This window comes from Rana temporaria, chromosome 3, assembly GCF_905171775.1.
Source record: "Rana temporaria chromosome 3, aRanTem1.1, whole genome shotgun sequence".
NCBI lineage: Eukaryota > Metazoa > Chordata > Amphibia > Anura > Ranidae > Rana > Rana temporaria.
The window spans coordinates 158,389,518-158,461,606 of NC_053491.1; the positions used below are offsets into that span (position 1 = coordinate 158,389,518).

Sequence of the window (72,089 nt, forward strand, 5' to 3'; positions counted from 1 at the left end):
ATCGCTTTAACTTCACCTTAAAAAAAAAAATGCATTTATTTTTGCTTAAAAAAATTAGCATTTACAGGGTCCTGCGAGGCATTGCACCCACAATCTGTGGATCGTGGGTGCAGTGCAAGGCTCCTGCAGACTTCTGCTCCAGCTCTCTGTACTGAGGTGTCAATGGAATACATGTACGATGATCACTGCACTTGTATTCCACTGAGAACTGCCACGGTGGAAGACAGTACCTATAGATCATTCATTCACAGATGCAAAGCCCCGCACAGCTACACTGATCGCAAAGTGTGACAGCTGCTATGGAACCCCTACATAATGTCACGGGGAGAGCAGGGGTGGGACTTGCCTAACAACATGCTAAATGTTATCACATATCTCACATTCACATTAAATGAATATGAAGCAGCGCTGTAATCAATCAGCAAAGTGCAGTCCTTAAGATGTTATCATCCATTGACAAAGTCCAAAGAACACCACACCACTGTTGAGAAAGCATTGTTCACAGTGAAATTACTTCCACAAAATTCTGCCAATGTTCCTCTGTGATACCAATCATGTGACAAAATCACTTCCAACACTCACCAAAAAGTTTTGCCTCTCAAACGAATGATCAGCAGTAAGGCTTGTTATACCATACCGTGGCTTCCCAGTAATAAGATTCTCTCCATCTCCTCCTCCTAATTGCTCAGAGTGACCATGTAAAAAAAAAAAGTTCTGAATAGCGTAATCTTGAATAAGTTAAAAAATATTTTGCCAACAACCTGTTTACAAGCAAATTATAAACTGCACTTAACATAAATGGCCATATAACTTAGTGCACCATCGGCCTCCCTCCAGACTCACGCCGAGTGATCAGCGTCTCACCCGGGACTCATGTTGTGCATCCTGCTGCATTACTTCCCTTTGCAGTGCGGTGAGTCCTTTCTACATGCCCCAAATACAGGTGTAACATAACATTATGCAAAAGGTGGCGTAAGCCTTTATTATTATACTGTGAGAGTTTTTTGATATACAGTATTCCACAAAAATGAGTACACCCCTCACATTTTTGTAAATAACTTCATGTGACAACACTGAAGAAATGACACTTTGCTACAATGTAAGTAGTGAATGTACAGCTTGTATAACGGTACACGTTTTCTGTCCCTTCAAAATAACTTAACACACAGCCATTAATGTCTAAACCGCTGGCAACAAAAGTGAGTACACCCCTAAGTGAAAATTTCCAAATTTGGCCCAATTAGCCATTTTTCCTCCCCGGTGTCATGTGACTCATTAGTGTTACACAGTCTCAGGTGTGACTGGGGAGCAAGTGTGTTAAATTTGGTGCTATCGCTCTCACTCTCTCCTACTGATCACTGGAAGTTCAAAATGGCACCTTATGGCAAAGAACTCTCTGAGGATCTGAATTGTTGCTCTACATAAAGATGGCCTAGGCTATAGGAGGATTGCCAAGACCCTGAAACTGAGCTGCAGTACGGTGACCAAGACCATACAGCGGTTTATCAGGACAGGTTCCACTCAGAACAGGCCTCGCCATGGTTGACCAATGGAGTTGAGTGCACGTGCTCAGCTTTATATCAAGAGGTTGTCTTTAGGAAATGGATGTATGAGTGCTGCCAGAGTTGATGCATATATTGAAGGGGTGGGGGGGTTAGCCTGTCAGTGCTCAGACCATATGCCTCACACTGCATCAAATTGGTCTGCATGACTGTCATCCCAGAAGGAAGTTTCTTCTAAAGATGATGCACAAGAAAGCCCACAAACAGTTTGCTGAAGACAAGCAGACTAAGGACATGGATTACTGGAACCATGTCCTGTGGTCCGATGAGACCAAGATAAACTTATTTGGTTCAGATGGTGTGTGGTGGCAGCCAGGTGAGGAGTACAAAGACAAGTGTGTCTTGCCTACAGTCAAGCATGATGGTGAGAGTGTCATGGTCTGGGGCTGCATGGGAGCTACAGTTCTTTGAGGGAACCATGAATCCCAACATGTACTGTGACATACTGAAGCAGATGAAGATCCCCTCCCTTAGGGGACTGGGCTGCAGGGCAGTATTTCAACATAACGACCCAAAACACCTCCAAGACAACCACTGCCTTGCTAAAGGTGCTAAGGGTAAAGTTGATAGACTGGACAAGCATCGAACATGTCTCCAGACCTAAACCCTGGGGCATCCTCAAATGGAAGGTGGAGGAGCGCAAGGTCTCTAACATCCACCAGCTCTGTGATGTCATCATGGAGGAGTGAAAGAGGACTGAAGTGGCAACCTGTGAAGCTCTGATGAACTCCATGCTCAAGAGGGTTAAGGCAGTGCTGGAAAATAATAGTGGCCACACAAAATAGTGACACTTTGGGCCCATTTTTCCTTAGGGGTTTACTGACTTATGTTGCCAGCAGTTTAGAGATTAATGGCTGTTTGCTGAGCAATTTTGAGGGGACAGCAACTTTTCACTATTATACAAGCTGTACACTCACTAATTTACATTGTGGCAAAGTGTCATTTCTTCAGTGTTGTCACATAAAAAGATATAATAAAATATTTACAAAAATGTGAGGGGTGTACTCACTTTTGTCAGATACTGTGTGTGCGTGTGTGTGTATATATATATATATATATATATATATGTATATATATATATATATACACACGCACAAGTTTTTTTTAATCTTTTTTGTGTGTTTCAACTTATGAAAAAATGTAATTAAAATGCAAGATATTACAAGCAACGTCTTGTACTCAGAATTAGGTAAGGCAGTGAGCCAAAACTATATGCAAAGTGCTGCGAATCATCTTATTTGGAAAAAGGAGTTTTGATTGGTTGCTATGGTTTACTTTATTACGTGTGTTAAAGCAGTCCTTGTAGTAATGAATGAGCCCGGATGGGCTTTTGAGGCAGTGTGCTATGAAAACATGCAGAGTTCTTGGAATGATAATAGTAGGATTTATTAACTTGGAAAGACATCTATCGCTCTTGCAATTACTGTGAAGGATAAAACAAAAACTTGTATCTGGTGTTTTTAAACTCATTTAAAGGAGGCTTTAGACTTAGAGCTTAGGGCAGGTACACACAGTACTGCGATTAGAGTGCACCCTGCTTTACAATGTGACTTCAGCCAAAACCTGTCCAGTAGGCTTTTACATAATAAGGAAATTTGGGACTTCTGGCGTGCTTTTAGTGTAACCTCACGGGAGGGGGTTGGTTTTACTTCCTGTCCTAGTGATACCAGTAGAAGAAATGAGGGGGGAAATGGGCACCAGGACATAAAATGCATTATCAGAGATGGCAGACACACAGCAGGATATATAGGGGGTTATTTACGAAAGGCAAATCCACTTTGCACTACAAGTGCAAACTACACTTGAAATTGCACTGAAAGTGCAGTCGCTGTAGAGCTGAGGGGAAGATCTGAAATAAGGGGAAGCTCTGCTGATTTTATCATCCAATCATAAGCAAGCTAAAATGCTGTTTTTTATTGTCCTTGCATGTCCCCCTCGTATCTACAGCAACTGCACATCCAAGTGCACTTTGCACTTGTAGTGCAAAGTGCATTTGCCTTTCGTAAATAACCCCCCCCCCCCCCATAGTAAAATACTATGGGCATAATACACTGATGGTCAGAGACTGCAGACATGCAGGAGACTGAACATGCCTAAAATGAGCATGCACTCTCAAGCAGAGTTTGCATTAGGCATTACAGAATGCCAATATATGGGAATCTTAGAGACTCTCATGCTCCACTGAGTTGATTTAAACATGGAAACATTCTAAGACCCCTTTGCGATTTGCCTTTGCAACTTGGGATTGCAAAGTCACATGATAAGTCATATCTCATGATTTCCAACAAATGCCATTCATATCTGTGTGACTTCAAAGTAGTCTCTGCAAGGAGCTGCGGTGGCTCAACGCGATTGGCACTGCGCTGACAAGCCATTCACCTCTGCAGCTAGGGGTTCGGATCCTGGTCTCGGCTACATGTGAATTGAGTTTGGTGGTCTCAGCCCGGCTCCCGGTGGGTGTGCTATGCGAGGTAAGCCTACGCTTAGTACGCCCACCCCCCCCTCCCACAAAAACCACCACGCTTACACGCACTCGAAATTGGGTTAACATGTACGCACTTTGACCACGTGGTCTCTAAAAAGAGAGGCGAAGGACTAACGGGGCTGGTTGAGCGGGCTAGATCCTCTCACTCCCTTATAGGGGAGTCCCTCTGCCCCGTTGGGCTTCTAAGCGGAGCAGGTAGGGCGGGCTGTGTGGGAGGACCCCTGGGGGAGGCCTGCCTACTCCCAACTCCACTTTGGGAAAATGACGTCACGAGCATGCGCAGTACGTCCGGCGCGGGAGCGCGCCTAATTTAAATGGGACTCGCCCCATTTGAATTGGGAACGCCTTACGCCGGCCGGATTTAAGTTACACAGCCGAAAATTTCTAGGTAAGTGCTTTGTGGATCGGGCACTTAGGTAGAAATTTTTAGCCAGTGTAACTTAAATGGGAATTTTTAAGTTACGGCGGCTGGCTGTGGATCTGGCCCATATTTCCCAAAATGATCAGCTCTATCTAGTGGACATAATGAAGTGTTTTCCTAATTCACTCTATTATGTATGTATGAATGAATAACATTAAACTTGAAGAAAAAATATCATGGTAACATCTAATTATGCCCACATTACACAGAATGAATGTACATTCAGTTTCACAGGATAAATAGCTCTGTGCTTTTTTTATTATTATTACTACACCCCTTAGACCCCTTTCACACGGATGAGTTTTTCAGGCGGTTTAGCGCTAAATATAGCGCCTAAATACCGCCCGAAAAACTCCTGCCCTGCAGTCTCAGTGTGAAAGCCTGAGTGCTTTCACAGTGAGGTGATGCGCTGGCGTTACCGCTCCAAAAGTTCTGCTAGCAGCATCTTTGGAGCCGCTCCTTCCCATTGAAAACAATAGGACACCGTGGCTATACCGCCAGCAATGCGCCTCTAGCGGGGATTAAAACTGCACTGCTAGCGGCCGAATACCACCGCAATTTCGACAGTATAGCGGCGCTATACCACCACCGCAGCTCCCGCCCCAGTGTGAAAGGAGCCTTAGACCCCTTTCACACTGGGGCATTTTTCATGCTTTTTAGCGTTAATAAAAGCGCCTGAAAGAAGCTACATCTGCAATCCCAATGTGAAAGCCCGAGTGCTTTCACACTAAAGCGCCTGAAAAACGCCCCAGTCTGAAAGGGGTCTTAGCGTTTAAAAAAGCAACTGTAAAGCGCCTGAAAGAAGCTGCATCTGCAATCCCAATGTCCAAGTGCTTTCACACTGAGGCGCTGCGCTGGCAGGGCGTCAAAATAAGTTCTGCAAGCAGCTTCTTTGCAGCGCTTTAGGAGCACTTCCCATTGAGGTGCTTTTTTTTAACACCAAAGCGCCTGAAAAACGCCCCAGTTTGAAAGGGGTCTTAGCGGAGCTTTACCAGTGTTTTTTGGGCACTGGCAGTGTGAAAGGGCTTTGAACGCACTCGGGCTTTCACATTGGGATTGCAGATGAGGCTTCTTTCAGGTGCTTTACACGCGCTTTTTTTAACGCCAAAGCACCTGAAAAACGCACCAGTGTGAAAGGGGTCTTAGTGTCTATTTTGTAGAGATGAAGATAGTGAGAGGGTTTAACCACTTTCCGCCCGCTGTATGCAGAATGACGGCTGGGAAGTGGCTCTGTTATCCTGACTAGGCGTCATATAAAGTCCAGAAGGATAACATGCCGACACGCATCAGTCTGACACACCGCATCTCTGATCGTGGTAAGAAGCCTCTGACAGAGGCTTCTTACCACGTGATCAGCTGTGACCAATCACAGCCTGAACCAGGAAGTGCCGGTAAGCGGCATTCCTCAGTTCCCGCTGACAGGGAGAGCCGATCGGCGGCTCTCCCTCTCAGAGGGGGGTCTGTGCTGATAATCAGCACATTGATTATCAGCACAGCCCCCATCGATTGTAAAAGTAAGCTACCAATCAGTGCCCCATCATAACCCCCTGCCAGTGCCCAATAAAGTGCCAATCTGTACCCACCACAGTGCCAATCAGAGCCCACCACAGTGCCCAGCAGTAACACATGTCAGTGCCAATCAGTACTACCTGTCAGTGCCCATCACAGCCGCCTGTCAGTGCCCATCACAGCCGCCTATCAGTGCTGCACATCAGTGCCACCTATTGGTGCCCATCAGTGCTGCATATCAGTGCCAATCAATTCTACATATCAGTGCATACTCATCAGTCCCCGTCAGTGAAGGGGAAAACTACATTTTATGACAGAAACAAAGAAAACATTTTTTTTATCAAAAATGTGAGTCTTTTTTATTTTGTTTAGCAAAAAATAAAAACCCCAGAGGTGATCAAATACCACCAAAAGAAAGCTAACAATCGGTGCCCCACCATAACCCCTGCCAGTGCCCAATAAATTGCAAATCTGTGCCCACCACAGTGCCAATCAGAGCCCACCACAGTGCCCAGCAGTAAAACCTGTCAGTAACCAATTAGTACCTCATCGTCAGTGCTGCCCATCAGTGCCACCTATCAGTGCCCATCAGTGCTGCCACCTATTGGTGTCCATCAGTGCCCAGCAATTCTACATATCAGTGCATACTCATCAGTCCCCGTCAGTGAAGGGGAAAACTAAATTTAATGACAGAAACTAAGAAAAACATTTTTTTTTATCAAAAATGTGGGCATTTTCTTTAGTTTGTTTAGCAAAAAATAAAAATCCCAGAGGTGATCAAATTCCCCCAAAATAAAACTCTATTTGTGGGAAGAAAATTATTAAAATGTAGTTTGGGTACAGTGTTGCATGACCGCGCAATTGTCATTCAAAGTGCGACAGCGCTGAAAGCTGAAAATTGTCCTGGGCAGGAAGGGGCAAAAGTGCCTGCCATTAAAGTGGTTAAACAGTTCAGCAAAAGACAACTGGGCAGGGCTGACAGCACTCAGTCCACAAAATTGTTGTGCACTGTCAACCCCCAACAGGAATTAGGAGCTACATACAATTCTGGTAGATCAACAGGTCATTTTCTGTACTTGTGGGGTCTTTAACAGGATAAAACATAAGCAAATGTGCAGCATGTTTTTTTGCTTTGCCCTGCCCTTCACTTTTGCTTTGCCCTTCACTTTTTTTTTTTTTTTAGGCTTTTTTGTTTCTTGAATGGGTCACCGTTCCTTGATGTGGGTGTGTGTTTACTGACAGTAGGCATCATGTTTGGATATATAAATGAGCCCCATGCTACAGATATACAATGTTGTAGAAATATTTAAGATATTCACATCTGTGTGCTTCAATGTTCAGATCCTGTTGACCAAGGAATTAAATACATGTTGCACAATGCTTGCAGAAGGAATGAATGGATTTACCCTCAGGCAATTCAAAGCAAACTTTGTTAATTGGTGTGTTAGGATTTTTATTCTTTTTTACCATTGTACTAAATAACATACGCCAACACTTGTACTCCTTGTTAATCTGGGTCTACAAGAAGATGATGTTCCTCAGTAAGTGTCAGAAAATGAATGTTTTCAGAATAAACTTTATGAAATAAATATACTGTATAAATTAATGTGAAATATTTTGAACATGCATGGCTCTGTTTTTTTAACTTTATTGTTTTCTTTTTAATTGTGCAGCTTTAAAATATATATATATATATATATATATATATATATACACACACTATATTACCAAAAGTATTGTGACGCCTGCCTTTACACGCACATGAATGTCAATAGCATCCCAGTCTTAGTCCGTAGGGTTCAATACTGAGTTGGCCCCCCCTAGGACCATAAGGTTTAGTAGTGTGTCTATGGGAATGTTTGACCATGGATGAGCGAGTTTGGGGGAGGAACTTAACTGGCCTGCACCTGATAGAACACCTTTGGGATAAATTAGAGCAGAGACTGTGAGCCAGGCCTTCTTGTCCAACATCAGTGCCTGACCTCACAAATGCTCTTCTGGAAGAATGGTCAAACATTCCCATAGACACACTCCTAAACCTTGTGGAGAGCCTTCCCAGAAGAGTTGAAGCTTTTATAGTTGCAAAGGGTGGGCCAACTCAATATTAAACCCTACAGACTAAGGTCCCTTTCACACGTGCGGACAGTAGGTCCGTATTTCATCCATCCGTTTTTGGATGAAATACGTACATACATTTATCCCTATGGGATAGTGGGTCATCCGCTGACACCCGATCTCATCAGTCCCCGCTATGGTTCGATTCCACCGACGGAGGAAAATCCAATTTTTTCATCCGTCATTGGATCAGGTAAACACGAACAGACGGTCCATGTTCATCCGATCCCCCCTGTCATCTGCCGGCTCAGCGGCGATCAACGGAGCGATCCCCGCTAAGCAACCAGATGAGAAAGGTACGGATCCTCACGGGATCTGTATGTGTGGAAGGGGCCTAAGACTGGGATGCCATTAAAGTTCATGTGTGTGTAAAGGCAGGTGTCCCAATACTCTAATAGTCCAATCCAATAGTCTAGTGTGTGTGTGTGTGTGTGTGTATATAGATCTCTCTCTCTCTCTCTATTTATATATATATATATATATATATATAGAGAGAGAGAGAGAGATATCTAGATATATAGGGCCAGATTCACAGAAAACTCTGGCGGCGTAACGTATCGTGTTTACGTTACACCGCCACAAGTTTTCAGCGCAAGTGCCTGATTCACAAAGCACTTGCGTGTAAACTTACGGCGGTGTATCGTAAAGACTTCTGGCGCAAGCCCGCCCAATTCAAATGGGGCGTGTACCATTTAAATTAGGCGCGCTCCTGTACTGCGCATGCTCCGTTTTGAAATTCCCGCCGTGCTTTGCGCGAAGTGACGTCTTTTTTTTGAACAGCGACGTGCGTAACGTACTTCCGTTTTCCCGGACGTCTTACGCAAATAAAAAAAAAATTGAAATTCGACCCGGGAACGACGGCCATACTTTAACATGGCTCATCTAAAGTTAAGCCATGTTAAAGCAGCTGTAACTTTGCGACGGGAAAAAATTACTAGCGACGACGTAACGAACGCGAAATCCGTCGTGGATCGCCGTAAAACCTAATTTGCATACCCGACTCTGGAAAACGACACAAACTCCACCCAGCGGCGGCCGAAGTATTGCATCCTAAGATCCGACGGTGTAAGTCAATTACACCTGTCGGATCTTAGGGCTATCTATGCATAACTGATTCTATGAATTAGCCGCATAGATACACTCAGAGATACGACGGCGTATCAGGAGATACGCCGTCGTATCTCTTCTGTGAATCTGGCCCATCATTTATTTTTCTCTTCCCCAAAGCAACAAATAAGACATTTAACAATAACAACAAACTGTTTTGTTTTTTTGCATAGCCATGCTATAGAATGTATTTATTTATTTTAAGCAGCAAATAAAGAATGTAACATCTGGATACACTGTGGATATAGGATATTAGGGTATTTTTTTCCCCTTCTATTGGTTGAACTTGGACTTTTCTCAACCAGACTAACTATGTAACTATGCAACTATTAAACCCAAACTGCTATGTTGCTTAGCTAGCTATGATCTATATATATATATATATATATATATATATATATATATATATATATATATATATATATATACATATATATACACACACACACATACATGTGTGTGTATATATACATACATGTATATAGATAGGTAGATATGTCCATATTTTATAAATATATACAGTATACTGTAGAATCTCATAGCTAAGCAGCAAAACAGTTTGGCTTTAATGGTAAATGCCTTATTTGTTACAACCATATTTTTTCTAAATAACAAGGTAGCGTCATTTTGTTCCCCACTGCAGAGAATTTCTATTTCCCTGGTAGGAAAGAATTTGAGCAGCTGCTTCTAGATCTTACTTGCAGAATTAACAGCTTCTGCTGATTCCCTCTCCACCCTCTCCCCCTCCTCCTGCACAGCCTTTGTGTCAGCCTTAGTGCTAAGAGAAGTAGCTATGCTTTGCCCAGACAGAGAATGGCACCGCTGCTGCTAATTCCACTACAATATACCGAGGTGAAGGGTATTTTCCTTTGTTCGGAAAATTCCGAAGACATTGGAGCTGGTCTAAAACAAGTTTTGTTTTTTTTTTCCTTCTTATGCACCCTCTCTGTTGTTCTAAATGGCTGCAGCCAGACGCCTATGAGGGCACACAGCAAGGTGTGATAATTGTGTAGAGTGACATTAGATGGAGAGATACAGTATAGAAGGGAGGAGAGAAGCTGTCTCATTTACAACCCTACACAGGCGCAGAGAATGGTCTTGTAAAGCCTGCAGGCGGGGCTCTTCACTACTTTCCTCCATGCACAGCAGTGACAGCAGCAGTACAACCAGAGACAAGCAGCTTCAGAGGCAAAGGTTCTTCTCCTCCTGCACCTTGACAACTAAAAAAAAGAGTCCGATCATTTCCTCACCTCTCTGCAACTCAAACAAAGGAAAATCCAATGGGAACGTCATGTCTCTCTTGCCTTTTCTGGCTGTCTTTTAACGTCCAGCCTTTAATCTGATCCGATGACATCCCTTCAACCTGTTTACAGTGAGCCGGGGAGGGATTATTTTCATTTGTGATTATTAGGAAGAGGAAGACCTATGCCTTGGTGTATTTGCAATGAAGCAGAGAAAGAAAATTTTAAATGAGCAGCCGGAGTAAAGCTAACAGTTCTTACAAAGACAGTGGCACAAAAAGGGTGGAGCCCTCATATTTATGTGGATGTGCAGCAATAGCTTACTATAACTTTTCTGCTACCAGCGTGCACACCTATGCTAGGCTGAGGACACTGCCCTGACCTGCAGGTGAATTTCCATGATGATTTAATAGTGTCAGGTGCAGTATACTTCGAAAGAAAGGCGAAACTTAAAACCAGAGAGTGTCATTTGCAACATATTTGTATTCTTGTCTCTTTTTGCTGCTTTTGTCTAGTGCACCAGGATCAAGTGACATGCACGGAAGAGCAAATTTATTTCTTTTTTATTGACTGAATGTTCTACTTGAAACATGCAGTTATCATTTTACTCAATATTTTTGTTCTTCGGAGCTACATTAGTGAGCAATCAAAAATTACAGAAAGATCTAAACACTGTGCAAGGAGATGGCTCAAGATGGTGCCACGGTGTGTATTCCTACTTTAACAAAGTTTCTTTAGGAAAGACATCCAATCAAACTTTTGACTGGAACTCTCCCCATGAAGGTTATTTTAGGAACCTTATTTGTCAATTCATACATGGGAGCTTAAGTAAACCTAAGGAACCTGTATTGACTGAACAGAAGGTACACTGGCCAAGTGACATGCAAGAAGCAGACAGAACTCCATCACCAAATATGCAATCTGATACCTTTTTCTGGGAGCATAGAAAGGTGAACAACACATCCATGGAAACCAGGTATACTGAGCAACAAAATAACAAGGATCAGGTTATGATTCACAGACAGGCTAGAAATAAAAGGGAAACATACGAGTGGCAACGGAAGAAAGGCAATGAAAACTCCAGTAAATCCAACAACGAAAAAAAGTTCTATGCGGACTGGAATGAAACTTTACAAAGTCCAGTTGCAGGAAAAGAGACAGAACCGCATGCCTTGTCCTTAAACGGATCTATTCCCTTTGCTGCAAATGATCTTAAAGTGTTTTCTGACAATATGGAGGTTAATCAAGCATTGGTACCTAAAAATGCAACCAACAATAAAAAATTGCACATAAAGAATCCATTTTATCCATTGACAGAAGATTCATATGGTGCCTATGCAGTTATGTGTTTATCTATTATCATTTTTGTAATTGGCATAATGGGCAATATGGCTGTAATGTGTATAGTCTGCCACAATTACTATATGAGAAGTATATCTAATTCACTTTTGGCAAATTTGGCCTTCTGGGACTTTTTGATTATCTTTTTTTGCCTTCCACTTGTGATATTTCACGAACTTACTAAAAAATGGCTACTGGAAGACCTGTCTTGCAAGATCATACCGTACATAGAGGTAATCATTATGACTTTTATAACATATGTTTGACATTTCTAAAGTAGATTTGTTATTATCCAAGCTCCTCAAGTATTTGTCATTCTGAGACCTATTTAACTCTGTGACCTTTATGTGGTTTGAGAGGTCAACCTGGCCAAAAGTAATATTTAGTGTTGGGTTAAGCCAATTGGTTTCCTATATTTCTTGTGGTCTTTAGGAACAGGCTTTCCTGACATGCTAACTAGATGTGTTCCCATTAACCTTGGAGTCTCACTACTTTCGCCCCAAAAAAATGAAAACAAGTGTTCATACTTCTGTCCAGGTGTACAGACTCGAAAAGCCCAAAGATCTCACCACTGAAACACGTGAAAGACGTGAAACTCACCAGTTGAATACTTGAGAGATATAAACTGTTGGGTGATTAAATCCCCCAGCCTGCAGACAAGATAAATTAACAGAATGTTGCTTTTAGGTGGACCAACAATTTATAAATATTTGCCATACTTGAAACTGTAAATGCTTAGTTTATCTTATGGTAAATGCTTGCTTTGTCGTAATCGTAATATTCATGCTTAAATTTTAGCAATCAAAGTCAAAAACAGGAAACTTGGTGCTTGCATGCTGTTGTGGAACTGCATCTCCCAGCAAGTCCTTCAACTATGGTATACATGTACCATGCTGTCATGGAACTATAAGTCCCAGTACAGTCTATGATTCCACTATAAGACTGGGATGATATTCTGGTTCTTGTAGTTTTTTTGGCAGCCACAAGCCACAGATTGACACATTCTGATCTAGGGTGACAATCGCTACATATGTAATTTTATTTTAGTTTCTATTATACTCTTTTATACAACATGTTTTGTCTGTCAATTTATGTGATTTATGCACTTGCCATTATAACTATTATTGATCACATAAAACAGAATTGTACTTGATTATTCAGCTATAGAAATACATGGATAAAAGGCTGCCAAAATCTTGTCTGAGCCTTGGAATTAAATATGGACTCCTGAAGCTGTTTGCCTGCTTTCACTTGTTATGCATATTTGTTCCTTATTTAAAAAGTGACCAGCTTTAGAACAGTGCCAGTTTTTTGGTATCCACCCTGTAGCTCTGCCAAGTTCACAGTTTACTGGCTGTACTCCACTGTCATTCACATTGTGCATGATTGGAAAACAAAAGAAGTGTCACTGAATGTCAACCATCATCTGCATTGCCAGCAGTGGCCTGTACATTTTAGGTTCCTGTTATGATTGTATTATATAAATGGCAATATTGGCATTCAGAAATCCAATAATCTATAATAATGTACACAGAGTGATTTTTTCATGCAGATCCTTGTATGTAGGTGGAATGTGCATTTTTTACAGTTTCTTCACAGGCTCAGACTTGCTGCGCTTATTTTCTTCCAGTGAATGTTCTTTTCAGTTTATACATAGCTATAAATTTGTATTCTGTATGTGTCTGCCATGGCCAAATCTGTACAAATCATGGGATTTCCATGCGAAAACGGATACAGTTAACACATGTTCTTGTGCATAAAAGTATGTGCTCTATGCAGAAGCTTTTGTATGCTTAGCTCAGCCATACATGTTAAGACTAGGCTTCCTGACCCCACTCTCCCTGCAGCAGGCAGACCATCCTTAGAGTTCTACTATCCATATACTTACACATATAACATATACCTGCACCAGAATTCTGTATGCCTAAACGTTGCAGAATAAGAATGGGTGAAAATGACTAAGAATACATGCAGATGTGTTTACCATGCAAATTAACTTTCCACACCATGTGACTGATATCCAAGTAAATATCAATGTAATGATGGTATGGTGCTCTCCATAAATGGACCAACGTTGAGAAGATGGGACCAACATTAATCTGTGGTCTTCTTATAGTCCATATGCCAATATCAGGCCTTTATGTCTATATCTGCCAAAAACTACTCCATATATTAGTAAAATTGTCTTCTGCTGCCAGGGAAAAATCTTGTGGCCAGGAGTGATTGAATAGTAGCTACTGCTGGCTCATTTTGTATTATGCTAGTTTCATCTGAGCAATGGGTATCTAGGTATTTCAGATTGGGCATACATTTATATGGATCTGGATGCAATACAATCAGGTTGAGCCTCTACATTTTATAGGTAAGTCATGAGGGCAGATCCCTTCTCAAGGATGTTTATTTTCAGCCAAATTTAAGTAATGCAAATTTAAATTTTATCATTTCTTCCGGCACCAACCATGAATTTTTAAATTGAATCTCCCACTTGTTTTACAGGCTTAGAATGTTTTTAAATGATAAAAAGGTATCCATTTTGTTAAACACGCTCTCTGTTGCTGCAGTGGTGATAGCATGTGTCTCATGTATTAATTTTAAGCAAATATTAATGCTGCTTAATCTATGCCCTTCAGAACATGTGCTGATCTGTTTTCACCTGTAGCAACCCTAAAGGTGATATCGGCTCTAGCCACCCTTTTATAGTGATATAGAGATATCTTTCTTTCTTTCTTTTTTTTTTACTTTTTTTTTTTTGGAATAAACTTTATTGAGCTTTCCAATCATAAGAAAATATAGAGTTCCAAGGTAGAGATAAGTATGACCAGGATCATTATATAATGCCGCGTACACACCATCACTTTATGTGATGAAAAAAAATGACGTTTTTAAAAACGTCACTTTAAATGACCGTGTGTGGGGGAAAACGTTGTTTTATGTCTTGTAAAAAACGACAAAAAAAAATTGAAGCATGCTTCAATTTTATGTGTCGTTTTTCAAAACGTCATTTTTTACTTCACAGAAATTGACCGTGTGTAGCAACGTTTTTTCACCCACGCATGCCCAGAAGCTACTTATGAAGCAAGCTTCAATGGAAAAACGTGGTGAACATAACCTTGCTTTGCCAGAACATTGTGAGAAAAACGATGGTGTGTAGGCAACTTCGTTTTTGAAAATTAAAGTTTCAAAAACGTAATTTTTTACTTCACAGAAAATGTCGTTTTTTTTCATCACATAAAGTGATGGTGTGTACGGGGCATAACAGTTAAGGTTACTATTACATCAAGAGATACCTTGTCATGATAGAATGCAACATGTTATGACATTCTGAGGAGATGGTATCGCATACAAGTGGAACCTCTTCCCCTCCACCTCCGTCCGGCCAGGACTTACAGGTATGGTGGGAAGAAGTGGGGGGACGGACCCAGGAGGGTAACCTACGAAAGCAAAATACAGGGCTCTTGAGTAGATATCTTAATAGTGCATTTTATATATTTTAATTATCTTAAAGTAGATGTAAACCCAATTACTAAAACAACAAGCTTTAACGTGCTAATATTTAAAAAAATGACAGGCTTTTATGAAAAGAATAACTGAAGATCCTGCCATACAGGTCCTTGTTCAGGCATTTCCTATTATGTGGGAAGAACTTTCAATTGTGCTTATGCATTGTCACCCTGTGACATGTGCCCCAATGGAGACTAGATGTGGCCATGCTGACACACTTTACACAGACATGGTCAGTGTTACTTTCAAGAAGTCATTTCTGAGCCACTGATGTGCAGCTGACGCTGTAACAAGTAGTCAGGAAGTGACTAAACGATGCTGGAGGAGATCAGCAGCACTGAACTACAAATAATATTTTAAAAAAATATTTCAATTGTCATATATCAGAGTTTAGATTTACTTTAAAGTGGTTTTAGTAGACCTCAATCACTTTGTGAGTTACTATATAAAAGGGCATGATGGGTTTCCCCATTACGTAGTCTCATTGTTAGACTTGCTGACCAGTGTGGCTAGGTAGAACTCTGCAAACCTTTTTTTAGAGATGGATTTGGTAAACTTAGTCATTACTGAAGTCCATTTGTGGTTAATTTAGGTTTTCAAGTGTTTGCTGAGTAGACTTATTACATACGCATTGGCAGATTTATCCCTACTCATTACTGTAAATTGTTGTTAAAAAAAAGGGATGTCAGGGAAGTTTCCACTTTGAGGTGATAAGATATACACATTTTACATAAGTTGGAAAACTCCATTTTACGATCTTCATGAAAGGTCATATTTCACAACTCATTTTTCAAACATTTGATTTAAACTGTTTAATTGAACAAACAAGTTGGAACAAAATAACCCCAAGGCTCAAAACTATTTATCAGATCAAGAAGCATGAGTAAGAACAGCTATGCTTAAAGCAAATCTGTCACACATGAAGGAACAACACCATGCTATACAGCAGGCGAAGATGACTCAGATTTCCCCTTTATTTTGTAGTGCTGCCATTTCTGGGTAATTGCCAGTGGATAATTAGCAAATTTACCATGTTTTATCAAAAAACACTTGAAATCTGCATGGGCACCATATTGAGTTAGGTCTTCCAATCCTGTTCTGAGCCTAATCACTGCACCCAGGCTCAAGTTTGTATTGTATTACAATATTTAGCCTGATGCAGAAATATGTTATTTTTACACTATTGTATGTGCATACTTTCCTCAGTCTGACAGCTGCTGAGCTGGGTAAACTATAGCCTTGAACACAAAGTTGGAGCCAGATCCACAGAAGAATTACGCCGGCGTATCTATTGATACGCCGCATAATTTCAAAGTTCCTGCGTCGTATCTTTGTTTTGTATCTTCAAAACAAGATACGACTGCATCTGGGCTCGATCCGACAGGCGCACGTCTTAGTACGCCGTCGGATCTTAGGTGCATTCTTCTGGCGGCCGCTAGGTGGCATTTTCGTCGAATTCCGCGTCGAGTATGCAAATTAGCTAGATGCGGCGATCCACGAACGAACGTACGGACGGCGCATTTTTTTACGTCGTTTGCGTTCGGCTTTTTCCGGCGTATAGTTACCCCTGCTATATGAGGCGTACTCAATGTTAAGTATGGCCGTCGTTCCAGCATCGAATTTTGAATTTTTTACGTCGTTTGTGTAAGTCGTTCACGAATAGGGATTTGCATAGAATGACGTCACCGTCGTAAGCATTGGCTTGTTCCGGTTTAATTTCGAGCATGCGCACTGGGATACCCCCACGGACGGCGCATGCGCCGTTAAAAAAAACGTTGTTTACGTCGGGTCACGACGTATTTACATAAAACACGCCCCATCACATCGATTTGAATTGCGCGCCCTTACGCCGCCAAAGATACACTACGCTGCTGTAACTTACCATTCTTTGAGGATTCGAAAAAAAAAGTAAGTTACGGCGGCGTAGTGTATCTTAGATACGATACGCCCGACGGAAATATGCGCCAGGGTACGTGGATCTGGCCCTTGGTATGTAAGTAGATATTCCAAAAGTTTGTGTTAAATCACATTATTTAGTTAATACGGCCATTGGTTACTGCAATATATCTCTGATTATGTGTGGATAATATGATTAATCAGCTTACAAAGTAGTATTGGCCATGATAGCAAGCACCACAAGATAGTGACCTGATAGATCTGGCTTTAGTTGACCTAACCCGCACCCAGGATGTTGTCCACTGTAGACTTGCCCACATACATTTCAGCATGGGGGAAGCTGTTGGCAGACTACTCAACCTTGCTGCATTGGATTTTACAAAAGTCAGATTAATGTAACCCAAGGGGATATTTTGTTGTTATCATGGTTTGGATGTTTATTGGATAGCATAGCAATTTATTGACTGGCTTCACTTGTTACTTGATGTTCTTAATTGTAACTGTTCTGACAGTTGTCACAGTCCTGTTTTATGCACTGTTACTGAAATGTGTCCTGTCAGATCAAGGTGGTAGTAAAGGGTAATGGGGGTGGCCAGCCTGTATCCACTTCATCGCTATCAGTGCCATGTCCTTCTCTTTCTCGTGCTTTGCCCATTGGGCAGGCACTGATGATGTAACTCCCACAAATGCTCCCTGGCAATACATGCTCTTGGCACAAAACCATTCCTGGTTTTTGTAAGATGTCAGGACTGTACTGCACTGCATGTATATTGCAGTTAGTGTACAGATTTAAAAAAATTGCTAGCATGTACGTAAAAGTTTTTTGCCAGAAAAGACTGCTGACACTTTTTAGCTTTACAGTACTTCAGCTTTACCAACTTTATTTTGCTTTTATAATCATAAATGTACCTTAAAAAAAATACATCTTAGGATTCTGCTTCTAAAATATTCTGAGACATTAGAATAGTGTCATCAACCTACTGGAGGGGCAATGGGGTAATTGCCCCCCTAGAGAAACTAGTGACAGGCCAGCGGGCAGGCCAGTCAGCATGTCTGCAGGTGAGTGGGTAAACAAGCCAGTCAGCAGGTGAGCGGGTGGGCAGGCGGGGGAGCAGAGAAATGACATCATCTTTTACCACCCACCCTGCATCACCACAGTTCCACCCTCACTGTGCAGCCGTGAGCAGCTGAGAGATCACATCATCTCTCTGCTGCCTGTCTTCACTCTGGGACACAGCAAGTGACAATCCACAATGTGTGGCAAGTGACAATCTGCAACGTGTCACAGGCAACGTTGCAAGGGACAATTCGCAACATGTGGCTGGTGATGTGGCAAGTGACAATCTGCATCTGGTGGCTGGTGACGTGTCAAGTGACAACCTGCATCTGGTAGCAAGTGACAATCCACATCTGGTGGCAGGCAAGTGACAATCCACAACTTGTGGCAGGTTATGTGGCAAGTGACAATTCCGCATCTGGTGGTAGGTGACTTGGCAAGGGACAATCCGCATCTGAAGGCAGGTGATGTGGCAGGTGAAATGACAAGTGACACACTCAGGGCTCCCACTAATTCTGCATTATGGTGAGAACTATTTCATTTTATATAACAATGTAATAATAGAAATAATGCGCTTCAATCATCCTGACATATCAACCATGGTCTCGTGATGATTGAAGCGCCAACACCAACCATTGCCCTGATAAATTGCTTACAATAAAAACATATTTTCTGGCAGTGCCCCTCCCAAGACTAGACTCTGGATCCACCCCTGCAATGTAGCAGATTGAAATATACTGACACAACACCCACATTTTATTGGCACAGTCAAGTCTTTACTGGCATTTCCAAAAGTACACAGGCAAGTGGACAAGTACAATATGCAACTAGCAATCTGATTTAAGGTAGATATTAAGGCAAAAAAAAAATTCTTATTTTATTTTCGTTATAGTTCGTCAGTATCTCAGAGATAGGACAGGAGGGCAAGAAATTAAGCCTGGTACACACTGCAGGTTTTTTGTTTTCGTGCAACCCCACGGGTTGCACAAAAAATAAGCTGACATCTCCGGTTGGGAGCCGCTGTACTAATGATGCAAGCTTAGTCCAGCGATCGCCCCCACTGAGCTGTTGCGTTTTGACAAGGGGACGCCCCCTTCTCCAGAACACTCCACAGCCAATAGCAGAGACCGCTGATCAGGAGTCGGTCGGTTGCTGGTTTTCCAGCATGCATGTCCTACAGAAGCTGGCTGACATGCACACAAAAAATTATCTAAATGATATTGGCTATGTTAAATCTACTGTATGTTAGCAGAAAAGCCATGGGAGTATAATAACTGATGTCTGAGATGAAACAAAAAGTCAAACGTAAATCTGTGGAGGGGCAGTAAGGCAGGATGAGGGGATGCCACCATTGGTAGTTTTTTGGCCAGGCTTCAGGAGGCATGTAAAATGCCTACAACTATAGGAAGAGCATTTTTTACTTTAATCAAAGCTGTACAGTTTGTTCTATCCACGGCACCCGTTACCTGCATAGGCAGTTTTTGGTGAAGATGAACATACCCTTTAAACTTTCCTCCTTTACAGGAGACTCTCCTACTACACCCCACCGACAAGGTTGCTGTAAATGTATTTTTTACATACAGCTGGCAAAGGTACCCAAAACTCCTATACGAGGACAGAAAGGACCGTCGAACCCAACTGTGCAGTCTAGCAGGGGTTTCTGGATAATGGCACGGAACAAAATTGCAGATTTACAAATCCTTTGCCAATTAAAATAGTCCCCATTAGCTTTCTAAGGTTACTTCTTAGTCTTTTTTTTTTTTTTTTAAATACCTTCTTGCAGTGTACACTTCTTTGTATGAAAGTTACAGTGACATGGAAGGAGTGCTCCATATAAGCAGATAGGAGAGGATCCTGGAGTCTTTATTTGGGTTATATTAGTTGGAGAAACAAATGCTATCATCACTGCAAAAGAAGGAGAGCTGCTCCAATGTTAGAGAAGGCTCATCTGATCTTCTCAAACTCCATAATCCTAAAAAGTGTGTAGGAAAGGCAGCATAGTGGCTTATTGGCTAACACTACTGCTTTGCAATAATGGGGACCCTAGTTTACATTCTGGTCAGAACACTATCTGCATAGAGTTTGCATGTTCTCACTGTCCTTGTGTGGGTTTTCTCTGAGTATTCCGGTTTCCTCCCACACTCCAAAGATCTGCTGGTAGGTTTAATGGCCCTAGTATGTGAATGCATATGAGGTAGAGACCTTAGATTTTGAGCTCCATAAAGGCAGAGGCTGATGTGAATATACAATATAAACAGCATTACATAAATTGACAGCACTATATAAATGTATGCAATAAATTACATACAGTACAAAGTTAATCTTAGTCATGAAAAGTTTGCTAAAATTGATGATGTGCAAAATGCATTAAGCCATAACAACCAATAAACTATCTGTCATTGGGATGACTGTTAAACCAATTTTAGTTTAAATCTACATGGTTAAAAAAAAAAAAATTTGGGCATCCCTGCTCTTAATAAAGAGCAATTCTGTGCATCAAGTGAAGTCATTCAATTAGGTGCTATTGCTGATAATAAAATATTGCAGTTGTGCTAAAGCCGCAAAGTGCACTTAATGTTCCTTGAGATGAGCTCTAGATAACCCACTGCAGCCACATTTTGAAAGGGCTTCTCACGTAGGGATGGATCGGTTAGCCGTGCTGTGTAACATCCTTTCTATGCTTTATGTGCGACTAAACACATTTTAATATATAAGCCAAATTCAACAGCACTTAGAGAAAAAAAAAAAGAAAAATCTCTACTGCATATACCGCAATTTGTGTTATAATAGTTGATTTCTACAATGCACAGCATTTTTGTACATCAAACTGTGGGTGCTGTACTTTGATGTACAAAAGTGCAGTGTATTGTAGAAGTCAACTATTTCAACTTCCAAGGCGGGATATTATGAGTGGTGGCTGTGATGATGGATCTACTTTAACGTTAGTGCTCACGATTTGTTACATTAGGATTTACGAATATCACTTCTGAGATTACCAGATTACCATAACATTTGAATGGGGTGGACTTCTAAACTAAAGATGTTTGTATGCGAAATGGAAGCCCTGTAAATGTAGGCTGTGCTCTAAAAATGCAGTTCAAGGCTTAAAGATGACACCATCAAAGTGTATTGAAAACCCCAACTTATTTATTTTTGTTGGGCAAAACGATTCAGCAACTACAAGTACCATGCAGTCCACTTTTGTCTTCCATGTACCTAATTCTTCACAGGGCTTCTGTGCTTTGCTGATTATCATTGTCGCTGGGACTAAAATTAAGGTAAAACCACAAAACTGTTTTCGATAAGTTGTCACCAGAACAGGGATAGAGGGGAAACCATCCAATGGACTCACTTGTTCCAGTGACAACTGTCTAAGAGGGGATTTTCTTTATTTTGGAGATATTTCTTCTCACTTCTCATTGTGTGTACAGGAGTGGAGGTAAAGGGAATTCTCTCCAATGTGAGACAGATAGGGAAAATCCTGACATTGGTTTCAAACATTCCTTTACTATATTTAAAAATTTAAAAAAAAAATTTTTGTCTTCAGATATACTTTAAATATTCCAGGATAAGGGGAGATTGTGGCATCAACCTCTCCCCTTGTACTATCACAGAAGGCCTTGTATTCTGTTAAAACAATACAAAATGTTTTAGGAATAGGCAAAGTGGAGCGCAATCTACTATCCTTTACTGTATGGGCTGTATGAGAGCCCGGAACTGTAATGCCGCGTACACACGATCATTTTTCGGCATGAAAAAAAACGTTTTTAAAAACGTCATTTAAAATGATCATGTGTGGGCTGCACATCGTTTTTCAGTTTCTGAAAAACAACAAAAAAAATTCGAACATGCTGCATTTTTTAACGTCGTTTTAAAAAATGTAGTTTTTCTGGGTTGTAAAAAATTATCGTGTGTGGGCTAAAACGATGTTTTTAAACCCGCGCATGCTCAGAAGCAAGTTATGAGATGGGAGCGCTCGTTCTGGTAAAACTACCGTTCATAATGGAGTAAGCACATTCATCACGCTGCAACAGACAAAAAAGCGCGAATCGTCTTTTACTAACAAGGAATCAGCTAAAGCAGCCCAAAGGCGAATAGAACTTCCCCTTTAGATTGCCGTTGTACGTGTTGTACGTCACCGCGCTTTGTTCATCATTTTTTTAAAACAATGGTGTGTGGGCAACGTCGTTTTTGATGATGAAGTTGAAAAAACTTTGTTTTTTGGACATGCTGAAAAACAAAGTTTTTTTTCATGCCGAAAAATTATCGTGTGTACGCGGCATTAGTTTCAATGCTGTTCGTTTGATGCTCACACTAGCGACGAGGTGACAGAAACTAAGGCCTCGTACACACGACCGAGAAACTCAACGGGCGAAACACATCGTTTTGCTCGTCGAGTTCCTTGTGAAGCCATCGAGGAACTCGACAAGCCAATTTTCTCCATTCCCGTCAAGGAAATAGAGAACATGCTTTATTTTTGGCTCGTTGAGTTTCTCGACAGTTTCCTCGACGAAAATGTACACACGACCGGTTTCCTCGGCAAAAAAATATCTCCCAGCAAGTTTCTTGCTGGTTTTTGCCGAGAAACTCGGTCGTGTGTACGAGGCCTAAGAGTTTCATAAAACACAGAAGAATCCCCACATATGGACATACATCATTAGAGATAATTATTATTACAAGCAAATATCAAAAATATGTTTTTTGTTTTTTTCTAAAGTTCAGCTTTAAGGAACAATAAATTGTTTTAAAATTATTTTCATAGAATTTATTAGGTTTTATTAAAATATATTCCCAGTACTCACATTACATTTTAAAAATGTTTAAGACTGCCTGCAAAGTTTTCATCATGAGAAAAAAGCTCATTAAAATAAATACATAGGCAAAATAATTTTATCATCAAAGGCATTCTCACAAGCCTAAAAATTCATTTTTCTACACAGTACCCATTTATGCTTGTTCGGAATTGCTGTATAAAAATTAGTTTAACGAGCCCTATACATAATGCAGAGTAAAGCATTTACTTGTGGTCAAGATGTGCATTTATTAATGAATTGTCGTAATGAATAGTTAGAACAAAGGCACTCTGTTTATAGTGCTATGTCAAGGAACAAAGCACTTTGGTTAGAAGCTTGTGGGAAAATACACAATCCAAACCATTTATCTTTTAGGAATTTACCAACAAATAATTATATAGTGATGTGACGCTAAAATGTTCTTTTAACCACTTAAGGACCGTAAGGATTTACCCCTTTAATGAGCAGGCCATTTTTTGCAATACGGTACTGCGTCATTTTAACTGACAATTGCGCGGTCGTACGATGTTGTACCCAAACAAAATTGATGTCCTTTTTTTCCCCAATAGAGCTTTCTTTTGGTGTTATTTAAATACCTCTGCGGTTTTTATTTTTTGCGCTATAAACAAAAAAAAATTTTTTTTATATTTCTTACTTTTTTGTTATAATAAATGTCCAAAAATAAATGTATAAAAATACTTTTCTTCATCCGTTTAGGCCAATATATATTCTTCTACATATTTTTGATTAAACAAAACACAAAAATAGCGTCTATAAAAGTGGGGATAGATTTATGAAATTTTTATTATTTATTTATCTTTTACTAGTAATGGCGGTGATCAGTGATTTTTTGCGGGACTGCGAAATTGTGGCGGACAGATCGGACGCTTTTGACACTTTTTTTGGACCAGTGACATTATTACAGTGATCAGAGCTAAAAATAGCCACTGATCACTGTATACATGACACTGGCAGGGAAGGGGTTAACACTGGGGGCGATCAAGGGGTTAAGTGTGTCTTAGGGAGATGTTTCTAACTGTAGGGGAGTGGACTGCCTGGGAGTACAGAGAGATTGCTGTTCCTGATCACTAGGAACAGACAATCTGAATGTACTCTCCAGTCAGAACGGGGATCTGCTTTGTTTACACTGACAGATCCCCGTTCTGCCTCTCTGAGGAGCGATCGTGGGCGCTGGACCTGCGAATTGGCTCCCACGTTGTGCAGCTGGCGGGCGCACACAGTGACTCGTGTGTGAAACGGCGTACGGGTACATTGTTTAGTGAAATAGGGCCGCCCTGCTGCAGTATATATGCATACCTCCCAACTGTCCCTGATTTCGAGGGATTGTCCCTCATTTGGAACAAAGTCCCTATGTCCCTCATTCCTCCTCATTTGTCACTAATTTTGGTCTGATCTATATAGTTGTATATAAAATGCACTTTTTTATCTTTCAAAGTGTTTCCCAGTGCTAAACCTTTCATCCAATTTATAAATTACTGCATTTGTAAATTCCAAAAGCCAATATAAAGGAATAGTAATGGTAAAAAAAAAGCGTGGCAGGGGGTGTACCCTATGCCTACATAACTTTGCTAATAGGTGGCCCTCGTTCCCAACTCTTTGAGATGGGAGGTATGTATATGCGGTGAGCAGTCCTTAACCACTTCCCGACCGCCGCATGTATATGTACGTCCACAGAATGGCACGTACAGGCAAATGGGCGTACAGGTACGTCCTTGCCTTTGCCCGGCTCGGGGGTTCTATCGGGACCCCCCCCCCCCCCCACTACATGCGGCGGTCGGATTCCCGCGGGGAGCGATCCGGGACGACAGCACGGCTATTCGTTTACAGTCGCTCCGTCGCGATCGCTCGTGCTTCACTGTGGCTTCCCCGTGCTTCACTGTGGCGGCTGCATCGATCGAGTCATCCCTTTTATAGGGAGACTCGATCGATGATGTCAGTCCTACAGCCACACCCCCCTACAGTTGTAAACACACACTAGGTGAACCCTAACTCCTACAGCGCCCCCTGTGGTTAACTCCCAAACTGCAACTGTGATTTTCACAATAAACAATGCAATTTAAATGCATTTTTTGCTGTGAAAATGACAATGGTCCCAAAAATGTGTCAAAATTGTCTGAAGTGTCCGCCATAATGTCGCAGTCACGAAAAAAATCGCTGATCGCCGCCAATAGTAGTAAAAAAAAAAAATAATAAAAATGCAATAAAACTATCCCCTATTTTGTAAACGCTATAAATTTTGCGCAAACCAACCGATAAACGCTTATTGCGATTTTTTTTTACCAAAAATAGGTAGAAGAATACGTATCGGCCTAAACTGAGGAAAAAAAATGTTTTATATATGTTTTTGGGGGATATTTATTGCAGCAAAAAGTAAAAAATATTGCATTTTTTTCAAAATTGTCGCTCAATTTTTGTTTATAGCGCAAAAAATAAAAACCGCAGAGGTGATCAAATACCACCAAAAGAAAGCTCTATTTGTGGGGAAAAAAAGGACACCAATTTTGTTCGGGAGCCACGTCGCACGAGCGCGCAATTGTCTGTTAAAGCGACGCAGTGCCGAATTGTAAAAACGCCTTTGGGCATTTAGCAGCATATTGGTCCGGGGCTTAAGTGGTTAAGTAGTTTAAGCTTAAAGTAGCCGACTCAAATAAGATGCTTTATGCCTAAACTAGCAGCAAGAATGTAGGATCTTTTATAATAGGAGAAATAAAGTGTATACTGGTTTTCATAATTCAACATTCATCCGTTTATCATGGTCCCCCACAATGACTGCCTGCTATAGAATACAAAAGTTATGCTATTGCTATTTACCTTATTAGAAATATAAAATATTTTTTTTTGACTGTATGACTAGCCTTAGACCTTTAAAAGAGTGTGTTTCTATGGTAGGGAGTTTAGCGGGTTTCCAAAGCCATGTGTGTGTTGCTGAAAAAGCCAAACCTCCAATGAACTTGAACTTGCTATCAGGGTGTCTGAAAAACTTAGAAGGGGTGACAGGGATTCCTCACAACGCTGACACATTGATTTTTGTCACCTGAGAATGGGCAGGCTTGTTTTTGGAGTAGACGTTTCAGAAAATATTGCACAAATTATCGAAAAAGTACATCTTATTGCATCTATACCGAGTTCCTAATTTTTACTACATTCTAACACTTTAAGACAACTGTGACTGTAAATCAAAACGCTAAACATAAAGTGGACCTTCACCCGAAAAGAACACTCAACAGCATTCTCCTTCTGACCCCCAGGCGGTTACAAAATTGCAGGGTTAGACCCCTTTCACATTGAGCAGCGGCCACGTTGGCTCTAAAGTGCTGCTCGTTTTAGCGGCGATTTTCGTCCACTAGCGGGGCGCTTTTAACCTCCACTAGCGGCCAAAGAAGGGGTTAAAAGCGCCTGTGTTTCGGCGCTTCCAAAATGCTTTTCAAGCGCTTTGGAAGCACTGCCCATTCATTTCAATGGGCAGGGCGTTTTGGGAGCGCAGTATACAGCACTCCAAAACCTCCCCAAAGATGCTGCTTGCAGGAATTTTCCTAACGGCCCACAAGCGCACCGCCCCAGTGTGAAAAGATACACTGAAATGATTGGAAGGCAGTTTTCAGGCGTTATTTAGAGGCTATTTCTAGCTCTAAAACACATGAAAACCACCTCAGTGTGAAAGATGTCTTATTCTTTTTTTGTTCCCACTTCCTCATTCCTCACCTAGGCTAGAATGATGGACCTCTTGAGATACACTTCACACATCTCTGCAATTTGTAATCTCAAGCATGGGGAGTAGTGAGCTGATTGTGAGTGATCAGGAAATGAGAGCTAGCTCCCAAAAGCAAAATGGAAGCACAGAAGATCAATAGCCCTGTGAAGAATTAGGTACATGGAAGACAGAGATGGACTTCATGATACTTGTAGTTGCTAAATTGTTGGGTTTCCTGTAGTTAGATGAAGTTCTTCCTCAACCCTTTAAATACACCTGTCTAGAAAAAAAATGTGGGCTACCATTGCTCAGCTCCTCCTAATGCTAGTTGCTTGGCTGTGGGGACATAGCCCTACATCGACACTGACCCAGAACAAGAGTCACATAAAAGTCTAAGGGCCAGATTCTGAAAGAGATACGACGGTGTATCTCCTGATACACCGTCGTATCTCTGAGTTAGGCCGGTCGTATCTATGCGACTGATTCATAGAATCAGTTACGCATAGATATGCCTAAGATCCGACAGGTGTAACTGTGTTACACTGTCGGATCTTAACTGCAATTTAAAAATGGTCGCTGGGGGCGTTCTCGCTGATTTACGCAGAGAATATGTAAATCAGCGAGATACGCCAATTCACGAACGTACGCGGGCCTGACGCAATGTTTTTACGACGTTTACGTAACGGTTTTCCCGGCGCATAGTTACCCCTGCTTCTAAGTATGGCCGTCGTTCCCGCGTCAATTTTTTTTTTTTTACGTCGTTTGCGTACGTCGATTCACAAAACCGATGGACGCAAGTTACGCTCACACCGAAACCAATGACGTCCTAGCGACGTCATTGGGAGCAATGCACGCCGGGAAAATTCGCGGACGATGCATGTGCAGTTAAATCGGCGCAGGGACGCGCCTGATTTAAATGCTACACTCCCCCTAGCCGCGGAATTTTAATTCCGCCGGGGGATTTAAGATACGCCGCCGCAAGTTTGGAGGTAAGTGTTTAGTGAATTACCCACTTGCCACTAAAACTTGCGGCAGCGGATCTTAAATCAGATAGATTAGGCGGATCTAAAGATCCGCTGATCTATCTGAATCTAGCCCTAAATGTGTTATCGCTTTGTTGAAGCCAAAGTATCAGCATAACAGACAGTTGACAAACATGTTTGAACTAAAGAATATATCCTTATCTTCATAAAATAAAGGAGTATTCTGTAGTCCAGGAGGGGCTGAAAATATTTCTTGGGATTTTAGTGCAGCAGTGTCAATGTGTAACAGGAAGTTAGGAGCTTACTGTATTTACGGGTATTTTTCTATAGTTGCAGCATTTTATTGCACAGGGATACTTTATCTATTTGCTTTTTATTTTTCCCATGCATTCACTTTAAGCTGAACCTAGCCCCAATGCTGATTTTAAGCAAACTATAATATACTATCACAGTAGTAAATACTAATCATAGGTAGTGGTAGCAAAAAAACTGTTTTAAAAAAGTTGTATTGTCTATTTACAATGTAGAAAATCATTGGTGCCGATTTTGAGGAGCTTGCACCTTCCCAAAAGTTCAGCTCCAATGCATTATTACTTTTTATAATGCATGTTTGGTACAAGAGAGCATAAAACTCCCCCACACTCCCTCGAATGGATACACTCAGATAGTGAAGTAAATCATCTAAAGTTGTAAACAACTGAATTACCTCCAGATAATGTAATACAGAGAACCTCAGTATAGTAGAAGAAAGATTAATTTGTTAGTGTAATCAATCATTTGTTAGCGCTAAATAAAGAAAAATGCACATGAATTACTCAAAGCAGAATTTTTTATGTACTCAAGCAAATATTAAACATGGCTGAATTGTATTTCTTTATTTCTACTGTTATTGAATTTGTGAGAGGAAATGAAAATTGGATTGGAAAGGTTAATGAAATAAAAAATGAGATGTCACCAAAGCTCAGAATGTCCTCTCCTCAATTATTTATTTAGACTTGCAATTCACTGGGACTGTATATAGTTGCACTGTTATTCAGGCTTCCCTGTTGTGTCAGTTATCCTTGGTCATTAAAGTCAGGTTTGTGATTTTACAGGGGAAAATGTGTGTAAACACTAACATTTAACCGCTTCAGCCCCAAACGATTTTACCCCCTTCCTGACCAGAGCACTTTTTACAATTTGCCACTGCATCCCTTTAACTGGCAATTGCAATGCTGAACCCAAAATAAATTTGCATCCTTTTCTTTTCCACAAATAGAGCTTTATTTTGATGGTATTTGATCACCTCTGCGTTTTTTATTTTTAAACAAAAAAAAAAGAGCGATTTTGAAAAAAAAAAAAACAATTTGTTTTACTTTTTGCTATAATAAATATCCCCATTTAAAAAAAATAGAATTTTTTCATCAGTTTAGGCCAATTTTATGTATTCTACATATTTCTCTTTCGTTCATGGATGGACACAGCCTTAGTCTTGACATAGTGGGAGATAGACTATCGTAGGAGTGACTAGGCAGAAAGTGTTAACTTCAAAGCTGAACCACCCCGCCCAGGGTGCGGTCCCGCTGCACCAAGCAGTTCAGTTTTTTTTCTGCCTAGTCTAGGAGAAGACATGGCTCCCTTCAGGCCCAAGGCTTGGAGGCTTTTAATTTGGATTTTTATTAATTTATTTATTTAAGTTTTTCCTGCGATCTTTGATCAACTGCCGACTGGGCGACAAGCTGGATCCCAGATCCTTGTATTCTTCCCAGTTTCGGCCATCGAGCGTGTGCCGACCATAGCTGCGCGCTGGGTCGTCCACAACATGCCCGTCCTCGACATGGCCGGTGAGCTATACGCTCCAGGGCTTGCATCGGACCAGTCTACTCGGCCGAGTCGCAGTAGCCTGGCCGACAGCCACCTCAGTTACCATACGGTAGATGTGCTTTCCAGGATGCTTACAGCATAAACCCACAGGAAGGGTAAGTAGCTACTACCTTGCTTTAGCAAGAAGACAGAGCTGGGCATCCTTGGAGAGGTGAGTAAAGGGCCTTCTCCCCCCTTCTCCCCTCCCCCCTCCTCCTTAGGCTCTCTGAGCTAGCTGCTGGGCAGGGGTTCCTCTGGGGAGCTTCACTTGGGGAACCATAAGTCACAAAATTAGTGTGTAAAGCTGCATAAGAGACTTTGCTTACTTGTGTGTCCTGCTCCATGCTGTCGGCGGCCATGTTTGGTGTGTCCATGCTGTATTTCTTCACTTGCACAATGTATAAATCTGCATAAGAGATTCTGCTTTCCTGTGTGTCTTGCTCCATGCTGTCGGCGGCCATGTTTGGTGTGTCCATGCTGTATTTCTTTACTTGCACAATGTATAAAGCCGCATAAAAGATTCTGCTTTCCTGTGTGTCCTGCTCCATGCTGTCGGCGCCCATGTTGGTGTCCATGCTGTATTTCTTTTCTCACTGGCGGCCATCTTCTTGTAGCTGCATTTTTCTGGCGATTTCTGGTCATGTGTACTGACTGCCGCATTACTCTGCTGCACCGTGGTTTTCTGCCCTGTTGGCCTCTAGTGTCAGATCAGCAGCCATTGTACCATGGATCAGACCATTTTAAAGATGGCAGATGAACAGATACACGCTGCAACTGAGCAGTCTGAAAGACTGACAAAAATCGCAGCCCCACAAACAGCCTTCGATCCCAGCTTTGGAGAGCACAGATCGACAGACACACTATGCAGGCAGCAGCTCTGCTAGCTAAACCATCTACTACGGTTCCTGGGTGGCGAGTCCTCTGGGGGAGAACCCCTCATCTCTGCTGCAGTCAGGAGTGATGGATCTTTGATCAACTGCCGACTGGGCGACAGGCTGGATCCCAGATCCTTGTATTCTTCCCAGTTTCGGCCATCGAGCGTGTGCCGACCACGTTGGGTCATCCACGACATGCCCGTCGCTCGTGCACGCAATTGCGCATGGCCGGCGACGATTGTGCCCGCCGGCTATGCGCATCGGGCCCCATGCTGTGCCGTGGTCAGGTTGGTGCCTCCGGTGGCCTGCGTGCCCTCTGGCGGCTCTCCTGGGCAAAGCCGTACCCATACGGGATTTTGCCCAGGAGAGCCATTGTGCAGCAGTAAAAGTATGTGAGTCGGTCGTGAACTGGGTAATTACAGTAATCGGCATTGATTCTTTCTTGCTCGGTAACACCAGTTAAGGTCTATTGATGAGAATTTGCTTTATTTACTTGAACCATATTCCTTTGATCCAAATATGTATACCTACTGTTGTTTACTTTCTCTTTCTTACCAGTGAATTAGACATTGAGATACTTGTATTGTCCACTCAAACATTTCTGTACAATTGTCATTGTTTCTTTAGAATATAAGTGGTGTTCTCATCTAATAACGTGCAAAAATGCTGTTTTTTATTTTCCTTGCATGTCCGCCTCAGATCTACAGCTAATGCACTTGAAAGTGTTCTTTCAAGTGCACTTGTAGTGGAAAGTGGATTTGCCTTTTGTAAATAACCTCCATGGTGTCAATCCAAAAGAGGAATGAAGGCCCCTTGCACACTGCTCCGGTGCAGTTTTCCCACAGCACAGTGTTTTTGTGTGGGTTACCCCGTGCTTTCCCATACACTTCTATTAGATCAGCTGTTTGTGGAGCTTTTTCTGAAAGCGCACCAAAGATGCAGGAATTTTGGTGGGCTTTCAGAAAACACACAAAAAATGTGTGATCTAATTGAAGTCTAAAGGAAAGCATGGGTAACTCGCACAAAAACCGTGCTTATACTGTGCTCCCCTGAAGCAGTGTGAAAGTGTCCTTGAAGTAGCTTTCTAGGTTTAGCTTTAAATAGTTTGTTTGGGGCAATCCGACCCAAATTAACAATTTTCATTACTAAATGATGTGACAATTGGATGTGCCGCAATATACCAAAGTTTCATTAGCTTCATAAAGTAAGCAGTGCTGTGTTCTGGCAGCAGTACAGACAACTTCATGCCTTATGGCAGGCCAAGTGCTTCTTGGCCATTCAGGAGAAGCCTTGTATTTTTTATCAATGCTCTGAAATTGTGCCATCATCCACTGCATCTCCACCTCGGCCAATCAGAGGACGCCTTATATTCAATGTCACTATTTAACATTACATGAAAGACTTCTACTTGGGGAAATGTGTGTATTGCACAAATGTACTGTGTATTTTTTTTAGTTGCCCTAAAATGTCGCTTCGTAGTCACCACAGTAAAAACTAAGATGTGAAGAACTGCTGAAGCGTGCATTTATACTCAGATAGTTATGAGTATGTGCACAACACAGGAAGAGAAAATATGAACAAAGTAAAGGGAAAAATTAATTTTTTTTATAAGTGTAGTCAAGCTTCAAACTTTCTAGTCTTTACATGTTCTTAGCAAGCAGTAAAAGCCATCCCCAGCCTCTGTTGATATATTCTTAGTAGCTCAGCTCATCCTGCTCCACCCTACTAAACGTTCTGCTCTTTTTTTAGTGGGCTGGAAGGAGGCTGAGTCACTGCTGGTAGGGAGGACTTGCGTTGCAGAAGAAAATCATTTATATGACCGTAGTACTGCTAATGTGAACTTTGGGGATGAATTGCTCCAAAGTGACTGCAGCTACAGAAAGCAGGCTTGTTTATCGAGTTTGGCTCCAGAGCAATTATTTTTTTCATTTTATGCACACATTAAAGAACCTTGATTTTTGACCCCCAGAACATTATATATTTTCTGAAGGCAGAGCCCCTGTAGAATAAAAAGGTAATAGTTGCAAATTTTTACATCTTATGATATTTGCACAACTGTTTATTAAACAAAAATTTCCATGCAAACACACACAGTAGGTTATTTTACGGAAGGCAAATCCACTTTGCACTAAAAGTGCACTTGGAAGTGCAGTCGCTGTAGATCCGAGGGGGACATGTAAGGAAAATAAAAAACAGCATTTTAGCTTGCACATGATTGGATGATAAAATCAGCAGAGCTTCCACTCCTTCCCCTAAGATCTACAGCGACTACACTTCCAAGTGCACTTTCAAGTGCACTTGTAGTGCAAAGTGGATTTGCTTTTTGTAAATCAACCCCACAATATAATACCCATGTTTGGTTAAAATATAAAAGGTGAGGTTGAGTTGAGTGAACAGATACCAAACATTCCATGTGTTAAAATTGAGGAGGGGGGGGGGGGCAGTGGCACTGTGCTGCCGGCTCTGTGAAAGAGATCAGCAGCTATAGACCTGCTGCATCACTTTCACATTCAAGATGGGTGCCAGCTAAACAAAACATGCACAGGCTGATTGCTGCTACTGCATCCATCAGCTTGTGATAAAAGGTACATACTTTAGAGATACTGTACATAGTACCTCCAAAGAGCTGAACTGGTTATGATTTTGTTTATTGCTTGTTAAGAACATAGAAAAACTTGAATTGAATATCCATAACCTAGCCACATGTTCACTAGACAAAGACAACCTGATACCATGTGGGTGCTCCATGTCAATAGACACTTCAAATTGTATATTATTTTATTCAGACAGTCTGCGAAAAAGTTACATAGTTGGCAAGGTTGAACAAGGACAATAGACCATCCAGTTCAACCTGTGTAGGTGTGTGTTTGTGGAGATAATCATTTCCCATATCCCTGTATATTGTGTTCGCTAAGATGCATGTCTAAGAGTCTTTTAAAACTATCAATACTTCCTACTGACACCACCAATTGTGGAAGAGAGTTCCACATCCTTAACGCCCTGACAGTGGAAAAACCCCCTTAAAGTTAAACTGCTTCTCCAGTCTAATCGCATGGCCTCGTGTCTTCTTACACTCCCTGAGACTGAACAGTTTCCTCCCTTTGCTGAAATCACCATTGACATATTTGTATATTTCTATCATATCATATCACCTCTCAAGCGTCTCTTCAGAGACTAAATATAGTGCTTGTAGTCGTTCCTCACAATTGAGGTCCTCAAGGCTCCTTATTAATTTTTGTTGCCCTTCTCTGGACTCTCTCCAGTTCTAGCGCATCCTTCCTGAGGATTGATGACCAGAACTGGATGGAATACTCTAGATGTGCCTGAGCTGAATTTTTATAAAGTGGCAGAATTATAATTTTATCTCTGGAGTAAATCCCCTTTTTAATGCATGCCTATGTTCTGCTGGCTTTGCTTGTTGCAGCTTGACGTTGCATGTTATTGCTCGGTCTGTCTTCTACTAGGAAGCCTTCCATTCTGGATTTCCCCAGAGGTTCTCCCCCTAGTGAGTAACTTGTGTTTATATTTTTAACCCCCAAGTGCATTACTTTACATTTTTCAATGTTAAACCTCATTTGCCATCAAGTCGCCCACTCCATTAGTTTATTCAGGTCCACTTGTAAAGTTTCTATATCCTGCTATGATGCTATTTCCCTACTTAATAGCTTGGGCTATTTATCCCATCCTCTATGTCATGTATAACCAAGTTAAACACAGATGCTCAGAGTACAGAGCCTTGGGGAACCCCACTAACCACTCTAGACCATTCTGAGTATACGTTATTTCTCACCACCCTTTGTACATGCCCCTGTAGCCAGTTTTCTATCCAAGAAGAAAGCTTATGCTCCATGCCTACAGACCTCAATTTATAGATTAAGCGTTTGTGAGGCACTGTATCAAATGCTTTTGCAAAGTCCAGATACACCACATCCACAGGCCTACCTTTGTCCACAAGGTAAATACTGGGCAACACGGCAACTATGAGCAAATATGGTTGCCCTCATGTATACATATACTGTAATTTAGAACTATTCCAGAAAACCTGTGCTAGTAGAGGTATATAAGATTCCATTACTAACATTTCCTTTTGAAAATGCTAGTTTCCTGTCTATCATGTTGATTCAGTGGCTTCAAAACTTTCTAAGCCAATAACTTAAAGCAAGTAATCAAGATCAAGAATTCTGGCTTTACTCGCATATACTTGTTTTGGGTCAGTGACTTGATGCCAGCGACAGCCAGTAAGCAAGCATCTTTACGAGGAGGTTGGCATTGGCAATTTCTAATAGCTCTTACGTTTTGTCTTGAAGCATTAGCACACATTATAAGATTGCTTTGCATCAAGCTGATCTCTTTCACACGTAAAACCAAACAGTATTTAAAAGGTCCGCCTCTCATTTAATCCTCTAATAGCACTCACCAGGTAACTATCAGTAGCTGCCTTATTTTGCCTTTTTTAAACAGAAACAGACTGATTGTAAAAGATTCATTTTACTATTGAATGGAATAATCACACAATAATCACAGTTGTAAGAGGATTTAACACAAACTGTTAACTTCAGGATATATGAAACCTAATGTACTGAAAACAATTATTTAAACAGAATAAAAATATTGTGATAATGTGGTGCAGTAAACTGGACAAACAAATAAATCGATCATTATAAAGACTTTCTTATGCCACAAAAGATAATATGGAACAGCATAGGACTTTGTATACATAAACATCTAGGGCTTATAATGCACATAGTGATCTCCTTTACATTTCACCCTGCCTTTCTTCTGATACTGTAGGAACAATGAGAGCTGGTGTCTTTTGTCATTTTGGCTAGCTAGCTCTTTTTTAGATGTCCAGGGTTGTTTTTTGTTGGTGGCAACAAGAAGTTTCCAAGATGATTCTAGTGGTCACCTAATTGTGTAAATATTGTTAGCTGTATTTCCCACAGAGAGCTCCTCTAATAAAAATGAGGGTGCTCAATGAATGTTCCAGGAAGGTAGAGAGCATTACCCTACACCTGCTAAGTGCACAGTAAATTGTATTTTTTTAAAGATGAATTCAAGCCAAACAGCTAAGTAAACAGTTAATGTAAGGGAGGGATCAACTGTATCAAAGGCAGCAGAGAGGTCCAAGAGTAAGGCCTTGTACACATGAGCAGACATGTCCGATGTAAACGGTCCGCGGACCGTTTTCATCGGACATGTCTGCTGGGAGCTTTTGGTCTGATGTGTGTACACACCATCAGACCAAAATCCCCGTGGACAGAGAACGCGGTGACGTAGAAGACACAGACGTTCTCTAACACAGGAGGACAATGCATCCACGCATGCGTCAAATCAATTCGACGCATGCGCAGGATTTCGGTCCGCTGGTTAGACGTACTAACCAGCGGACATGTCCGATGGACAGGTTTCCAGCGGACAAGTTTCTTAGCATGCTAAGAAACTTTTGTCCGCTGGAAACCTGTCCGCTAGGCCGGAAAACTGTCCGCTAGGCCCTACACGCGGTCGGACATGTCCGCGGAAACTGGTCCGCGGACCAGTTTCAGCGGACATGTTCGGTCGTGTGTACAAGGCCTTAGAGTATGGAATAATGACAGTTGGTTTTAGCTGTTAGTAAGTTATTTGAGAGCTTTAGGAGAGCAGTTTCTGTGGAGTGCTGTGGACGAAATCCAGACTAAAGAGAATCAATAAGGTCATTCTCAATGAGGTGGTCGCTTATTCGTTTATAGACTAACCGTTCAAGCAGTTTGAAGGCAAAAGGGAGTAAGGAGATGGATCTTAGGTTGTTAAGATTGGTGGGGTTCAGTGAGGCCTTTTTTGGTATGGGAGTGACTAGTGCATGTTTCAGAGGGTTCTGAAAGATGCCAGTAGAGAGGGTGAGGTTGAAGATATGAGTTAAAGAGTGTAGGATAGAGTCAGAGGGTGACCGTAGTGTTTGAGAAGGAACGTGCTCCAGCGGGCAGGAGGTTAGGTGGGCGTTGGAAGAAAGTTTGACTTCCTCTGTAGTAGTTGGGTTAAACAAGAGTATTGATTGTACAGGAGGACAAAGAGTGTAAATCAAGGGAGATATCTGTAGAGTGGAGGATATCTCCAGACTTCATGTCTGTTGGTAGCTTTAGAGTATGTTGTGTCTGTTCTTTTCAATTAGACAGCCTCTGTCTGTTGAGTTTGTACTGAAATTAAAGGATTATGATGAGAGAAATGCAGTTGAGCATATGTGTGCAATGGGAAAATAGTTTTACTCCCATTTACAGAGTAAGTTATGCACTACACTTAGAAACAATAGTACATTGCATACATTAAAGCCCAACTCTAAATACGTTTGATTTGAATATAAGGGAAAGGTTACAATTCCTGTCTGGTGTTTGTTTCTTTATGTGTTTCTGTTGGGGAATTTTCCCCTTAAAGCAGAGTTCCACCCAAAAGTGGAAGATCTGCTTAACTGCTTCCTCTCCCATCCGGTGCAAAATTTGGCACCTTTCTGGGGGGTAGAGCGGATACCTGTCAAAAACAGGTACTCGCTCCCACTTCCGTGTAAGGACACTATAGCGACCACCGTCATTTACGGCCCCTCCATCTTGCCCTGCTGCCTTCTGGGAGACACACACAGGTCCAAGCAGACAGCGGGACCATTCAAAAAGCACAGAGCTACTTACGCATGCACAGCAGGAAACAGGCTGTTAAGCCGCGAGGCTTTACTACCTGTTTTCCCTAGTAAGGATGCCGGCGCCGATGTTCTGTCGAGAAGTGCCCGCTACCGAAAAGTGCCTGGGATGTACTGCACATGTGCCATACGGAACAGCATAACAGCTGATTTGCCGATCAGCTGGGCTGACGTAAACATGGCGCATGCGCACATCATAGGAGGTATCTCTCGATGGGAGATATAATTTCACAGGCACAATTTAAACCTGTACAAACAGCGTAGTTCTCAGATTGTGCATTGCTGCTGCTGGAGGGCGGCATGTGACTGTGTTGAAGGGCTGGTTTTGTCGGTGTTGCAACCCACCCTTTCACAGGCAAAACCGGACGGTCAACACAGCAATCCCGCCCTGCAACACAGACAAAACCGGACCATCGGCATACTGTAAAGCCACCCGCAACAGCGAAGCACAATCTGAGAACTATGGTCTCCCCCCGCTGTTGTATAGATTTTAATTGTGTCTGTGAAATGGTATCTCCCATCGAGAGATACCTTCTTTGATCTGCCAACATCGTGGGCTCCCTGGACATGTAAGTGTCCTTATATTAAAAGTCAGCAGCAACAGTATTTGTTGCTGCTGACTCTTATTTCTTTTAAGAGGCTTGGGACTCCTCTTTAAGGTCTGTACCAATGACGGGTTCAGAGAGACAAGAAATTATGGAAATCCTTTCCAATGGGGAAACAACCTCTGTGAGCTTTAGTTGCTGTTGGGGTCTTCTCCTGGTTGCTGGTAAGTGTGCTTGTTTTGTTTGCGCTATGCAAAGACCTTCTACAGTATGTGTACCTTTCTCTAAAAGCTAGTTATAAGTGTAAGCGGTTGCCATTTATGTTTAGCTTGATTGAATTGGCACAAGGACACATTGGCAGGGCCGGCCTTTGGGGTGTGCGAGCTGTGCGGCTGCACAGGGCGCCATGGGCAACAGGGGCGCCGTGCGGCCATCACAGCTTGCAGAATGTGAGTCGCAGTCAGTTACTCACATGATCATCACAGGAGTCCGACTCCTATGAGTCACAGCAGCAGGCGCTGCCAGGTCTCCCAGTGCGCTGCCAGGTCCCCCTGCCCTGGGACTGGGTAAAGAGCAACGCATCGGTTGCGTCACCTGAAAAAAATAGCTGCTGCCGGTCCCGACAGGCACACTGCGCATGCGCCGCTGCACGGGAAAGCCAGAATATGCTCGGCTATTCCTCGGGCAGACGGCGCATGCGCAGTGGTGTCTAAGCGCCGGGCGGCGCCATTTTTAAATGCAAAGCCGCACCGTCCACCGAAAGGTAAGTCAGTTTAGGTGATCAGGGGGCAAGGGGTGAAGATGGGGGGCGCCACAGGATTAGCTCGCACAGGGCGCCTGAACACCTAAGGCCGGCCCTGCACATTGGACGCCTTCACCTGTCACTGTGCTGGGCTACTCGTGTGTCTCTGCACTTGAAGGAATGGGCTGCCTCCAGGCATACCTGTCCTACTTTATCAATCGCTATATATAGGACTGCACTTTACAGAGGGGCCATAATGAGGCAGTGCAGTCTCCACATATACTGTGTTTGCAGATGTGCAACTAAAACCCCTGGTTTTAATGCAAACTGGTACACAATGTATGTTTTATTTATTTTTTGCTTGCTAGCTAGTAAGTCTACTGGGAAATACATTTTGTTTTATTTGCTCTATGCAAAACCCTTATGTCACGATTTTGCCTGCCCACATAGACTAGTTAATTGCGATGTGTGTTCCGTGACTAGGGTATATGAGGAACTAAGGGAATAAGGGGGAACTTCTACTGAGCATGTAAGCCTGGCTGTGGTACTTTCACAGCCCGCGCTGCCTTTGGCCACCACTAGAGGGAGACTCCACTCCAATCCTGCTAGCTGACCACACAGGCAGATGCGAATCTTACATACAATCTGGTGCACTCTAAGGGTTGGGGCGCAGTCTAGCAATTACTACACACTTCTAGGATTCCTACAGCTATCCTGCAAAATTGAACCCCGTTGTTAATCACTCTTCCCACTGTCCCCACACCCACACACCAGACATACAATAAACGATAGCCTGCCACCACCCAACAGTTTGTCCGCAGACTGGTCTGCTGAGCCAACACACACACATATCTCCGTCTGGCAGATCTGTTAGCTTACGATCTGCATGCAATCTGCCAACACACAGGGCAATTGCATACCGATTGGCACATAACTTAGACTGAGCAATTAGGCACTAAAATACAACAACCTCTCCAGAGATATGAGTCCTAGCTTAGTACACAGAAGTCACCTATTAATTTTATCATTTAATATCCCGAAAGTGGGCAGCGCATACAAAGAAAAAGGAGTTACCAAAAAAAAGATACAAAAAAATACAGAAAGACACACAATTGGCAATTTGCTATGAAAATAAAAAGGGATAAAAACAGAAATAAACTTTACCAAAGTCTATCCTTTTGTAGAAGCGTACTGGAACATGTGGCACTCCCCATTTTGGAACTGGCTTCATTGAAGAACCCTGTCCATATCTCAGGCTACCCCATTTATTGAAATATGGGTGTGGGATTCCCGATACCAGCGCATCAGTCCGATCACGACTGTACCAATCACTGCCTGCTTGCCGGCGCCATATAACGGTTTAGTGTATTTTTCTAGGATTCTACACACGCTACAAATACAGATTGACATGTACGTGTAGCACAACATGTGTACGATCAAAAGGAATTATTTTCATCTCTCTGCCGCTAATATTTTAGCTTTTATGAGACATAAAATAGATTCCTCAGATCTGATGATATAAATCAAAGTTTGCAGAACGGCCAGGGCCTTGTGAATGCCCCCTGTGGGTCCTGGTAGCCACTCTGGCTAGGACTCCCTTTGAAGACTTCAGAAAGGTGGCAATCTATGTTTACTATTATGTGAACTTTTATTGGCATCTAGGTGTCAACTCTGGCCTAGAAACTAGTCCTGTCCTTTTCAAATGCTAATTAAAGAACATATGTGCATTACTGATTGCATACTATATTTTTGATAACCCAGAATTAAACTACATCTACAATTACACTACTTCTACAGATCACGTCACATCTCGTTAAGGCAAAACACTACGCTTACTGTACATTTATGTCACACCTTAGATGTGCACCTAGTTATACATTGGAACTGTTTGTATTTTTGTTGTGACCCCCTTGCCTTTCATTGTATGCTGGCATTGTACTGCTCTGTCTAAGGATCAGAGACATTGAGTGCCGCACTGATGACACTGTATGCCAGTGCAGCAGCCAATGTCTCTGATCAATAGAGACAGTAGTGCAATGTCACCATAGTGATACTGCAGTGCTTAGGTGACAGTATGTAAAACAGGCGTACATATTCGCCAGCACATGGTGCTGGCGAAAATGTACGCTTGCTTGATGTTTCCAGGACCCAACTGGTAATCGCTGCAGCACCAACCATTTTATGAGCCATATTTGCCAGGAACATGTGCGATATGGGATATTGACCAGTATGTAAAACAGGGTCACTATGGTAACATTGTACTGCTGTGGTGGTGATCATGTGCAATGGCTGGCTGTTCCAAGATCACTGTATATCAGTGCAGACAGCCATTGTCTCTGATCACTGCCACAACAGTAAAATGTTACCAGATCATTGTCCCCAATCACTACCACACCAGTAACAGTGTCACTATAAGGCCTTGTTTACATGTTTGGTGCTCTCTAAAAAAACAATCCATGTTTGGATTGCTCTTCAGAAAACATTTGACAAGTGGTGAGGAGACGTTGTATCGTCTCCTCACTGCCTGCGTTAACCCATTGCACCCCACACAAGTGACTCAATTCAATTGAACAGGTCAAGATTGATGGGTATTATGCCCACTGAAAGTGACAGGGGATATAATTCCTTCCATGGCTGCACATCAAAGCATTGCAGCCACGGCATTCATACTTCCCCGGCCACTGCCTCTGCAGCTAAAGGGGTAGTGGTTGGGAGGCAGTAAAACCACAGCTTAACCACAAGGTTTTACTGCCCCAACTTCACATGGAAATTAGCTATAATAGTTCAGCTAGTAAGATCAGTGTAGCTAGAAACAGTGCAGCCAACAGTTTTCCTGATTGCTGCCACACTAGTCTCAGTGTCACCAGACCAGTGTATGCCAGCAACAGTGTTCCTGATCATCACCACTCCAGTCCCAGTTTCACTTGACCAGTGTAAGCCAGCAGCAGTATCCATGATAGCTATTAGCTATCCATACTAGTCCCAGTGTTACCAGATCCTTGCCATCCAGCAACAGTTTTCCTGATTTCAGTCACACCAGTGCCAGTGTAACAAGACCAGCAAGTAACTGTGTTGCTGATTATCACCACACCATTGCAGTGTTGCCTCTGCCTGCTGCCTGTACTGACCCTGTCCTTATTATTGACTACGTTTCTGTCTGCTGTCTGGACCAATCCCTTCTTTGGTGACCATGTCTCTGCCTGCCTTCTGCACTGACTCATGTGCATGTCCGACTGAGTACTGAACTGTGAGATACCAGTCCCAGCCAATCCCTGCTGACAACTGCACTCCTGGAACTACAGAAGCTCCTGCTTTTCCTTTCTTCAGACTCTTGTACTTCCTAGGCTAGTCCTGCTTTGCATATAGGAATGGAAACCGCTATAGGTGAAGCTGCACTAAGCTACATTCCCTGAGCACTTATACAGATGCGATCATTGTACTATACTGTTTTAGATACAAATGGTTCATTTTTGTGATACTCAAGATAAAATGTCTGGTACATAACCAGTCCAAACATTGAAAAAATTCTCAAACATGTGTCCTCCCATACTCGGGAGGAGTAGCAGAAGGTTTTTGGGGTGAAATTCCAAGTATACCCATGCTGTGTGAGAAAAATATTTTGAATCCAATTCATTCATTTTCTTTCCTTTTTTTCCAAAAACTTTTTAGCAAAAAATTGAAGTCTTCAAAAGACTCACTATGCCTCTTAGAAAATACCTTGGGGTGTTCAAAAACATTTTTGAGGGTGTTTTCACTGCCCTGGTGCTTCAGGGCCCTTAAAAATGTGATAGGCAGTCAGGAAATGGAATGCATAAATTTTAAAACTTGAAATGCTCCATGGATTTTGTGGCTAGATTGTGAAAAAGTCACACACACACATGTTGTGGAGGAGCAGCGGAATGTGTTTTAGGGTGTAATTCTATGTATGACTAGGCTGTGTGTTATTAATATCGAAATTTAATTAATATGCATCAAATAAATCTTCATTTTGATTCTGCATTTTACAAAAATGTATTGGTGAAACAGACCAGTCTTTAAGTTGTTAAAAAATAACAGTACTCTTTTGACCCATCTTGTATAAGTAATTCCGCTACAGAAAACTGATTAGTGTGGAGCAAACTTGGAGTCTTTGTCTCGCACAATAGTAGCAGAATAATTTACAGCGCATTCATTAACATGTTAATATTTACTGTGCTGATTATGAGAATTAATTGGTAGTGAATATGCTGTGTCATATCAAAAGTGGAGTACTTAAAGAGAGTTTTTTCCACTAGAGATGTGAAGCCACAGGATATTGATCTGTTTAGGTTTCAGAATCTCTGGCAGATATACATAATGCATTTTATCAGATTTCCCTTGGTGTCGGTTGCTTTGTGTCCATATGCCAGTTTTACATAAAAATCAGACTGGCTGTCCAGATTCTAGGACAAAGTGAGGGGAAAGAGTTGTAAATCTAGAAGCTTGTCTCTGCTTTCTGACCTCTGCCGCGTGTTTTGATACAAAATGTTCTGTTTCATTCACACCAGTGGGACAGAATTGCATGATATGAATAAATAAACGTATAAATTGAATTAATTGTAATTACATATTCATCATAATCATATACTTTTCATAAGTAGTTTCCAGAGATGTCAACCTGCAAGAAATGTTTATAGGATGATAACAAGTGGCACACAATATGTCAAAAACTGGGTGTTTGAAAATTGTCTAAGGGGTCTGGCTTAACATACACTGCTGTGGTGGAGTGCTCCTCTACTCCCTATGCTCAGGGGCAGGTGTGGGCTACTTTAACTAGTCTCCAACAATCCAATGTACTGCTGGAGATGCTAAGGGGATATAGGTTTCCTTTTTTTCCTTGGATGTTTAGGGAGGATTGATGAGGAAGAGGTGGCTGAAGCCAGATAGATAATCCTCCATAGTTAGTCCCAGCATGTGGGCAGACTGGCAGGAGACCAATAAAATGCATCTTCTACGGAAGACCCAACCACTGTGGAGAGCACTTCTTCAAATGCTATCAGAGCACTGCACCTCAAGTGTCATGGTCCTTCATTTCCAGTTTCTCACCTGTTTTACCCGCACTGGGATACCTCCTGTTGTTTGCCTATGTTGCTGGACCTAGCTTGGATTATACTTTGAGGGACACTGTGAGGAAGGATAAACTCACGTATTTGTGTACTGTACTCATTAATAAAGTTGTCATTTTCTTCTAGTTACTGTTTTCTATAGAACCTTATGGAGGCTGTTCTGTGCAGCCTCCCAGGGTCCCAATTGAGCCACAGAAACTGCTTTGAATTGGTCCTGTCTGCACACCTTTATAATCGGGTTGTCTCTGTTTGTCTTTTTAATCCTACTATGTGCCTATTTAGTAAACTTTAAGTTAAAGTTATCCTCTGCTGATCATTCGCTGATTACAGATCCTGTTAGAAAAGTGACATGAGAATGGGAAGTTGCGAAGAGCAATTATCAAATAAGAACAGATCTGAACAATGAAGGATACAAGAGACTATACTGTAGTGGAATGCCCATTTACTCACCACGCTCACATGCAGCACAGGCCCCTGTACTCCTTCCTTCCTCTGCTTCCCTCCCTTAGCAGTTCAAAGAGGCCACAACTGATGAGACAGCGGTAACTGGGCAAGTGACATTGCCTTGCAGGGATTTTTTTTAACCGCGGTTTACTACTACTTTAAGACTTGTAGAGACTATGCTATTCAGTCACGTTACCCTGATTGATCCACAGAGATATTGCTATGAGAAGTCCATGTTTGTGCAGCTTTCATAAACAGTTTTGTATTATTCTGCATGTTCGTTGCCATTCTGAATCTGTTTTACATCAGTGATTCTAACTTTGCATCTCTTTAGCATACTGCAAGTTACAGATATTCCCTGTCTAATCATGTAGCTCATTACACATCCTGTTAGAGTACAGTTTAGCATGCTTACATAGAAAATAAGAACACATATGGAAATTACACCCTGTACATGGGAGACATGAAGCAGTACTGTCTCACATTTGTACACAAAGAACAGAGAATTATACCCAAAGTATAGAACCAAAAAATATAGGGGCAGATCCACAGAGCTAGTACGCCGGTGTATCTACTGATACGCCGGTGTACTTTCAAATTACCCGCGTCGTATCTTTGGTTTGAATTTTCAAACCAAGATACGACGGCATCTGGGTTAGATCCGACAGGTGTACGTCCTCGTACGCCTTTGGATCTAAGATGCAATACTTCGGCGTCCGCTGGGTGGCGTTCACACCGTTTTCTGCGTCGGGTATGCAAATTAGCTATTTCCGACGATCCACGAACATACGCGCGGCCGTCACATTCTCTTACTTCGTCTCTAGTCTGCTTTTTCCGACGTATAGTTAAAGCTGCTGTTTTGCGGCGTATAGTTAGACTTGCCATGTTAAGTATGGCCGTCGAAATTTTAATTTTTTTTTTGCGTAAGTCGTCCGTGAATCGGGATGGACGTAATTCACGTCTAAGTTAAAAAATTACGTTGTTGCGACGTCATTTAGCGCAATGCACGGTGGGAAATTTAGGGACAGCGCATGCGCAGTTCATTTGGCGCAGGAACGCGCTTCATTTAAATGAAACACGCCCCCCTAATCGCCGATTTGAATTCCGCCGCCAGAGATACACTACGCCGCCGTAACTTACGGCGCAAATTCTTTCTGGATTCGAACCAACAAAAAGTAAGTTACAGCGGCGTAGCGTATCTCCCATACGCTGCGCCAGTGCAGATCTCTGTGAATCTGCCCCATAGTGTTGAGTATCTATAAGTAAATGTTGTCAACCTTTTAAAAACAGCATTCTGATGAATGAGAGAAATCAAAGGAGATTTGTACATCATGGTAGGGTAAAAGAGAGAGTTAAGCTGACGTCTCACATCATTCTACTTGGCCAGTGAGGTTGCCCATCACAGTAATGTGGCAATAGGAAGGGGCTGGGGTGGGAGGTGTTGGCCAGTTATGAACAGAGTTTCTTCTAGAAAGTGCCAATTTACATATGTATCTCCCAGTGGATAGCCCGTCCATACGGGCACAGGGGCGCCGCCCCCCTAATCTACATGCAGGGGGACATGCGCATGGATTCCAATGGGGTGCAGCTGCGTGCAAAAGCCTGAAATTGGGGTTTAGCTGTAGACTGATATCATGTAATATACTTTAATTTATATAATAGTTGTTAAAGGGACTGGCTGTTTACTAGCATATTGTCTGTCTATCCATTAATTGGAGTTTGTTTATTAACACTAGGAAAAAATCTTTACTTGGGTTTCAGGAACTAATCAGATTTCTTGGTTAAAAAACTATGACTTGGTTGGTTGACATGGGCAACTGCAACACTTGCTCTCTTTACTCCAGATGTAATTATTCTTCAGAGTCTGAGTATGTCTCCTGTCTTGACTTTGTGAAGGACTTTGTGAGCAAGCTCTGACCAAGGTGTTGCCGAGGAGCCTTGGGGCTAGTCAACTGCAACATCACACCATAACACTTCTCCCTTTATGTTTGACCTTTCTGTACCGTCACAACAAGAAACATAAAAGCAAAATGTGAACAAAATATCAATAGAGTTTTGCAACGTGTCTTGGCATTATGTAGAGTTTTCTTATTTTACAGGTCATTGAATTCCTTATAACTTCATCATCAGCCAACAAGACCAGTCCTATACTTTAATTTGCCTTGGCTGTATATTGAATTTCATAATTATGTCGTCCTTTCTTCAAAACTGTATGTCTTATTTGAGTACACCTTTTCAGTTTTGGCTCAACTGTTTTAATTTCTTTTGCAGGTAGCCTCCCTTGGAGTTACCACATTCACACTGTGTGCCCTCTGTATTGACCGTTTCCGTGCTGCCACAAATGTCCAAATGTATTATGAAATGATTGAGAACTGCACATCAACAACTGCCAAGCTTGCAGTTATATGGGTGGGCGCACTTCTCCTAGCACTGCCCGAGGTTGTTCTCCGCCAACTGACGAAGGATGAGTCTGCACTAAGTGCCAACACTCTCAGTGAGCGCTGTGTTGTTAAAATTTCTACCGATCTTCCCGATACCATTTATGTTTTAGCTCTTACATATGACGGAGCAAGACTTTGGTGGTACTTCGGCTGTTATTTCTGCTTGCCTACTCTCTTCACAATTACATGCTCATTGGTAACAGCAAGAAAAATCAAGAGAGCCGAGAAAGCTTGTACAAGAGGAAATAAGCGTCAAATTCAACTTGAAGGTCAAATGAACTGTACTGTAGTAGCGTTAACAATTTTGTATGGTTTCTGCATAATCCCTGAAAATATATGTAACATCGTAACAGCTTATATGTCCACCGGGGTCTCCAGGCAGACTTTGGATCTCCTTCATCTGATTAGCCAATTTCTTTTGTTCTTTAAATCATGTGTTACCCCGGTCCTTCTGTTTTGCCTTTGCAAGCCTTTCAGTAGGGCTTTCATGGAATGCTGTTGTTGCTGTTGTGATGAATGCATTCAGAAGTCCTCAACTGCAACAAGCGATGATAATGACAATGAATATACTACGGAGCTGGAACTTTCCCCTTTCAGCACTATACGTCGTGAAATGTCCACATTTGCTTCTGTTGGGACTCACTGTTGAACTTAAATGTTAATATTGACTGTATTTGTAAATATTATGTGATACCCATTTTAAATGATTTTTTTTAGTTCACAACTTTTTAAAAGAAGAATTTGACTTGTGCAAGGTCAGTTTTGGTATTCTATATTTATTATGTTTTAGGTCTCCTAACAGGGTACATTTCCAAAAATAAACTATTAACTTGTTTTTGAACCTTAAAGAGTAAGTTCACCTTTATAAAATTTTGATATCTATTTGCTGTGTCTCTTCCAGTTTCTCAGTTTTGATGAATAAGCGTTCTTTCCTTTTTTTTCTTTTTTTCCAATAGTTGTTGTTGTTTTCCAAGAAGGTAATACAATGTACAGTGATACAAAAAAATGCCCAAATACAGGGTGGGCCATTTATATGGATCCACCCGGGTGGGCCATTTGTATGGATACACCCGGGTGGGCGATTTGTATGGATACACCTTAATAAAATGGGAATGGTTGGTGATATTAACTTCCTGTTTGTGGCACATTAATATATGTAAGGGGGGAAACTTTTCAAGATGGGTGGTGACCATGGCGACCATTTTGAAGTCGGCCATTTTGAATCCAACTTTTGTTTTTGGTGTATCCATATAAATGGCCCACCCTGTACAACAGGACATACGGCACTCCGGAGTATGTAGAGTAAAAACCAACAAACTACTGGAGACATGACGTTAGCATACAATTAAAGCAAGTACAAACTGTGGAGCCCCTATTTTGACAGAAAAAAGGGCTTCTGGGACCATAATAACCTAATTGTAATTGCCAGTCATGCATAGTCTACCACAGTATAGGTCACACAAACCTTAGAAGTTAAGCAGCATATACAGGAAGGCTTTGTTTTTAAGCATTATGTCTATATAATGACAAAAGAAAATTGTAAGTAGAACCTAAGCATGAGATATGTTGATAATTACAGCTGAACTCTAGACAGATATTGAGAATTGCCATTTAATGATGTTAGAGATTTATTTAAAAATTAAAGTTAGCAGGACTTAGGCTTGGGTGGCAACAGTGTGAGCCAGTCAGGCATTAGTGCATTGCATGATGCTTTCAGTCTAACAATGAGAGCTTCCTGATAGAAATTGAGAACAGAAAAAAATAGCGATGACTTTATCGGTGTGTTAATGTTCATTGATTGTGCAATTAACTGCAGCTGAGAAAATATAGGTCACCAAACTAGCTGTGCTATCTGGAAGGTGTACCTTAATCACAAGGCAGGCTGAACAGAATAATAAATACTTTGGTAGGAGCACATACCTAAATTTAATGGATCAACATGAGAAAAAAAGGTGAACTTACACTTTAATTTTGTAGTCTTTAGCTTTTTGATAATCATACAACTGGGTAAGTTTTTAAATATTCTATACAACTAGGTGAATTTATTAAACTTTAAGGTGGTTTGCACTGAAATTAAATATTGTAATGTTTTGTTTATCTTAACATTTCAAAAATTAGCTGTTGAAATAAATTTTATTTTGTTTTTTATTAAATGTTTTTAATTATTGTGATTTTATCAGAAATCTATAATGTAACATTGATCACACCAAACTATAAATGTCTCTATATTTACATGACTACACACAGCCTTCGATCAAATAGTAGGAGTTAACATAACGACTAAAGTTTCAGCAACCTATGGCCCACGCAAATAGACAAGTTTTAATTATACTTTATGTAGCACTACCCCCGAAGGAGCTGCTGGTTTAGATTTTGGGTTTTGCACGTTACCTCTAAGTTCATTGTCCAGGGAAGGAAGTCTGTAGAAATTGCAATGTCCACACAAGATGTAAAACCTTCAACTGTAGGCTTTATTTATTTTGCTGCATAAAACTTGTGAAGGAAGTAGAGAGTATAGAGAGAAGTAGAAGGTTCAGATACGCGTAACGAATGAACAAAAAAGTATTCAAAGTTCCAATGTTCACCGCTCACTCCTGAGTGGGTATTGTTCACCTGTATAGACCCCTCTCACATGGCCTAGCAGCTGGAATGATGCACAGAGAGTATAGAAACAGTCTCTGCTGCAGACCGTCTGAGAACGCAGAATGGATAGTCAGAAATCCTCTGCCACAGGATTTCCTTCCCAAACTTCCTGTCTTACAGCAAAAGAGCCTTTAAGCCAACCCGGCAGGCTGTAAGACAAATTGCGTAGTGGATCCCTTTCCTTAACAAGGTCACCAGGCCTATCCCGAGACATCAGCTTGCTTTTCTTGTCTCCTCCAGGGCAGGTCCTCCCCCGGTCTCCCTCACCAAGAAAACTCCCCCGCTTGGATGGACAGCCTGGGACCCCCTGTAGAACCACAGGCCCCAGCCAGCATAGCTGAGCCCACCTGATAGGAACACAACCTCAGACCAACGTGGTCCCGGGGGGAAATCACGCTCACCCACCTCGCGCCAGGAGGGCCACGAGGCGAAAAACTGCGTCTGCCCCTTAAGTACCCCCTCCCAGCATGCACAGCGGGGCACCATTCCCACTGGGCTGCTCCCGAGCAGGGTCACTTAACACACCATGGTTCGCCTGAGTTCCAACATGGGCTTGAGGTGGTAATGCCACCTACAGGCAACAGGAGAACATTTCTACCGAGCACAACCACAGCCAGAACAGAGGCGAATTTTTATAGAATTAGCAGAGTCTGAATCCAACTATTGGCTGAGACACCCCTAAATTTACAATAGCGCCCGACTCATTGGGAGACCAGCGCTACATTTATTTCTAAGGAGTTTCTGATTACCTAACTCATAAGTTCAAAGTATATCAATAAGGAAGTTCTCCAGAAAAAAAAGTTTATCTGTGTCCAAGAATCCCCCTATTTCTGCCTCTCAGCTGCATCTTAGCTCCCAGGAAACAATGTCCACAACTTTACAATTCTTACCTTACATCAAAAGAGGCAAGGAAAACAAGCTGAGATATCTGCACTGATGAGCTACTCATTCTGTAGATGGACAGTTGAACAAACATATGTAGCTCCTCTGTGAAATATGAAAAGTTTTAAACACTCACGTAGCTCAATAATTAGTCTAGGGGGTTGCTTTTTCTGAATTTATTACAATGCCACTTGGATGGGGCATAGGGAGCTATGGAATACTCAAGGATGTTGAATAGTCATAAGAGGACACCCTCTTATAGTAGTTACTTCTTATTAAAAAGTCCCTTAGCCACAGCTCCTGGCAAATGGACAGTACTGGGGCACCCAAGCAATGTCCAATTCTGGGCGAACCTCAGTCTCAGTGCAACAGAGCGGGGACGGTGGGTTGGTAACAAACAGCATTTTACCCAGATCTTGCTCTCAGGACTGTACTCACAAGTCCTTTGGTGCATAGGTGTCTCTGAGTCAGGCAGCTTAGTGGAATTGCGAGACTGGATCTTAGGTGAAATCCTGCTTCTGTAGCTTGAAAGCTCTTTCTCTCTCTCTGCAGGTAGGGCCCCTGCTTTAAGGTAGTTGGGGTCTTGTGGGCTCCTGGTAAAGGTACAAGATTTCCTGGATGCTTCTCCTACTAGACAAGGAGATTAAACATTGCAGTCACAGATTATTTAGCTTCTCTCTAGCCACCTTCTAAGCACGCCCCCTCCGAGATTGGCTGGGACCTCATAAATATTCAAACTGCCCACTCAACCTGCTCCACTCCTAAGTTCTGGTTCTTTCCAGAAAGCAGGGAGAAGCAATCGAGTGTGCCACCTGTGGGACCCAAATTAATCCAGCGCAATCAGCAACAGCTCCACTGATTACAAAGGAGCATAAAAAGAGCTAAATATACCTGATAGCCTAGAACCTAATTAGGAGGGTGCTACACCATGTACAGTAGATGTGCTTACTGTATTTTTCCTAGTTACTGCTCACATAGTTAGACTACCCTTAGCTGTGGGATTTTAGATGGTACACTTTATGGCCAAATGTATATGGACCTAAAGTATGTGGACAACCCTTTACATTTAGTTAGAGCATTTAAAAGATTTTAAAAGATGGCATGCTTCTATTCCTCTGGCAACAGTTTGGCTTTTCTGTTCCAGCATGAGTGCTACCCTGTACAAAGCTGGATTTGACAGTTTAGTGTGAAGGAACTTGATTGTTCTCCACAGATCCTTGATCTGATCTCTATTGAACACACTGGGTATTAGAATGCTGGTTGCTGGTTGAAAGTTTGTTTCGGCAGCACACAAGAACGTAAACAATTTCCATATCACTGTGCACCAGACCGCTTGGGTAATGAATTAGCTCCTATCAGAGGGAGCCCGCAATGTGGGCCTGGATGCTATAACAATGAAGAGGTTACCAACATGATATATCTTCAGAACAGGAAACCCATGAGTAAAAAGGGGTACACTTTGGGAGCCAGAACAGCAAAACGTTTCAGCTCTAATGAAAAGATGGAGACACCAAGTCCGGCAGAGTATCAATCATTTTGGGCCAAAGAGCGGACATTCTCTGAAGGCTATGCTCCTTTTAGTATCAAAGATGTACGATTTCCAGGCAAGATGACAGATATCTCACAAAATCCTAGCCCAGGAACCTATGAACATTACACAGAGCAGGGCAGAAAGGTGTCTTGGCCTGGACAATTTGGATCCCCTGATTGGTCTTCTGTGCCCTCTTTGCCGAAGAGAACATTCAAATCAGAGCTATCAACAGATAAAGAATTTAGGAAAAACAGGAACAGAGTGGCATATTTGAGTCTGTACTACAGTTGAACAAATTCTACAAATAAAATACTTTATAATTAAAAAAAAAAAGAATGCTGGTTGCACGCTAGGTCTTCAACATCAGTACTTGATGTTATAGTTTCAAAAGGGGGTGGGGCGGAGGCAACTCCATATCAATGCTTATGATTTTTAGAATTGATTCCTAGCAAGTGCATACAGGTATAATATAATGTATTTTCATCTGTGACCTCCGTTATAACTACAGCAATTAGCAACTTTTCTTACCCTAAGTAGAGCTAAGCAACGTGTTCCAACATGCTAGAATATGTTCCAAAACATTATAAGATATATAAACAGGCAAGTTCTATAGACCTATGATATCAGGAACTGAAATCAGTTTGTGGAAGGATAAGCAATGCTTAGTAATCACCAGCGACAGCCTTGTGGTACAATTGGAAAGCGAAAACTGTGTGGAAGGAAAAAAATGGGCAGTGTCCTAGGGAAATGTACAAGCTGATTGTGCTAAAGATACCATGGTGCTGGTAAGAAAAAGATGATATGCTAAGACAAGTGGACTAGATCAATCAAACTATGTTAACAAGAGTGATGTTATTTCATTCTGACATCGCATTAAACCCCACTGATGAGTGAAATTACATGCAATCATATATGAAATTCAAGTTGGTAATATTATTTTCTTTACACTGCCTAGGCAAAATATCTGTTCAAATAACTGTTTTAAGATGAGAGGGGGTGTTTGGGGATAAAACATTTACCTTAGACTTTAGGATAGGCAAACCTTATATACTCTGCACTGTGCTTGATACCCAGGTAAATGTCATAGATTCAGGTAATATGTTCAAAATACAAAAAAAATGAGATCCCCTACTCTAAATACTACTCATAAAATGTAATCAGCTGTTTCTGACCTTAGCTATCCCTCTGCACTATCCACCGTACCTGCTGTGGCATGAAGCTCAATCCTCTTGAATTAGAATAATCCCCTGATACTGTTCTGGATTGTACTCACTTGCAAAACATAGTCTGTAGATTGTATTTGAGGATTTGCATGGGGCTTTGATAGTAGCTGCCTTCAGCAATTCACATCACTATCATTTCATTAATGAAAAGCCTTTAGCTAGATGTGAGCTTATTTTTATGTGTCGGGTCAGGAATAAAGACCTTTATATTCTTCCTTTTAATGTGTTCCTACTTTATATTACAAGGCTCTAGATCCATTTATACATATGAAAATACAACTTTCTTGAAAGGTATTACTATAAATGTAGATTGCAAGTCGTGCAATGGATATAGTTTGAAAAAGGAATATGGTTCAAAAACCAAGAATGTACGGAAAATTTGATCTGTCTATAACAGTATCATTTGTTCTGATATTAATAATGTGCTATTTTACATAAAACTTTTTCACAATACAGGTAACATACATATTAAAAATGAACAGCATACTAAGCAAAACTAGCTCACATACAAGAAACAAATGAATTTGTATTTATATTATTTATTACAGGTTTTAAAGACAATTTACATATATTGTACATTTACACAAGTCCCTTCCCTCAATGGCATACATACACTGGGGACAATTTAGACAGGAGCCAGTTAACCTATCAGAATGTTTTTCGAGTGTGGAAGAAAACTGAAGCACCCGGCAGAAGCCTACGCAAGCACAAGGAGAACATGTACACTCAATGCATGAAGTACTCTGGTTGGGATTCAAACTGATGACCCCAGTGCTGCAAGATTTGTACTTGAATGTTGGTGTATTTTGTATTATTTTTAGACCTGTGCTGCAATCTAGCATGAAAAACATGTGCATAATTCACTGCGGCATCTCAGTGCATTGCTGGCTGGTGATTGGCCAAGCATGCACTATGACACGCATGCTTGTCCAATCACAGCGTGCAAAAAACGGAGAGCCATAATTGGCCAAAGCCAGGGTGGCTTTGGCCAATCATGGCTCAGGGGGTTTAGTACACGCCCCACACTATATAATGTTGCCTGGAAGTCGGCCTTGTGTAGTGTGTTGGTGGTTTACAGAGAGAGAGAGTGGAATTTTTGGAGTTTTTTTTGGAGTCAGATAGAGCAGGCAGGCAGGCAGGCTAGTCAGTTAGAGTTACAGTGTGTAGAGGATATATATGCATCCCAGGTGTTGTATATATATTTATACACTGTATTGAGTTTAGATAGATCCGCTCTTTCTAATTTACTGACAGGCAGGCAGGTGATTGTGCTAGCTGCAGTATTTTCACGTGGTGTACTGTCTGTCCTCTGTACAGTGTGCACCTAAAGCTACGTCAATAGATTTGCTGGTGTTTCTCATATTAATTCCTAAAGGCAGTAGAGCTGCACGATTCTGGGAAAAATGAGAATCACAATGAAGATCACGATTCTCAAAAAAATGCATGGTGATTTTGTTGGCATACATTTTTGTGATTTGTGTAAATAAATAAAAAATCACAAAAATAAAAATGCATGCTAACAAAAGCACCATGCATTTTGATGCAGCGGCATTAAAAAATAAAATAAAAAAAAGGCCCATGTGCTATTGAGGGGTGGCAGGCAGTTCATTCTCAAATTAATACGCTGTTCTGCGGCAAGGCACATACTCTGATGCATCGCATAGATGTGAAGTTGAACCTTTAAAACACAGTCAGGAGGCCGAGGGGCACCAAAAAACCCAAATTTTCAAAAAATCATTTGTCATTGGGACAGAAAGTGAGGTGCAATCTTCTGAAAAGATGCGCACAGACAGCAAAACAAATGTTACAGGGGTGATAACCCCTCACTATGTTTTCCAAAAAGCTTAAAAAATAGATTTTTTTGGCTGGAGCTACACTTTAAAAAAGTACCAGTTAAAAATCACAAACAGATTATACCTAACAACAAACCTACAGTCCCTTTCTTGTTTGCACCGCCTGTATACTGCTGTTAAAAGTATATAGGGCCAAAGGGTCTGGTAATGACCTTCGGGGAAGGGGGGGGGGGGAAACCCATGCTATTTTTCTCAATGATTTTCATCCATATTGCAGACATTACATTAAAGCCGCAAGCAGTTTTAAATGACTTTTTTCTTATAGTAACACCCAGCAGGTACAATATTTAAAGGAATTTTTTTTCACTTTAAGCATCATTAAAATCACTGCTCCAGAATAAAACTTTTTTTTCCATTGATACATGTTCCCTGGGGCAAGACCCGGGTTCTCAAACCAGTTTTTGCGACAATAACTTGCATATTAGCCTTTAAAATGAGCACTTTTGAATTTGAACGTTTGAGTCCCATAGACTTCACTGGGGTTCTAAAGGTTCGCGCGAACGCTCGGTCCGTTCGAAGGTTCTGGTGCGAACCGAACGGGGGGGTGTTCGGCTCATCCCTAACCAGTAGCCCTAATAAAAACACCAACAGTAATTTATTCTTCAGGGTCTCTGCTTTCCCCAATATTTTTTTTTAAATGGCTCTGGCAGTGCAAAAGTTAAATTACGCGCTTGGAAGATGTCTTTAAGATGTATTTGGTGTCACAGAAAATTTAAATTTTTATGGATAGTGTCATATACACTATATTCTGACACCACTTATTATTGAAAAATTAAAGAGAGTAACGCACCAATCTGTAAGCTGAGAAACTAGTGCTGCACCTCTAGTTAGTGCTAAACTAATAAGAAATTAAAAATAAATGTAAAGGGCGCTATCTAGTCAGAATAATTATGTGCAGTTAATAAGCATTTAAATACTTGTGTGTACAATAAATGTGTAATTAATAACCACTTCAATTCATATATAAACACAACGTCTATAAAATCAGTGGAAATTCATGCGTAAAAGTCCAAATAACATGAAACAATTCTTCAAGTAATGTTTGATATATTCACTCCGACCCCATGCTTTTTTTTAACTCTTTTTTTTTGCCATGTGACTGGCCAGACACTGTAGTGAGCATACATCAACAGAGTAATAGAAGCCCCTCAATATCAGTGTCATGATAAATATGATTTCTGTGAGTCAATTATGGTAATTAACACTTCTCTGTTTACTATCACTTTAAAGGGCTGACAGGCTGCAAAGCCTGACACTCGATGCATAGTTTTGGAGTCTTTATATACAAGGAAAATAATGTCAATTATTACAAAAACTGAAAAGAAAAGAGATTAAGTCTTAGGCCCCATACTCACGAGCAAACATGTCTGCTGAAACTGGCCCGCAGGCCAGTTTCAGCAGACATGTTTGCTCGTGTGTGGGCGCGAGCGGGCCGAATTCCAGCAAACATTTGCCCGCCGGGCCTTTTCCCAGCAGACAAATATTCCTGGACTTGTTTTAAAACAGCCCGCTGGAATTCAGCCCGCTCGGACATGTACGGTCGTCAGTACAGACCTACCGTACATGTCCAGCCGCCCGCCGTGCCTCGCATGCGTCGAATGACTTCGACGCATGCGTGGAAGCATTTTAAAGGCGGGCCGCCCACGTCGCCGCGTCATTGTCGCGGCGACACCGCGTCATCGACGCGGCGACACCGCGGACACGCCCCGCGTATTGTTTACGCGCGGACTTCTGTACGATGGTGTGTACAACCATCGTACAGAAGCCCTCTGGCAGACATGTATGGTGAAAACGGTCCGACGGACCGCTTTCACCATACATGTTTGTCCGTGTGTACCCGGCCTTAGTTTCACGTCGCAAAGTTAGGGCTGCTATTAACATGGTGTAAAATTACTCCACCATGTTAAAGTATGCCCGTCGTTCCCGCGTCGCTTTTGAAAAAAAAAATTCCCGGCGTAAGTACGTTACGCACGTCGCAATTTACAAACACGTTGCGCCGCCGTATTTCGCGCAAAGCACGTCGGGAAAATTGCGAACGGAGCATGCGCAGTATGTCCGGCGCGGGAGCCCGCCTAATTTAAATGGTACCCACCCCATTTGAATTGGGCGGGCTTGCGCGGGACATGTTTACGATACACCGCCGCAAGTTTACAGGTAAGTGCTTTGTGGATCGGGCACTAACACTGTAAACTTGCGGCGGTGTAACGTAAACAGGTTACGTTACACGGCCGCAATTGTATGTGAATCTGGCCCATAATTCCTAAACATTTAAACATTCTGCAATAATCTAGAATAACCTAGCATAATACTAATGTCAGTACATTAATCAGAAGCTGATTATTGGGAACAGAAAGCCAAAAAAGTAACTAATTGCTACAATTTAATATACAAAATATTATAATCTTAGACATGATTATAAAGCTTAAGGGGTTTTACGCCTGTTTTGAACCTTTGGATAGTAGCAATCACCAGACTGAGAGGGATATTTAGCACCTCATGGTTCTATTGCATTGTTGGCATAACACTGTAAATAATTTTTTTGAAGGTAGTTGTTCTGTGCAGATTAGGGACCATTCACACCAATCAGCTGCTGTGCATTAAGCACTTGAGCCCCGGAAGATATGGCTGCCCAATGACCAGGCCATTTTTTTGCAATACGGCACTGCGTCCATTTAAAGTGGAGTTCCACCTAAAAATAGAACTTCCACTTAACCCACTCCTCGCCCCCTTACATGCCACATTTGGCATGTAATTTTTTTTGGGGGGGGAGTGGGGGCTTCAGGAGAAGGGGACTTCCTGTTTCACTTCCTCCTTCTGCCGAGGGGCTGGAAAGGCGATTAGCTTAATCGCCTTCTGGCATGGAAGGGAAACTGGCACTGGCAGGGAAGGGATTAAAACACCAGGGGGCGATCAAGGGGTTAAGTGTATCCTAGGGAGTGATTTTAACTGTGGGGGGGGTGGGCTACCACTGACATGACAGCAATCACTCCCGATGACGGAGCAGTAGATCCCTGACATGTCACAAGGCAGAACAGGGAAATGCCTTGTTTACTTCGGCATCTCCCCGTTCTGCCTCTCCACACCGCAGTCGCAGCCGAACGAACATCAAGTTCGCAGGACCCGTGAGCACACTCCAGAGGCGCGCGCCCGCTAGGCGGCAAATTCAAAGGGATATACAGGTATGCCCATTTGTCTGCCCGTGCCATTCTGCCGACGTATATCGCACATAAACACGCACATGGTAATGCATTGCTTTAGGGCAGCACATTCATATAAATGGACTTCCTAAGATGCCACAATGGACCAAAAATCATGCATACAGCGCTTTCAGTAACACAGCACTACAATACAGGTGTATTTGGAAGGTGCATTTGGGTGATGAAGGGCACACATTGGGCCTGATCCACAACGAGCGGGCTTAACTTAAATACTCGGATTTAAGTTACACCGCCGCAAAATCTCTACCTAAGTGCCCGATCCACAAAGCACTTACCTAGAAATTTTGAGTGGTGTAACTTAAATCCGTCCGGCGCAAGGCGTTCCTAATTTAATGGGGCGAGTCCCATTTAAATTAGGCGCGCTCCCACGCCGGACGTACTGCGCATGCTCCCGACGTCATTTTCCCGACGTGCTTTGCGCGGTTTTACGTTGCGCCGGGTTTTGAGAATCGCGACGGGCGTAAAAAAAAAAAAAACGATTTGCCGCGGGAAAAAAAAAATAAAAATTACAGTGACGCAGGGTAGAAGGGTCTACTTTTACAAGGTGTAAACAGTTTAGGCCTTGTAAAAGCAGCCCTAATTTTGCGACGGCAAACTAATACTTACGGAGAAAAAACGAAGCGTAAAAGCTTCGTGGATCTCCGTAAGTGCTAATTTGCATACCCGACACTGGATTTCGACGAGAAATGCCCCCAGCGGCGGCTGCGATACTGCATCCTAAGATCCAACAGTGTAAGTCCCTTACACATGTCAGATCTTCTGCCTATCTATGTGAAACTGATTCTGTGGATCAGTTCCATAGATAGAAACAGGGATACGACCGCGTATCAGTAGATACGCCGGCGTATCCCTTTTGTGGATCAGGCCCATTGCACCAATGCAAATAACATGAGTTACTATGCATTGCAGTAATTTTACTACAGTGTATTGGTGTAAAGATCCATAAAAAGGTGTACTGTTGTTACTTTATTGTCCAGTCATATAGTCTGGTGTGGGCCAAGAACCATGCTGCATTACTTAACAACAGCATAGCCTGCAGAAAGGTCTAGGATATGGCTCTGCAGACCGCCGGGTTGCCTGGATGACAAGACTGGCTGGACATATCATTTCACAGGTAAACCATTTCACATAAATATATATATATATATATATATATATATATATATATATATATATATATATATATATATATCTGTGTATACTCCACATTGCGAAGTTGCTGAAAACTTTAAAATGAATGTTCCCTTCCCAATTTTGTAGAGACTCTTAATATAAAGCTACTATCATGAAACCAATTTGTTTCTTCAGTATATTGCTGCAGTATATCAAACATTTCATATCATTGCAGTCTTGCAGAGTTGAGAAGGTATCCAGAGAGAAAATATAATTTTTTGTGAGAACCAATAACACTAAATGCAAACTAGGAACATTTGTTAATAAAAGATTCTTCATTATGAGCTTTACTAATGTTACGGAGAAAATCTTCATTATAGTTGGTGTTGGCTACCTAAATCACATTTCCAAAAACATCGGTAAATAAAGCACAGCGTATATATTTTCTTTTTCTATGCGTGGTTTATGGCTCTTTGGTTTGCTAAATTAGAAAATTCTTCACTGCTCAACATACCAAACTATTGACATCAATCCCTACCCCTGTAGTTTACAGTATACCAGGGTTAATTTAAAGGGGTTGTAAAGACAAAAATATTTTCCTCTTAAATTAAAGTCTGACAGTAGCTGATAAAGTAAAAAGTAATGTTTTGCATTATAACTAGTTTGATACCTGTTGAAATCGAGCTGTTTTATTCACCTCCGTCACTCCTGAATCATTATTCTCACTGACTTCCTGGTTTGCGGTGCGCATTCATTCTTGCTACATCACGGCCTAATGGGAATATTAAAGCCAAGGTTTCTGAAAACATTTCAAACACTACATTCGGAACAAAACCCCCCCAAACAATTGCTAGAGGCCCACATCGCGGTAATACCCAAAGAAGCAAAAGACGTGACACAGGTCAGCAATTACAGACCAATTTCACTAATAAATGTGGATGTAAAGATATATGCCAAAATATTGGCAAATAGGGTCCTCCACCTGCTAACCTCTCTTGTAGCCCTAGACCAAGTGGGATTCATCCCGGGAAGGGAGGGTCGGGATAACACAATAAAGGCCCTCAACATAAATCACTGGCTAATGTCGAATCAGAAACAGGGCTTTTTCTTATCCCTAGACGCCGAGAAGGCGTTCGACAGAGTGGCCTGGGACTTCATGGACGCAGTGTTAACACACATTGGCTTTTTACCTCAAATGAAAGCTTACATCAAAGTCCTGTATTCTAATCCTACCGCCAGAGTCCGGGTCAATGGCCATCTGTCGGGCGCCTTCAATCTGCGTAACGGAACCAGACAGGGATGCCCTCTTTCCCCCCTATTATTTGTTTTAACACTCGAACCCCTATTAAATAAAATCAGATCAAACGAAGATATCAAAGGAATTGAGATCCAGAATACTACATACAAATTGGCAGCCTTTGCAGACGACCTGCTCCTCTTCCTTTCAGAACCTCACATAACCTTGCCTAACCTTCTTAAAGACCTGGAACATTTCCATTTATTGTCTAATCTAAAAATAAACCATTCCAAATCTAATGCCCTCAACATCTCAATACCTTCCAGTGTAATAGACCTATGTAAAAAAAACTTTTCATTCAATTGGGCAAAACGAAGCATCAAGTATTTGGGAATTGAAATCTCTTCTGATCTGAAAGACCTCTTCCATCTCAATTACATACCAGCAATGAAGGAAACACAAGAGGATCTAAAGAGATGGAATTCACTTAATATTTCATGGTTCGGACGAGCTTCATTAATCAAAATGACTATCCTACCGCGGTTCCTCTATATCATGCAAACATTGCCTATCAAAATTCCCCTTTCATTTTTCAATACCTTCCGTAAAGCTTGTTCCTCCTTTATCTGGAGAGGCAGGCCCCCAAGAATTAGATTTTCCAGACTAAATTTGCCCAGAAATGGGGGAGGCATAGCTCTACCTGATCTAAGAAAATACCATCAGGCGGCCCTACTAACAAGAATCGTGGACTGGAACCTACATCATAGGGTGAAAGATTGGGTGAACCTTGAGCAATCCCAATCCCCTCACGATTTAAAATATCTACCTTGGATTAACCCCAAATATCACTCAAAGTCAATCAAAACACATCCCATTATAGGCCCCACCCTAGAGATCTTTCGCTACACCTTCAAGAGCATAAATCCTTCCCCTTGGCTAGGCCCTCTAACACCACTTTTAAGCAATCCAGACTTTCCTCCTGGTCTAGAAAAATCGTTCCCAACGCATAAGTGGCCTCACAGCAATGTCCTATCTAAACGCTTCTTTAAAAATGACAAGTTCTTATCTAGAGATGACCTACTCAAGAACATCAAGCCCTGTATCTTATCACACTGGAACTACACCCAAATCAAGCACTTTTTAACCAAGAGTGATAATATTCACCATTGGACAAGACCCTTGACAATGTTAGAGAAACTATGCACCAAAAATACTCCTCAAAGACACATTATCTCATCCCTTTACAATTCACTATTTGAGGACTCCAACGACTTCTCCAGTTCATCATGTAAGGCGTGGGAGAGAGATTTAGACACAACTTTGTCAATCGAAGACTGGGAAAAAATATATCTGTACGCCCAAAAAGGATCACTCAATGTGGCCACACAAGAAAGTTGTTTCAAGATCATAACCAGATGGTACAGAACCCCTTCTACCCTACACAAAATTTCACCTCAGGTATCTGATAGATGCTGGAGATGTAAAAGCGAGGAAGGCTTGATGCTACACATTTGGTGGTCATGCCCTTTAATTCAATCTTTCTGGATATCGGTACACGAAACTGTTAAACAGGTTACCTCAGAGAACCTGAGCTTTACGCCGCTTCAATACCTACTGCACTATAACTCTATCCCTAAGAAACAATACCTGAAATCCCTCTCCCTGATCATGATCAATGCGGCGCGTCAGTGCATTCCATGTCACTGGCGTTCCCCCCATGTGCCAACGAAAGTGGAATGGTTTCGGAGTATTAATAACATAGAAAGAGTTGAAGAAATTATCAGCATCTCCCAAGAGAGAATTGTCAAATTCTCAGCGATTTGGTCCAACTGGACTACATTTAAGGTATCCCAAAATTATCAGCAGGTTATGTCATGAAAGTGGTCTAAGGACAGGAAAACACCTTGGATTTCAGTATATATATAATCTTTCCTATATATACTTATGTCAATACGGTTAAAATGTCTTGGAGAAAGGTTTTTTTTTTTTTTTTTTTCTTCCCTTTCCCCCTCCCTCATACCCCCTCCTATACTCCGGTACAATATGCACTTACATGCGCATACATATATTTCTTCGTTTTTTTTTGCTTCAGTCAGAAAAAAGTAGAAAATGAGAAAACACAACTTAAGGTGATAGATCTGCTACTTATGCCTGATTTCCTTGTAATAACTAAATGGTTGTATTCTATCTATGCCAAAATTATCTTATTGTTAAATTGCCTACTTATTGTATTATGTACTATGTATGGTACACTGTTATTCACCCAATAAAGAATTTATGAAATAAAAAAAAAAAAAAAGAGAGCATCTTCACGCAGGGCCGTAGTCATAGGGAGGGGGTGAGCACATTCTGCTTTCCACCATGCAAAACGGCTCAGATGCTGGTGGAAAGCAAAAAGAGGAGTGACAGGAAATGGCATTTTCAAACCTGGATTACTGGATTTTGGAGGTCAAAAGGAAAAACGAGGTAAGTGATATTTAAATGCTCTAGCTTACAGCAATCAATTGATCTAATAAAAAACAAACATTTAGTGTTCCTTTAATAAAGGAACAGAGCTTGCTCACACAGTGTAATCTCACTTTGGTTAGTGAATAAGCTACACTATATTACCAAAAGTATTGGGACACCTGCCTTTATGTGCACATAAACTTTAATGGCATCCCAGTGTTAGTCCATAGGGTACACTATTGAGTTGGCCCACGCTTTGCATTTATAACAGCTTCAACTCTTCTGGAAAAGTTATTCACAAGGTTTAGGAGTGTGTCCAAGGGAACGTTTGACCATTCTTCTAGAAGCACATTTGTGAGGTCAGGCACTGATGTTGATAAGAAAGCCTGGCTAGCAGTCTCTGCTCTAATTTATCCCAAAGGTGTTCTATTGGGTTGAGGTCAGGACTCTGTGCAGGCCAGTTAAGTACCTTGACCCCAAACTCATTCATCCATGTCTTTATGGACTTTGCTTTATGCACTGGTGCGCAGTCATGTTGGAACAGGAAGGAGCCATACCAAACTGTTCCCACAAAGTTGGGAGCATGAAATGGTCAAAAATTACCATAGACACACTCCTAAACCTTGTGGATAGTCTTTCCAAAAGAGTTGAAGCTGTTATAGCTGCAAAGGCTGGGCCAACTCAATATTGAACCCTACTAAGACTGGGTGCCATTAAAGTGCATGTGCGTGTAAAGGCAGGCGTCCCAATACTTTTGGTAATATAGTGTTTGTTTACTTCACTCATCCAATCACATGAAAGCAAATATCCTGTTTTGGTAATTGATTGGTTGTTCAAAGTGAACATTATTTCATCTTATTTACCAAGCTAAGTTATCGATCTCTATTCCTTTATGAAGATACCGTATTTATTGCGGTATAACGCGCTCCCGTGTATACCGCGCACCCCTAAAGTGGCCCCCAATCCTGTGGAAAAAAACGTTTTTTTGTTTTTTTGTACTTACAGTTTTGGTGTCTTGCGCGGCGTCCATCGGCGGCCTCGTCGGGTCCGGCGTCCTTCTGCGGCTTCGGGTGTCCTCTTCGGCGGGTCCGGCGTCCGTCTTCGGCGGGTCGGGTGTCCTCTTCGGCGGGTCGGGTGTCCTCTTCGGCGGGTCGGGTGTCCTCTTCGGCGGGTCCGGCGTCCTTCTGCGGCGTCCTCGCGTCCTCCCCGCTCGTTTCCCGTCACGAGTTTGAATACTGCGCCAGCATATACCGAGCGCAGTACACTCGTGAATCTTCGGGCAGGCTCGGCAACTGTCGCGCTGACGTCCTGTACGCTCAGGACGTCAGTGCGAGAGGCGCCGAGACTGCCCGAAGATTCACGAGTGTACTGCGCTCGGTATATGCCGGCGCAGTATTCAAACTCGTGGCGGGAAAGCGGGTATCGGCGTATATCGCACACCCACGATTTTGCCCTGATTTTCAGGGCAAAATAGTGCGCGGTATACGCCGATAAATACGGTAACCCTATTGTCCCTACAACAGTAATATGTTTCAGTACATACAAACTAGGGATAAGCAAGGTGAAAGCAAATGACCTCTTGGTATGTTTTGAAAAGAAAAACATAGGGAGTCTTAGTTACTAAAGTCTTTATTTCTTTAGTAACTAAGACCCACAGACTTTACTCTGGCTTGAACTATATTAGAGGCATTCAGTGCTGCAAATGAACATATTTAAGCCTACGGCCTGGAGTTGTTTCTGTTTTGCCTATCCAGCTCCCAGCTATGACATACAGTATATTTTACTATTAGACACATTTTAGCATTTCTAAGATATTACAGATTGCTTTATTTTCACTTGAAACCACATTTTAAGAGAAAGGAAATTAGACTGTTTCCATCCTGTCTGCCTCTTTTATTGGATTGAGTCATTAGCAGATGATGGCGATATTGAGTCAGACATTCGAATATTCCTGTTTGAGTAAAATCTTTAAAAAAAAAAAAAACTGTTGGGCTTCTGAAAGGATCTGAATATTCAGTCTTACATTATTATATATTTATGGGATTTCCTATGACAATTGTACAGTATATTTTGCCCCCTTATACTGTAAATATTATCGAACTCTCATGTCCGGTGCAAGGATTTTTTTGTCTGCAAAGGTGCATATTGCTGCCTTCCCTCCACCCACCGTTCTCCTACCACCTCCTCCACAATGGCAGTCCTGGAGACAATTTTTACATTTTTTGTTTACATGTTTTAAAAATCATTTTAGGCTTGAAGATTACTTAAAACCTCCAAAATATTTTTTAATGTTTTTCGAAAAAACACACATCCAAATTTTTTTTTCGAACAGCTGCACACTCGGGAAACAAGCTCCCCTTCTCCAAGGTTCCGAGGGCATTCGGCCCCCACCGACGCTGCCACTCGAGGCAAGGGAACCAGCTGTATCGAGTCCACCGGACACCGAGTGACTAAAGTCTTCACCCGGGACCCCCAGCGGATGAACCCTTATTTTAGATGCCTATTGTAACGCTCCATTTGTGAGTAGATTATTTTTGTGAATTGATTTTATCTTATTAAATACCTACTTACTATGCTTAGAAGGCGCCGCTCTGTTTCTTTTTTTACATGATATTAGCGCAACTGTCTATGAAAGGCAACAAATGTTTATTTATTTTATTTATTTTTTTAATACGTCTCCATATATATATATATATGCTTAACTGTAGGGATGGTGTTCTTAGGGTCATAGTCAGCATTTTTATTCCTCCAAACACAGCGAGTTGAGTTAATGCCAAAGAGCTCAATTTTGGTCTCATCTGACCACAGCACTTTCTCCCAATCCTTACCCCATGACGTGAAATCTTGCATGGAGTTCTAAGGGCGATTGATGGTTATTTTGTATTTCTTCCATTTGCGAATGTTCGCCCCAACAGTTGTCTCCTTCTTACTCAAGCTTCTTGCTGATGGTCTTGTAAGCCATTCCAGCATTGTGCGGGTCTATAATCTTGTTCCTGATGTCCTTTGACACTTGGACTGGTCTTGCTTGTGATGGTGAGGCTTGAATAGAAGAAAGATATTCTGTGGACAGGTGTCTTTTATACACGAGTTGTCATTAGGAGCACCTTCTTAAATTGACAGGACTGATCTGTGTACCACATGAGGACATACTGTAGCCAGCCAGTCTCTGGGAGCCAGAAATATTGTTGTTTGGTAGGGGATCAAATACTTATTTTAATCACTGAAATTAAACTCAATTTATAACATTTGTATCATGTCTTTTTTTTTGGTTGATATTCTGTCTCTGTCATTTAAAATACACCTATGATAACAAATTTAGACCCTTACAGGGGATCAAATATTTTTTTTTGCCACTGTGGAAACTCTTTTTGAAGGTTAAAAAGCATTAGTGACATCCTTTTAATGTGTACTAATATTACATAAAGGTAAGGTAAAGATCTGCAAACACCTTAAATGTATCTACGATTCTCTCATTTATCTACAGTTATAACTGCTAACTGCCTGTTTTACAGTTAAACCTTGCAAACATGTGGACTGTAAAAATGGATAAAGGAGATGCCATTTTATTTCTCTATGCTGTGTCAAAAAAACAAATAATGCATCAAGTGTTGTTCCATTGATTAGCCTCAGGCTTTTTTTAGAAAAGGAAATCTGACTGACAAGTATCTAAATAAAAAGAAAAATACTTGTGCACAAGATCATCATTGCTACATCTGATTATAATAATCAGAACGGAAAAATACAGAATTTTCACGGACCTATCGAAAACCTGTGAAGGCCCCCTGGTAAAACCTTGGGGGGGGGGGGAATCAAAAATTCCAAAAGGATTTTTATGAATTATTACTTCTCTCTTTCTTCGGTAAAGCATGGAGATGAAGACACACATTCAGTAGTGGAATGAGAAAATGAATAAATTCGAGGTTTTCCAAGCAAGTCCAGGTACATTCCGTGGTTACATTAAAGAAAAATTATTGCAGAAATGCAAATAGTAAAAATTCATCAAGAATAACAACTCAATGGCCATTAAGTTGAATTCCAGGTTTGGGTATTTTTGCATAGTTACATCTGTCTACCTTGGATCCATACAACTATGCATGTTCCATATCTTGGCGATCCCCATGATATCTGGAAATCACTGTAGTAGGCAACACTATTACAGTGATAAAAAAAAAACGAGTCTCGGCTCGCCTCGCAGTCACCTCGGGATTTTTCCCCTTTACCCCCCTCTAAGACTGAGGGGACGTGATTACTGAGTTTCACATATAAACCCTCTCCCCCCTTGTCTCACCTGTAGACTCGGGTTCCCAACCCATACCACTCGATTACCTGATTCCTCCCCCCTCTTCTGCCTGTCCCCTACTACCTTTTAACCCCCCTCCTTGTCCTATCTACATCCCACGCAAACCAGACCCTCAATCCTCTCTTCCCCCTCTCCTTCTCCCTTCCCTCCTAGAGGGACGCTCCTCATCCTCCCCCAGCAGGGTCAAGGCTTTTCCCGAAACCCCCTTTTTGATCTCTAGAATTCCACGAAATGGATAGGTCCAACCGTTTATCTCTCAAATGCCTCTCTCTGAATGTGAAGGGCCTTAACATCCCCGAGAAAAGGTCGAAAGTCCTTGCAGCCCTTTCCAAACACAAAGCACACTTTTTACTGCTTCAAGAGACGCATTTCAAGTCGGGATCAGTGCCAAAGCTTGCAAACCACATATACAAACAAGCCTGGCATTCCACGAACCCCTCCGCGAAGACCAAAGGGGTCTCTGTCCTCATTTCTAAGCATGCCGATTTCCGCCTGACTGACACTTTGATTGATCCAGAAGGCAGATTTATTTTCCTCAAAGGCAAATTCGCAGCTAAACCAGTCACCATAGTTAACATTTACAGCCCCAACGAACACCAAGTTACATTCTTCAGGAGGATGGGAGATTTGCTCTCCACCTTCCAGGAGGGACTGTTGATCCTCGGTGGGGATTTTAACGCTAGGTTGAATCCCACCCTAGATTCTTCCTCTGGCTCCACCACACTCCCTTATCGAGCCCTACGCCAGATTAAGTTGCAGCTCCAGAACCTAACGCTACACGACACTTGGCGTACACTATTCCCAAATGTCAAAGACTACACATTCTACTCCTCACCTCATCAAAAATATTCAAGGATAGACTATTTCTTTCTCTCCCAAGCAGACTTATCATTTCTATCTCACGCCACTATAGAGCCAATGTTCTTATCCGATCACCATCCGATAACAGTGACACTTTCATTCCCTGAAGTTAACGTATCCACGAAAACTTGGTGCCTAAACCCCTCTCTATTGAAGGACCCTGTTACAGTTGCCCAGATCAAGTCCCACATTCAAACTTACTTTCAGGAAAACTCTGATCCAGAGGTTACACCTGTCATTCTATGGGAAGCGCACAAGTGCGTAGTGAGGGGGAAACTTATAGCCTTGGCGACAGCTGCCAAAAGACAACACCAAGAGCGTGTCAGATCGCTCATCCAAACTATCAATAGATTAGAGAGAATACATAAACAAGCAGCCTCACAAACTGTCCTACAGGACTTGGTGCAGGCCAGATCTACACTCCTGGATGAACTCGGGAAACGTGCGAGGAGGCGTTACGTTTTGCAACAAAAAGTGTTCTATGAACACGGCAACAAAAGTGGCAGGATGTTGGCCCGCATGATACAGGTAGCCAGGCCTTCCTCTAAAATCCACCAAATTCAAGATAAACACGGGTCTCTTCTTTCTAAGAATGAGGACATAGCGAAACACTTTGAGAAATTCTATGCTAACCTTTACAATCTACCCCGAGGGAATCCAGGATGTGGCACTGCCTCCACCCGGGCCTCCCGAATACGGGATTTTCTGGCTGAGTACTGCCCCAAGCCCATTTCCTCACAACAAGCCAAAGCCCTTGAATCTCCCCTTTCCAAAGAGGAACTTCACTTAGCCATAAAACAGATGAAAGTGGGGAAGAGTCCGGGGCCGGACGGCTTAACCCTGGTTTACTACAAAACATTTCAGGAGACCCTAAACCAGGAGATGCTCAAAATGTTTAACTCCCTAGTGGACCCTCAAACCCAGATGGGCAGGCTCCTAGAAGCTCACATAACAGTCATCCCTAAAGAGGGCAAGGATCCTTTACTAGCCGCAAACTACAGACCCATTTCCCTACTCAACGTAGACATAAAACTCTACGCAAAAATTTTAGCCAATCGACTGCTCCCTCTCATCCCGGGACTGGTCACGTTGGATCAAGTAGGGTTTGTACCAGGCAGGGAGGCCAGAGACAATTCCATACGCGCTCTAAACATACAACATTGGCTACAGACGTCGACAGCTAGGGGCTTCTTCCTATCCCTTGATGCGGAGAAGGCGTTTGACAGGGTAGCCTGGGACTACATGCGGGAGGTCCTGAAAAGCATAGGCCTAATGCCTCGCATGGCCACGTATATTGACGCCCTCTATTCCAACCCGTCGGCCAGGGTAAAGACCAACGGCTTCCTGTCAGGCGCCTTCTCCATTAGCAACGGCACCCGTCAAGGATGCCCCCTATCCCCCTTGATTTTCGTTCTGACACTAGAGCCCCTCTTGAACAAATTACCTAATAACCCTGACATTAAAGGAGTTACCATAGCGGGGAGGGAATTCAAGGTTGCTGCTTTTGCAGACGACATCCTGCTGTCTCTACAACTGCCCAGGATCTCACTGCCAAACCTTCTAAAAGACATAAGCCAGTTTGGAGAACTCTCAAACCTAAAGATAAATTATTCTAAATCATATGCCTTAAACGTCTCGCTGCCACACCAGGAAATGCTACACTGCCAGGACTCCTTCCCATTTAAATGGAGGGAGGTGGCTATCACATACCTGGGTATTCAGATTGCCAGGAATATGACGGAACTCTACAAACTAAATTTCCTGAAAGCCCTATCAAGAGCCCAGAAAGACTTGAAAGACTGGGCTAATTTGAACATTTCCTGGTTTGGCCGCGCAGCCCTAATCAAGATGGTGATCCTACCCCGTTTATTATACCTGATACAGTCTATCCCAATCCATCTCCCCCCTTCTTTTTTTACGGCCTATAGACAAGCTTGCTCCAGTTTTTTGTGGAGTAATAAACCCCCACGCATTAAATACTTACGTCTCACTCTCCCTAAAGAACGTGGCGGAATCGGACTGCCAGATCTTTACAAATATTACTTAGCCTGCCACTTGACAAGGATTGCGGATGGGAAAATCCACTGCCTAGAAAAGGCGTGGGTAGCCTTGGAAAGGCTCTCAATTCACACTCCAACACACATACTCCCGTGGCTCCCACCTCATATATGGCCCCAGACAATTAAAGCTCATCCGCTTATCTACCCAACTCTAGTAGCGTTCAATAAAGCAGTCTCCCAACATAACATCTCCTCCCATCTGGGCCCACTGACGTCACTAAGGGGGAACCCGGACTTTCCCCCGGGCGACCCCTCATTTCTCCAGAAAGAATGGCCACATTCGGATATTTTCGCAAAACACTTGTTTCGAGGAGGGAACCCGAAGCCTTATGAGAGTCTGGCAGCTGAGTCGCGCACGCAATCTATCCCTTTTTGGCCATACAGACAAATGAGACACTATCTTTCGTCTAAAGCCCCGAATACGACCTGGTCCAGGCCCCTTACCCGCTTCGAATCACTGAGCCTCCGACAAGCCCCACAAAGGCACCTCATCTCATCCATCTACACCTTCCTCCAGACAGACTCCTTCCCATCCTCCTCCAAACACCTACACGAATCCTGGGAGAAGGATCTTAAAGTAACCCTCACAGACGAGGACTGGACAAACATATACATGACGGCCCACAAAAGTACATTAAATGTAGCGATCCAAGAAAATGGGTATAAAATCATCACCAAGTGGTACAGGACCCCTTCACGGCTACACACATTCTCGCCCACAATCCCTAACATTTGTTGGCGATGTAACACTGATGTGGGATCAATGATTCACATATGGTGGGAGTGTGGGTCCATCCAACCGTTCTGGGAGAAGGTGCACTCCATCATTAAGATGGTAACAACATACGAGCTAGATTACAACCCTGCCCAATACCTCCTACACCATTCAACTCTTCCGAAAAGCTCTTACCACAAGTCTTTAGCCATGCATATGGTGAATGCAGCCAGGTTATGCATCCCTAATCATTGGCGCTCACCTGACGCACCAACCATCAGAGAATGGCTATCTAGAATTGCAAAGATCGCAGAATTAGAAGAACTCATTTACACATCCCAGGAACGTTTACAGAAATTCACCCTAACATGGGCATGCTGGACCCATTTCAAATGTTCTGATAGCTACAAATCCTACTTCCCCCCTGAACAAATGCGTCAATGACTTGACCAAATCCTGTAGGATCCAGGCTCTCCCCATCCCTTTGTCCAGACCCTTCACCCTATAGGACCATCTGGGGGAGGAGTGGCCTTCATTACCTCTCTCCATCCCCTCTCCCCATCTTTTTCATCTCTTTTTTTTCTTCCCCTCTCTTGGAGTACCCCAACCCCCTATTTGATAGTATCGTTTGATGGATATTTTCTGTTCACTTATTTGTTACAATGTATGCATGTCACTGAAACCAGTTATATTTCTGTTTTGATGCCTGTCTATTGTGACTATCACATATGCTTGTAATGCTTCTTTTTACACCAATAATAAAAAAAAAAAAAAATTTGTGGGAAAAAAAAAAAAAAAAAAAAACGAAGGCTAAAGCTGCGCTTAAAATAATATATATATATATATATATATATATATATATATATATATATATATATATCACGATATAAAATTATTGTAAAGAAGCTGCCAGCACTTTAAAGTTCAGTACCAAACCCAAAAGATCAAACTATACTAAATATATGCAGCACTGGTGCAATATGACAAATCCTTAAATGAACAAAAATAATATGTGAAAAATGTGAATCAATCAAACTGTAATACAAAAAAAAGAATCTCCACAGTGTTTCAGTCCATAATATGATCAATATAGACATAAATAATGACCAAAAAACATTGAGAAAAAATAGTAACAAAAGAAAAATAAGACAGAGTCCCGTTAGTATTTTAATCTGTGAAATACTACAGTGATTGCCACTAGCTTTTGGGTCCCATTCTGTGATCTGCCCGTCTGCTTAGTGAACACATGAGGGCGATCGCTCTTCATGAGCAAAATTCAGGGAACACTTAGCATTTTCTCAATGAATAAAAGTGTTCTCTAATTGGATGAGGTGCAGAGGCAGGGCATTGACAGCACAGAACCTGGAAGCTAGCGGCCATTGTAATAGTAGTGCACACTACAGTGACTTCCAGCTTCCACAGTCAGGGCTGCTGTTAGAAATTATGGGGCCCCGTACAGCCTACCTGGCAGATGCCCCCCCAATATATCAAAACAATATTTTCACAAAAAATACACTAAAAGTATTATTAGCTAATACAAACAAAGAACCTGTGTGAATTAGCCCTTTTTAAATAGTTTTTTTTGCATTTGGATTTAAAAAAATTATAATTTTATGAAACATTATTTATTACACTGTTAAACATTTCT

General features: G+C 41.9%; 2 protein-coding genes across 2 annotated transcripts; both read left to right on the plus strand.

Moving 5' to 3' along the window:
- The first annotated feature begins 9,994 nt into the window (after positions 1 to 9,994).
- GPR37 (G protein-coupled receptor 37) lies at positions 9,995 to 47,239 on the plus strand. Its single transcript, XM_040343698.1, has 2 exons — positions 9,995 to 12,014; positions 46,188 to 47,239. Exons 1-2 carry the CDS (start codon positions 11,031 to 11,033, stop codon positions 47,004 to 47,006), a joined length of 1,803 nt encoding a protein of 600 aa, XP_040199632.1. The 5' UTR covers positions 9,995 to 11,030; the 3' UTR covers positions 47,007 to 47,239.
- A 3,739-nt stretch (positions 47,240 to 50,978) lies between these two features.
- On the plus strand, positions 50,979 to 51,746 carry LOC120930391 (protein pitchfork-like). The gene is made up of 2 exons (XM_040341581.1): positions 50,979 to 51,041; positions 51,135 to 51,746. The coding sequence occupies exons 1-2, from the start codon at positions 50,979 to 50,981 to the stop codon at positions 51,702 to 51,704; spliced, it is 633 nt and encodes a 210-aa protein (XP_040197515.1). The 3' UTR covers positions 51,705 to 51,746.
- Positions 51,747 to 72,089: the final 20,343 nt, after the last annotated feature.

Coding starts and splice junctions, on each gene's coding strand:
- LOC120930391 (XM_040341581.1), top strand. CDS start 50,979: ATGGCATGCTTCTATTCCTCTGGCAACAGTTTGGCTTTTCTGTTCCAG. Junction 51,042..51,134: donor TCCAGCATGAGTGCTACCCT/GTACAAAGCTGG, acceptor ACTGGGTATTAG/AATGCTGGTTGCTGGTTGAA.
- GPR37 (XM_040343698.1), top strand. CDS start 11,031: ATGCAGTTATCATTTTACTCAATATTTTTGTTCTTCGGAGCTACATTA. Junction 12,015..46,187: donor AGATCATACCGTACATAGAG/GTAATCATTATG, acceptor TTTCTTTTGCAG/GTAGCCTCCCTTGGAGTTAC.